This window comes from Triticum dicoccoides, chromosome 5B (genome assembly GCF_002162155.2).
Source record: "Triticum dicoccoides isolate Atlit2015 ecotype Zavitan chromosome 5B, WEW_v2.0, whole genome shotgun sequence".
NCBI classification, from domain to species: Eukaryota; Viridiplantae; Streptophyta; class Magnoliopsida; order Poales; family Poaceae; genus Triticum; species Triticum dicoccoides.
The window spans coordinates 505,938,344-506,010,432 of NC_041389.1; the positions used below are offsets into that span (position 1 = coordinate 505,938,344).

Consider the following 72,089-nt stretch of genomic DNA (forward strand, 5'->3'; position numbering starts at 1 on the left):
TGAGCACCTTCTCGCGGCCAGCTCCAAGCCCTTCGTTGCGAGCTTGGTCTTGGATCCTGGTGAACTGCAACGGCCGCGGTCTGGTGCGGAGGAACGTGGGGAGGCGGTCCGGCGCGGAGGAGGGCGTGGCGGCGGCCTGGTGCGGAGGAACGTGGGGTGGCGGTCCGGCGCGGAGGAGGGGCGCTGGTGGCGATCGAAAGGGAAGGGGCGCTGGTGGGCGTGCTAATCTGGGGCGTGATTTGCGCCCGAGGGGAGGGGCAGGACATAACAGGATGGTCTGCCGGCAGAACATTTAATCTGGGACGTTTATTCGTGAGATGAAACCTTGATGTAATATAGACTGTTAGATGTGACTTAGTGGGATTAATCGGACGCCCCTGGTAATCCTGTGTACATCTTTTGGTGTGGCTATAGGGTAATTTAAGTTTTCTCTTTTGATAGTAGTATAGATTAACGACCGTTCCTGCCCCCTCGTACTCAAGCAACACTTTGCCAATTGAGCAATTTCTTGGAGCAGCTTCATTTCAAATTCCAATATATTCTTGTCCTAGATGAATTGAAGTTCGCTTTCTTTCATTGTCAGAAGGAAGGATGATGCAAGGTTTTTCTTTTCTCCAGCACTGTCAGAATAAATTGCAAACTTCATTGTAATCAGCTCTAGGAGCACAACTCCGAAACTATAAACATCACTCTTCTCTGTTAGTTGACGCTCTTGCAAGTATTCAGGGTCAAGATAACCTATAGTTCCCTGTACCATTGTCATAAATTGTATTTCATCCGTAGGAATTTTTCTTGATGCTCCAAAATCAGTCACTTTTGCTGTGTGCTTGTCGCCTCGGAGAATGTTTGGAGATTTTACATCTCCGTGAACTATGGGAGGGGATGTTGATAAGTACTCTGAAAAATTGGATCCGGCAGATGTTTCGTCCTTAAACGAACTGCGGTCTGGTCTCAATGAACTATGATCGGATTGTGCTCAAGCCCGACCAGAGGGAAATTAATCACCCACCGATCACCCACTTCGTGGCGGTCGTCGAGGAACCGGCCACAAACACTTCCCTCCCTATATTGCGGACCAAGTATGTTCAGGTCCTCGAATCCCCTGAGCCGGATACTTCCCCTCCGGACGGGACTTTACTCCCACCGGACTCTGGTCCAAGTGTAGGATTGCCGGAGCCTTTGCGCTTAACCGGACCCGAACCGGTTACTTCGGAAGCCATATCGGCTCCAAACACAGACATGGGACATGATCCAAAATTTAATCCACCCACCCACCACAATCTATATTCTCCAAGCAACTCAGGTCCTCCAGATATATATGACCTGATGTATGTGCGGCAGCAGCACCAGGAAACGGTCCATCACTTTTGGGCCAGATTCCTGCTTGTTAAAAACAGGATCAAGGACTGCTCAGACGACGACGCAGTTTTGGTTTTCCACCGTAATTGCATAGACGAAGGGATATTGAATGCCCTCGACCGTCGCCACATACAGAGTTACAGAATTATCGCATGTAGTATAAAAGTACTATGCGATGGAAAGCATATGGAGGGCCCAAAAAACTCAACTGGAGCCCACCACCTCGATGCAGCATGCGGCCCGGGCTAAAAGAATATACCCCGACGGGTCACCCGATCACCGGGCTATGGGCAAGAAGAACAAGCCCTTCGCGGGACACATGTCCGTTCTTGACGAACTATTGGACAAACCCTGCCCGATCCATACCACTCCGCACATAGTCCCAACCCATAGCCTCCGGGCATGCTAGGTACTTCCAAAAATAGCAAAAAGTGGAGAGGCCATCCTCACCACAACTCTAGAAGGATACTCACCGGAGAAGGACAACTTTAATGTCCTAACAGTCTTTGAGACTTTCTTTTTCTAACAATCGGCGCAAACGGGCGCTATGCAACGCCGAAGTCCATCAAGTTACCGCACTGAGCCCATGGAACGACACGGCGATAACCTTTACGGCCAAAGACGAACCAAAGGCTCGGCCAGTCCGAGCACCCGCTGCCTTAGTACTAAACCCCATCGTTGATGGTTTTCGGCTTACTAAAGTGCTCATGGACGGCGGTAGTGGACTTAACCTCATCTATGAGGACACGCTCGATAAGATGCAGATGGGATAGGTCAAGCATCGAGCAAAGCAACACCACCTTTAGAGGTATTATCCCCAGTCAAGAGGCACACTTCTCGGGAAAAATCAAACTGGATGTGGTGTTCGGCATGCCTGAGAACTATAGATCTGAAGAGTTGCTCTTGTGAAGATTGGCTTAAGCGTCTTACCTCGTTGGAGGGGCGCGCTGCGTGTTTATATAACAGGGGCGCACCTCCCTGGATAGCGCATACAATCGGTTTGGATTACAATTTGTGAACCAAGGAAAGAGAGGGAGAGATGAGGCTACGGTTACAGGAGGATAGATCGATCCTAACAACCAAGCCGGTGCTATATGCTACGTTACAATATGTCACGTTACAATATGTTTAACACCCTCCCTTAATCACAGCTTGGTCAAGTTGAGATTACGCTTGAATTCTTCAAAATTCTTTGTTGGTAATGCCTTGGTGAATCCATCTGCAACTTGGTCTCTAGAATGAACAAAACGGATCTCCAATCTTTTGTTAGCAACTCTTTCTCGAACAAAGTGGAAATCTATCTCAATATGTTTTGTTCTTGCATGAAAGACAGGATTAGCAGCCAAATACGTGGCACCAAGATTGTCACACCAAAGACAAGGAGCTTGACTTTGTCTTATACCAAGTTCCTTGAGCATGGACTGTACCCAGATTATCTCAGCTGTAGCATTTGCTAATGCTTTATATTCTGCCTCTGTGCTTGATCTTGAGAGAGTGGCCTGTTTCTTTGCACACCAAGATATGAGATTAGGTCCAAAAAATATTGCAAAGCCACTAGTTGAACGTCTATCATCAATATCTCCTGCCCAATCAGAGTCTGAGAAGGCACTAACAAGGGTAGATGAAGACTTGTTAAAGGTGAGACCAACATTCACAGTGGCTTTTACATATCTGACTATACGCTTTGCAGCAGTCCAATGATTTGTAGTAGGTGCATGAAGAAACTGGCAAATTTTGTTAACAGCAAATGAGATATCTGGCCTAGTAATTGTCAAGTACTGAAGGGCACCTACCAGACTTCTGTATTTAGTGCTATCTTCCTGATTTAGGAGTTCTCCTTCTGTAATAGACAATTTTTCTGTACTAGACAAAGGGGTTGGTGATGGCTTACAACCTTGCAGTCCAACTCTTTTAACAATATCATTGGCATATTTCTCCTGAGAAAGATGCAGTCCATCTCCAAGTTTCTTGACTTCAATGCCTAGGAAGAAGTGCAAGTCTCCTAGGTCTTTGAGTGCAAATTCTGCACCCAAGTCCTTTAACAATCATGTCACTGCATCATTAGATGAGCTGGTAACAATAATGTCATCTACATAAATAAGTACAAATATAGTTGTGTTCAACTTATTGTAGATGAACAGGGATGTATCAGACTTGGATGGAATAAAACCAAGTGGCTGCATTTTCTGACTGAGTCGTGAGTACCAGGCCCTGGGGGCTTGTTTGAGCCCATACAGTGCTTTGTCAAGTTTGCAGACATGAGAGGGAGTGTTCTTGTTTTCAAACCCAGGAGGTTGCTTCATATATACTTCCTCTTCCAGAACACCATGGAGGAACGCGTTCTGAACATCTAGCTGCCTGAGAGTCCATCCCCTGGATACAGCAATAGACAAAACCAAGCGGATAGTTGCAACTTTGACAACAGGACTAAAGGTGTCCTCGTAATCTAAACCATACCATTGCTTGAAGCCTTTTGCAACGAGTCGAGCTTTGTAGCGATCAATAGTTCCATCAGACCTTTTTTTGATCCTGAAGACCCACTTACAGTCAATGAGATTTTTACCTTGTTGTGGGGGAACTAAGTGCCAGGTGTTGTTTTTCAGTAGTGCCTTGTATTCTTCATCCATAGCTTGTTTCCAACGTGTGTCACCAAGTGCCTCATGCAAAGACTGTGGTTCACCTGTGGAACATGCCAGACCATACTTGAGATTTTTTTTATAATTCACAGGTTGAGTTACCCCTCTTTGGAGACGTGTCCGAGGTGCTGTAGCAGGCGCTGTAGTAGCAGTAATCGCAGAAGATCCGGGAGAATCCATAGCAGATCCCCCTTGTGATCCCGAGGCTGGTGATGAAGCAGGCGCCTCTGGATCAGGATTGTCTGTGGCTGAAGGGCGTGATGGAGCAGCGCGGTGAAGCACAGAGGTTCCGGGCGTCGCGACATCCCGAGGAGCAGAAGGGGTGGCGCCAGATTCCGGACCAGGTGGGCGCGTCAGGGCCACAGCGCCTGCAGCGGTCGGCTCATGGGAGCCCGCGCCGGTCGGTTGGTGCGGATGCCGCACATAGCAGCGGACGGAGTCGGGGAAGCGACTTGGAGACCGCCACGTGGCAGCCGGTGATTGGTGCGGGTCGGAGAAGGGCTCCGGGTTGGTGGAGACGTGCCGCGTGACCGAGCTAGAGCGGTCGGGGCGGTCCCTGTCAGGCAGATCGCTGGCGCCTGCAGCCCGCACGCGTGCAGACGGGGTGGATCCCGAAGGAGATAGCCTGTCGTCCTGGCGAGGAGCGGATCCACATGTAGATTTGTACCCCAAGTCCCTGCACATGAAATATCGCCCTGTTTGGGCTGTTTCTTCATTATTTTCAAATCTGTTTGCTGCATCGCCTTCGCTGTGCTGGTCTGCATCATCACACAATTCAGCCAAGGTATTAGGAGGATTAGTCATGTGATCATTGCAGTTGTGTTCCCCATGATTGCCAACAAGACTCGGAGGTAGAAGAAGGATTTCTTTGCAAAGAAGTGCACCGGCATTGGGGTGTAGATCAGCGAAAGGAAATTTGGTTTCATCAAAAACAACGTCACGGGATATGTAGATGCGTCCAGTAGGAACATCAAGGCATTTTACGCCCTTGTGTTGGGGACTATAGCCTAATAAAACACATTGTGTTGAGCGAAACATGAGTTTACACTGATTGTATGGCCTAAGATTTGGCCAGCATGCACAACCAAAGACACGAAGCGATGTGTAGTCTGGTTTGGTATGGAGGAGTCGTTCAACTGGAGTTTCATTGTTGATGACTTTACTAGGCAACATGTTAATGATGTGAACAGCGACTAGAAAGGCTTCGTCCCAAAATTTAAGGGGCATGGATGCGCCAGCTAAAAGGGCAAGTCCAACCTCAACAATGTGTCTGTGTTTGCTTTCAGCAGACCCATTCTGTTGATGAGCATGAGGGCATGACACTTGGTGAGAGACACCGAGAGTTTGGAAAAAGGAGTTTAATTTTTCGTACTCCCCTCCCCAATCAGATTGGACAACAATGATTTTGCTATCAAACTTTCGTTCAACAAGAGCTTGGAAGTTTTGAAACACTTGAAAAACATCGGATCGTTTCTTAAGAAGATAGATCCAGGAGTACTTGCTATAGTCATTGATGAAACTAACATAGTATGTGTGTCTACCAACTGAACTGGGGGCAGGCCCCCATACATCAGAGTGTTGGGGAACATAGCAGAAATTCAAAATTTTCCTACGTGTCACCAAGATCTATCTATGGAGAAACCAGCAACGAGGGGAAGGAGAGTGCATCTAAATACCCTTGTAGATCGCTAAGCGGAAGCGTTCAAGAGAACGGGGTTGAAGGAGTCGTACTCGTCGTGATCCAAATCACCGGAGATCCTAGTGCCGAACGGACGACACCTCCGCGTTCAACACACGTACAGCCCGGTGACATCTCCCATGCCTTGATCCAGCAAGGAGAGAGGGAGAGGTTGAGGAAGACTCCATCTAGCAGCAGCACAACGGCGTGGTGGTGATGGAGGAGTGTGGCAATCCTGCAGGGCTTCGCCAAGCACCGCAGGAGAGGAGAAGGGAGAGAGGTAGGGCTGCGCCAGGGAGAGGTGGAACTCATGTGTTGGGCAGCCCCTAGACCTCAACTATTTATAGGTGGAGGGGAGGGGGCTGCGCCCCCTCTAGGGTTCCCTCCCTAGGGGTGGCGGCAGCCCCCAGATCCCATCTGGGTGGCAGCCAGAGGGGAGAGAGGGGAGGCGCACCTGGGGTGGGCCTTAGGGCCCATCTACCCTAGGGTTTGCCCCCTCCCACTCTTCCCTGCGCCTTGGGCCCCTTGTGGGGGGCGCACCAGCCCACCTGGGGCTGGTCCCCTCCCACACTTGGCCCATGCAGCCTTCCGGGATTGGTGGACCCACTTGGTGGACCCCCAGAACCCTCCCGGTGGTCCCGGTACGTTACCGAAAAAACCCGAAACTTTTCTGGTGACCAAAACAGGACTTCCCATATATAAATCTTTACCTCCAGACCATTCCGGAACTCCTCATGACGTCCGGGATCTCATCCGGGACTCCGAACAACATTCGATAACCACATACAAACTTCCTTTATAACCCTAGCATCATCGAACCTTAAGTGTGTAGACCCTACGGGTTCGGGAACCATGCAGACATGACCGAGACGTTTTCCGGTCAATAACCAACAGCAGGATCTGGATACCCATGTTGGCTTCCACATGTTCCATGATGATCTCATCGGATGAACCATGATGTCAAGGACTCAATCGATCCCGTATACAATTCCCTTTGTCTAGCGGTATTGTACTTGCCCGAGATTCGATCGTCGGTATACCGATACCTTGTTCAATCTCGTTACCGGCAAGTCTCTTTACTCGTTCCGTAACACATCATCCCGCGATCAACTCTTTGATCACATTGTGCACATTATGATGATGTCCTACCGAGTGGGCCCAGAGATACCTCTCCATCACACGGAGTGACAAATCCCAGTCTCGATTCATGACAACCCAACAGACACTTTCGGAGATACCTGTAGTGCACCTTTATAGCCACCCAGTTACATTGTGACGTTTGGTACACCCAAAGCATTCCTACGATATCCGGGAGTTGCACAATCTCATGGTCTAAGGAAAAGATACTTGGCATTTAGAAAAGCTTTAGCATACGAACTACGATCTTTGTGCTAGGCTTAGGATTGGGTCTTGTCCATCACATCATTCTCCTAATGATGTGATCCCGTTATCAACGACATCCAATGTCCATGGTCAGGAAACCGTAACCATCTATTGATCAACGAGCTAGTCAACTAGAGGCTTACTAGGGACATGGTGTTGTCTATGTATCCACACATGTATATGAGTTTCCTATCAATACAATTATAGCATGGATAATAAACGATTATCATGAACAAGGAAATATAATAATAACTAATTTATTATTGCATCTAGGGCATATTTCCAACAGTCTCCCACTTGCACTAGAGTCAATAATCTAGTTCACATCGCCATGTGATTAACACTCACACGTCACATCGCCATGTGACCAACATCCAAAGAGTTTACTAGTGTCATTAAACTAGTTCACATCATCATGTGATTAAGACTCAATGAGTTCTGGGGTTTGATCATGTTTTGCTTGTGAAAGATGTTTTTAGTCAACGGGTCTGCAACATTCAGATCCGTATGTACTTCGCAAATCTCTATGTCATATTGTAAATGATGCTTCCACGCTCCACTTGGAGCTATTCCAAATGGTTGTTCCACTATACGTATCCTGTTTGCTACTCAGAGTCATTCGGATAGGTGTTAAAGCTTGCATCGACGTAACCCTTTACGCCGAACTCTTTATCACCTCCATAACCGAGAAACATATCCTTATTCCTCTAAGGATAATTTTGACCGCCATATGGTGATCCACTCCTAGATCACCTTTGTACCCTCTTGCCAGACATGTGGCAAGGCACACACCAGGTGTGGTACTTAGCATAGCATACTATAGAGCCTACGCCTAAAGCATAAGGGACGACCTTCGTCCTTTCTCTCTTTTCTGCCATGGTCGAGCTTTAAGTCTTAACTTCGTACCTTACTACTCAGGCAAGAACTCCTTCTTTGACTGATCCATCTTGAACACCTTCAAGATCATGTCAAGGTATATGCTCATTTGAAAGTATCATTAAGCGTTTTTGATCTATCCCTATAGATCTTGATGCTCAATGTTCAAGTAGCTTAATCCAGGTTTTCACTTGAAAAACACTTTTCAAATAACCCTATATGCTTTCCAGAAACTCTACATCATTTCTGATCAACAATATGTCAACAACATATACTCATCAGAAATTCTATAGTGCTCCCACTCACTTCTTTGGAAATACAAGTTTCTCATGAACTTTGTATAAACTCAAAATCTTTGATCATTTCATCAAAGCGTACATTCCAACTCCGAGATGCTTACTCTAGTCCTTAGAAGGATCGCTGGAGCTAGCATACCTTTTAGCATCCTTAGGATCGACAAAACCTTTCTGATTGTATTACATACAACCTTTCCTTACGAAAACTGGTAAGGAAACTCGTTTTTGACATCCATCTGCCAGATTTCATAAATGCAGCTAATGCTAACATGATTCCGATGGACTTAAGCTTCGCTACGGATGAGAAAATCTCATCATAGTCAACTTCCTTGAACTTGTGAAAACTCTTTGCCACAAGTCGAGCTTCATAGACGGTGACATTACCGTCCACGTCCGTCTTCTTCTTAAAGATCCATTTATCTCAATGGCTTGCCGATCATCGGGCAAGTCCACCAAAGTCCATGCTTTGTTCTGATACATGGATCCTATCTCGGATTTCATGGCTTCTAACCATTTGTCGGAATATGGGCCCACCATCGCTTCTCCATAGCTCGTAGGTTCATTGTTGTCTAGCAACATGACCTTCAAGACAGGATTACTGTACCACTCTGAAGTAGTACACATCCTTGTCACCCTACGAGGTACGGTAGTGACTTGATCCGAAACTTCATGATCACTATCATAAGCTTCTACTTCAATTGGTGTAGGCGCCATAGGAACAACTTCCTGTGCCCTGCTACACACTAGTTGAAGTGATGGTTCAATAACCTCATCAAGTCTCCACCATCCTCCCACTCAATTTTCGAGAGAAACCTTTCCTCGAGAAAGGACCCGATTCTAGAAACAATCACTTTTGCTTCCGGATCAGAATTAGGAGGTATACCCAACCATTTTGGGTATCCTATGAAGATGCATTTATCTGTTTTGGGTTCGAGCTTATCAGCCTGAAACTTTTTCACATAAGCGTCGCAGCCCCAAACTTTCAAGAAACGACAACTTAGGTTTCTCCAAACCATAGTTCAAACGGTGTCGTCTCAATGGAATTACGTGGTGCCCCATTAAAGTGAGTGTGTTTGTCTCTAATGCCTAACCCATGAACGATAGTGGTAATTCGATAAGAGACATCATGGTACGCACCATATCCAATAGGGTGCAACTATGATGTTCGGACACACCATCACACTATGGTGTTCCAGGCGGTATTAATTGTGAAACAATTTCCACAATGTCCTAATTGCGTGCCAAAGCTTGTAACTCAGATACTCATCTCTGTGATCATATCATAGACATTTTATCCTCTTGTCACAATGATCTTCAACTTCACTCTGAAATTACTTGAACCATTCAATAATTCAGACTTGTGTTTCATCAAGTAAATATACTCAACATCTACTCGAATCATCTGTGAAGTAAGAACATAACGATATTCACTGCATGCCTCAGCACTCATTGGACTGCACACATCAAAATGTGTTACTTCCAACAAGTTGCTATCTTGTTCCATCTTACTGAAAATGAGGCTTTTCAGTCATCTTGCCCATGTGGTATGATTTGCATATCTCAAGTGATTCAAAATCAAGTGAGTCCAAACGATCCATCTGCATGGAGTTTCTTCATGCGTATACACCAATAGACATGGTTCGCATGTCTCAAACTTTTCAAAAATGAGTGAGTCCAAAGATCCATCAACATGGAGCTTCTTCATGCGTTTTACACCAATATGACTTACATTGAAGTGCCACAAGTAAGTGATACTATCATTATTATCTTATATCTTTTGGCATGAAAATGTGTATCACTACGATCGAGATTCAATAAACCATTCCTTTAGGTGCAAGACCGTTGAAGGTATTATTCAAATAAATAGAGTAACCATTATTCTCCTTAAATGAATAACCGTATTGCGATAGACATAATCCAATCATGTCCATGCTCAATGCAAACACCAAATGACAATTATTCAGGTTTAATACTAATCTTGATGGTAGAGGGAGCGTGCGATGTTTGATCACATCAAACTTGGAAACACTTCCAACACATATCGTCAGCTCACCTTTAGCTAGTCTCCATTTATTCCGTAGCTCTTTTATTTCGAGTTACTAACACTTAGCAACTGAACCGGTATCTTAATACCCTGGTGCTACTAGGAGTACTAGTAAAGTACATATTAACATAATGTATATCCAATATACTTCTATCGACCTTGCCTGCCTTCTCATCTACCAAGTATCTAGGGTAATTCTGTTCCAGTGGCTGTTCCCCTTATTACAGAAGCACTTAGTCTCGGGTTTGGGTTCAACCTTGGGTTTCTTCACTGGAGCAGCAACTGATTTGCCGTTTCATGAAGTGCCCCTTCTTGCCCTTGCCCTTCTTGAAACTAGTGGTTTCACTAACCATCAACAATTGATGCTCCTTCTTGATTTCTACATTCGCGGTGTTGAACATCGCGAATACCTCAAGGATCATCATATCTATCCCTGATATGTTATAGTTCATCACGAAGCTCTAGCAGCTTGGTGGCAATGACTTTGGAGAAACATCAATATCTCATCTGGAAGATCAACTCCCACTCGATTCAAGTGATTGTTGCACTCAGACAATCTGAGCACAAGCTCAACGATTGAGCTTTTCTCCCTTAGTTTGCAGGCTAAGAAAATCGTCGGAATTCTTATACCTCTTAACGTGGGCACGAGCCTGAAATCCCAATTTCAGCCCTCGAAACATCTCATATGTTCCGCGACGTTTCGAAAACGCCTTTGGTGCCTAAACTCTAAACCGTTTAACTGAACTATCACGTACTCCCCTTGTACCGAAATAGTTGTCGCTGGAGTAGCTGAACTTCAGCTACTCCAGCGACAACTATTTCGGTACAGAGGGAGTAGTTATCAAAACGTGTATGTCCGATGTTCGCAACATCCACAAACGACGTTTGGGGTTCTGCACACTGATCGGTGCATTAAGGACATAAGCTTTCTACTGTCTGCATAATCGCTACTGTCAACTTTCAACTATGTTTTCTCTAGGAACATATCTAAACAGTGGAACTAAAGCGCGAGCTTACGACATAATTTGCAAAGATCTTTTGACTATGTTCAGGATAATTAAGTTCATCTTATGAACTCCCACTCAGATAGACATCCCTCTAGTCATCTAAGTGATTACATGATCCGAGTCAACTAGGCCGTGTCCGATCATCACGTGAGACGGACTAGTCATCATCGGTGAACATCTTCCGGTCTCTTGTGTTCCGAGGCCGTGTCTGTACATGCTAGGCTCGTCAAGTTAACCTAAGTGTTTCGCGTGTGTAAATCTGGCTTACACCCGTTGTATGTGAACGTAAGAATCTATCACACCCGATCATCACGTAGTGCTTCAAAACGACGAACTTTCGCAACGGTGCACAGTTAGGGGGAACACTTTCTTGAAATTTTAATGAGGGATCATCTTATTTACTACTGTCGTTCTAAGAAAATAAGATGCATAAACATGATAAACATCACATGCAATCAAATAGTGACATGATATGGCCAATATCATTTTGCTCCTCTTGATCTCCATCTTCGGGGCTCCATGATCATCATCGTCACCGGCATGACACCATGATCTCCATCATCACGATCTCCATCATCGTGTCTTCATGAAGTTGTCTCGCCAACTATTACTTCTACTACTATGGCTACCGGTTAGCAATAAAGTAAAGTAATTACATGGCGTTGATTAATGACACGCAGGTCATACAATAAATTAAGACAACTCCTATGGCTCCTGCCGGTTGTCATACTCATCGACATGCAAGTCGTGATTCCTATTACAAGAACATGATCAATCTCATACATCACATATCATTCATCACATTCTTCTTGGCCATATCACATCACATAGCATACCCTGCAAAAACAAGTTAGACGTCCTCTAATTGTTGTTTGCATGTTTTACGTGGCTGCTATGGGTTTCTAGCAAGAACGTTTCTTACCTACGCAAAACCACAACGTGATATGCCAATTGCTATTTACCCTTCATAAGGACCCTTTTCATCGAATCCGTTCCGACTAAAGTGGGAGAGACTGGCACCCGCTAGCCACCTTATGCACCAAGTGCATGTCAGTCGGTGGAACCTGTCTCACGTAAGAGTACGTGTAAGGTCGGTCCGGGCCGCTTCATCCCACAATACCGTCGAAACAAGATTGGACTAGTAACGGTAAGCATATTGAACAAAATCAACGCCCACAACTACTTTGTGTTCTACTCGTGCAAAGAATCTACGCAATATACCTAGCTCATGATGCCACTGTTGGGGAACGTAGCAGAAATTCAAAATTTTCCTACGTGTCACCAAGATCTATCTATGGAGAAACCAGCAACGAGGGGAAGGAGAGTGCATCTACATACCCTTGTAGATCGCTAAGCGGAAGCCTTCAAGAGAACGGGGTTGAAGGAGTCGTACTCGTCGTGATCCAAATCACCGGAGATCCTAGTGCCGAACGGACGGCACCTCCGCGTTCAACACACGTACAGCCCGGTGACGTCTCCCATGCCTTGATCCAGCAAGGAGAGAGGGAGAGGTTGAGGAAGACTCCATCCAGCAGCAGCACAACAGCGTGGTGGTGATGGAGGAGCGTGGCAATCCTGCAGGGCTTCGCCAAGCACCGCGGGAGAGGAGAAGGGAGAGAGGTAGGGCTGCGCCAGGGAGAGGTGGAACTCATGTGTTGGGCAGCCCCTAGACCTCAACTATTTATAGGGGGGGAGGGGGCTGAGCCCCCTTTAGGGTTCCCTCCCCAGGGGTGGCGGCAGCCCCAGATCCCATCTGGGTGGCGGCCAGAGGGGGAGAGAGGGGAGGCGCACCTGGGGTGGGCCTTAGGGCCCATCTGCCCTAGGATTTGCCCCCTCCCACTCTTCCCTGCGCCTTGGGCCCCTTGTGGGGGGCGCACCAGCCCACCTGGGGCTGGTCCCCTCCCACACTTGGCCCATGCAGCCCTCCGGGGTTGGTGGCCCCACTTGGTGGACCCCCGGGACCCTCCCGATGGTCCCGGTACGTTACCGAAAAAACCCGAAACTTTTCCGGTGACCAAAACAGGACTTCCCATATATAAATCTTTACCTCCGGACCATTCCGGAACTCCTCGTGATGTCTGAGATCTCATCTAGGACTCCGAACAACATTCGATAACCACATACAAACTTCCTTTATAACCCTAGCGTCATCAACCTTAAGTGTGTAGACCCTACGGGTTCGGGAACCATGCAGACATGACCGAGACGTTCTCCGGTCAATAACCAACAGCGGGATCTGGATACCCATGTTGGCTCCCACATGTTCCACGATGATCTCATCGGATGAACCACGATGTCAAGGACTCAATCGATCCCGTATACAATTCCCTTTGTCTAGCGGTATTGTACTTGCCCGAGATTCGATCGTCGGTATACCGATACCTTGTTCAATCTCGTTACCGGCAAGTCTCTTTACTCATTCCGTAACACATCATCCCGCGATCAACTCTTTGATCACATTGTGCACATTATGATGATGTCCTACCGAGTGGGCCCAGAGATACCTCTCCGTCACACGGAGTGACAAATCCCAGTCTCGATTTGTGACAACCCAACAGACACTTTCGGAGATACCTGTAGTGCACCTTTATAGCCACCCAGTTACGTTGTGACGTTTGGTACACCCAAAGCATTCCTACGGTATCCGGGAGTTGCACAATCTCATGGTCTAAGGAAAAGATACTTGACATTTAGAAAAGCTTTAGCATACGAACTACGATCTTTGTGCTAGGCTTAGGATTGGGTCTTGTCCATCACATCATTCTCCTAATGATGTGATCCCGTTATCAACGACATCCAATGTCCATGGTCAGGAAACCGTAACCATCTATTGATCAATGAGCTAGTCAACTAGAGGCTTACTAGGGACATGGTGTTGTCTATGTATCCACACATGTATCTGAGTTTCCTATCAATACAATTATAGCATGTATAATAAACAATTATCATGAACAAGGAAATATAATAATAACTAATTTATTATTGCCTCTAGGGCATATTTCCAACACAGAGAAGATGAGTTGCAAAGGTTTGGTAGAAATACTAGTAGAAATTGGATAGGGTAGTTGATGACTTTTAGCTCTTTGACAAGAATCACAAATGGTTTCAATATCACGCTCTCCAACATATGGATTCTTCCTAAGCAATCGTTCAACTGAAGAAAAAGATGCATGCCCTAGTCTATCGTGCCACCTCGTCGTTGAGAGTTTGGTGACACCATATGCTTGCTTATTGAATCTTCTAAACTCCAGAATCAACGGGTAAAGCCCTCGAACGCATCTACCTCGGTAGAGAACCTTCTTCGTTGCCTGATCCTTGATCAAAAAGAAAAAGGGGTGAAACTCGAGAAATACATGATTATCAATGGAAATTCGATGGACGGAAAGAAGATTTTTAGATGCACTAGGGACATGTAGTATTTTTCTGAGATGAATTGGACGATAAGGGGTTTTAACAACTGAATGACCAACATGTGTGATCCTCATACCTGCTCCAGAAGCGGTGTGGATCTGGTCTTGACCATGGTATTTCTCCCGCATGGTTACTTTCTCCAACTCACCGGTGATGTGGTTTGTAGCACCACTATCCATGTACCAATTGGTATCTACACCGTATGAAGCTTCGGCAGCACCAACAACTTTTTCGTCCTGGGAGGAGTCACCTTCATCTTCCTCGAACCTGTACCAGCAGTCTTTGGCGGAGTGGCCAAGCTTACTACATATCTGACAGCGGAGAGCATCGGGGCGATTCTTGGAGGAGGAACGGCGGCCCCTATTGTTGTTGGAGGAGGGCTGTCCGCCGGCACCGGTGCGAGGAGCACCGCCACCATTGCTGTTGTTGTAGTTTCCGCCACCGTTGCCCTTGCCCTTGCCGCGCGGCAGACCACGGTAGCGGGAGCCACCGCGGCCACCACGAACAGCGGCGTTGGCGGAGGACTTGAAGCTGCTACCATTGCTGCCTTGGAACATCACCACGCACTGATCAAAGTTGCTCATCTGAGCGAACAGATCATCGAGCGTGACAGGGTCGGTGCGGGCTTCGAGGGCCGACACCAATGGCTGGTACTCCATACCTAGGCCGGCGATGATGTAGGAGATCTGTTCATCCTCATCTAGAGGCTTGCCAGCAGCTGCTAGCTTGTCGGCGAGGCCACGCATATAGGCGAAGTAGGCGCCCACCGTCGGTGTGCCCTTCTCTGCGTTGGAGAGGGCGACACGGATGTTGTTCACGTGCGATCTGGACTGGGACGAGAACATGTTCGCCACCGCAGCCCAGAGCTCGTGCGCCTTGTGGATGTTGGTCACCTGGACAAGAACTTCTCTAGAAAGATTAACCAGCAAATATGCCAATACCTGCTGATCTTCCGCACCCAGACTTGATGAAGAGGGTTCGGTGAGGCTGATTCCTTGCCGTCTTTGTCCTTGGTGATGATGAACTTCTCTGGTTCTTTGATCGTCCCTTTGGCATAGCCGAAGACACCAGCCCCGATCAGCTGTGGCGTGACCTGTGCCCACCAGAGGACGTAATTCGTCCGGGTTAGCTTCTCTGTAACCTGACCATTGAGGCCGACTAGAGGAGCGCTGGTGGAGGAGGAGGACATGGCGAGCTCGTGGGTGGAAAAACGATGGATGCTAGATGTATAGGAAGAGGGAGGCTCTGTATACCATGTGAAGATTGGCTTAAGCGTCTTACCTCGTTGGAGGGACGCACTGCATGTTTATATAACAGGGGCGCACCTCCCTGGATAGCGCATACAATCGGTTTGGATTACAACTTGTGAACCAAGGAAAGAGAGGGAGAGATGAGGCTACGGTTACAGGAGGATAGATCAATCCTAACAACCTAGCCGGTGCTATATGCTACGTTACAATATGTCACGTTACAATATGTTTAATAGCTCTTTCATGTGGTCCCCTTCAATGGTGGGTATCACGCTATCCTCGGTCGGGATGCTTTCTCACGCTTTCAAACTATACCCCATTATGGATACATGAATCTCAAAATGCCTGGCCCTAATGGAATCATCACAATCTTGAGCGACCCAAACAAAGCCCTTCGTGCCGAAAACAAAACCGCATCCTTGGCCCTGGAGGCACTATCTGAAGCCCTAGCGGTAGAGGAATTAACCACCTTATGAGCTACGGTGGATAGGGACGATGTGATCCTTGATAAGAGGTTCAAGTCCACTTCTTTCAAGCCAGTCGAAGAAATAGTAAAATTCCAAGTGCACCCGACAGACCCTAATAAAATAGCATCTATCGGAGCACAGCTGGATCCGGCAGTGGACGCCGTCCTACGCGCATTCTTGTGCGAGAATTGGGATATTTTTGCCTGGCATCCTTCAGACATGCCTGACATCCCACGAAGACTGCCTGAACACAGTCTCAACATAATCAAAGGATTCAAACCCGTAAAGCAAACACTACGGCGATTCTCTGAACCCAAGCGTCGGGCCATGGGAGAAGAGCTAGCCAAGTTATTAGAGGCTGGGTTCATTAGGGAAATCAAACATCCGGATTGGTTAGCCAACCTGGTTATGGTACCTAAAAAGGACAAATCGTGGCGCCTGTGTGTCGACTTCAAGGACCCCAACAAGGCTTGCCCTAAATATCCCTTCCCATTGTCTCGGATCGACCAAATCATTGATGCAACTGTAGGACACGATTCTTTGTGTTTCCTTGACGCCTATTCCGGATACCATCAGATTAAGATGAAGGAATCGGACCAGGCCGCAACTGCATTCATCACCCCTTACGGTCCCTTCTGCTTCAACAATATGCCCTTCAGGCTTAAAAACGCAGGGGCTACTTACCAACGTATGATCCAAACTTTCTTGGAAAAACAAATCGGTAAAACAGTCGAAGCATATGTGGACGACGTGGTCATTAAGACAAAATGCGTCGAGACACCGATAGATGATCTCCGCCTAACCTTTGATAACCTTCGGACATATGACATATGACTTAATCCAGAAAAGTGTGTCTTCGGAGTACCAGTCGGAAAATTGCTAGACTTCATTGTTTCTCATAGAGGAATTGAGGCAAACCCAGCCAAGATCCGAGCTCTGACACAATTAGCCATCCCAACAGACCTTAAGCAAGTACAGAAGCTAGCTGGATGTGTCGCCGCCTTAAGCCGATTTATCTCCAAATTAGGAGAAAAAGCATTACCACTCTACAAGCTACTGCGCTGCACTGACAACTTCAAATGGACGGACGCTGCCACAGTCGGACTGGAGGAAATCAAAACCCTTCTGGCAAGCAACCCAATCCTGGCTGCACCAGGTGTTGGAGAGCCCATACTATTATATATTTCGGCAACTAACCAAGTGGTTAGTGCCGTGCTCGTCGTCGAACGAGGGGAAGAGGGACATAAATTCCCCACCCAAAAACCAGTCTACTACGTGTCGGAGGTTCTTACACCTTGCAAATCCCGATACCCCCACTATCATAAGATAGCTTACACAGTCTTCATGGCATCCCGTAAACTTCGACACTACTTTCAAGAGTATTCGGTCACAGTGGCATCTGAAGTACCACTGAATGACATTATCAATAACAAGGACGCCACTGGCCGCATAGCCAAATGGGCCATCGAGCTCTTACCGTTCGAAATCATATACAAGCCACGCCGGGCTATTAAATCCCAGGTATTGTCCGACTTCATCGCTGAATGGACGGAAGCCGAACTTCCTAAAGAGTACAACTCATACTCTAATAGGATTATGTACTTCGATGGCTCCAAAATGCTGGCCGGACTGGGGGCTGGTGTAATCCTCACATCCCCAAATTGGGACATAGTCTGCTACGTACTACAAATTATGTACACGGACTCCAATAATGCAGCCGAATACGAGGCGCTACTACACGGTCTTCGCAAGGCTGTCTCCATGGGTATACAACCGCTTGGAAGTGCATGGCGATTCGAACCTCGCAATTTCCCAGGTCAACGGAGAGTTCAATGCAAAGGACCCAAAAATGGTGGCATATCAAAACGCCATATTAAAAATGTCAGCTCGGTTCGACGTACTTGAGTTCCATCATGTCGCTCGAGAAAGTAATCAGGCAGCCGACATCCTCGCTCATATGGGCGCTAAGTGCAACCCCGTGCCACCCAACACCTTTGTGGAAAGGCTCTTTAAGCCATCTGTGGTGTGGCAGGATGAAGGCAATACAGACCTGACCACACCCCAACCGTCGAACACAACGCAAACAATGTCGGGGGTCCGGATATCGAGATAACGCCCTCTGCTCACGAGATAACACCCTTTGCTGTAATACATTGGAGCGCTCTTTATTTCTTCAAGCTCGGAGACAGCGGCATTTAACTGTGTCCGGCTTGTCGCGAGCTCCTGGGTCAATGCACTGTTCTTCTCCTTGAGAACCTACGATCATCAAACGATCCTTAAATCGGTTTTGTCCACCCGCTTCAAGTCTCGGGGGCCACCACTATCTATCCACTAAGTTCATAAAGATTTGTACCTGCATATCCTTTAAGAACAGGCGAGCAACCCCGGTGAGTCCGTCCCGGGCAGCCCAGATATATGCACCTACAGTGCTTAGGGCGGTAAACTCTGGCTCCGTTAAGGCAGGGGCGCGCAAGGCTTCTTTCAAGTGATGATGATTCATCGCACTCTCGACTTCGAAGTTGGTTACAAACATCTCATCCGACTCTCCGTGAGGCGAATGAGTCTGTGCCGCATCAGCATGCGCCCCCGTCCCAGTTGGTATCTCCGGCGAGTATTAGCCGCGGCTCGGCTGGCTGGGATCTTGCTCACGGTTCGTCGTATACCCCTCCTGCGATGATAGAAGGAGGATGCGAATGACAATTCGGCTTCATGTCCGAATAAATAAGAGGAATATACCTTTTCGGTGATGGAGCAGGTTCAGTGGTGCATCCGACTTCCTTTTGTTTTGCACGACCCTTCCGCGAAGGTGCTGACCTTCTCTTGCTCGCCCGCCCCTGAGTATGGCTCGCTGAGTGCCGATCCTACGAAACATGGTCCAAAGCGGAGGATGAAGAGACGAGCAAAAGTATCTCTCTACCCTGAGAATACAATTCCCGAATACTTACCTTTATGAAAGGGTACAGGTCGGGGTAGTCAGCCGCAATGGCTACCTCCGAGACGCCAAGGCTCACCTGATAGTATACGCCATCTTCAAACTCTACAAAAATCTTCGGATCCTCATGGAATCCGGGGTCCTCATTGCGTTCGTGATCCTCTGGCTGGGGGGCGGGGCAGTTAATGTTCTCGACAATTTGCCTCCATGACTATTTAAAAAGTAACTAGGGGATTCGGTTAATGCATCTCAATGAGTAAAAAGTACTAAATGGTTAGAAAACTTACCCATTCAATGGGATTGTACATGGAGAAGGCCTCTCGGCAATTTAAACGAAGGAAGTCTTCTTCTTCTCCTTTATAAAGGTCGGCCAGTGTTGCGGCCAATGCGGCTTGGCTATTCGGACCCTTTCGCCTATAGCGGGATGCATCGTCCTCCCTGTTATAGTTCCATAAGGGGGTTACCCTGGATTGAAGTGGCTGGATGCACCTCTATATTGCAATGGCCATAACTTCCACTATGGAAAGTCTGGAATGGGTCAGTACCTTGACCTTGTTTACCAATCTCATCACTTCCGCACTGTCTTCCTGAGCAGGGGACTTGGGACGCCAGCTATATAGCTTTTTCAAGGGGGCATTGGAAAATTCTGGCAGTCCGCGCCGAACAGGGTCCGGAAGAGGTACATCCTCGATATAGAACCATTCCGAAGACCATTCGGCGGATCCCTTCTTCGGAGTCTCGACTGGGTAGCCGGATCCGGCTATATGCCATACTTCGGCGCCGCCCACTTCAAAAATAGACCCGCCGCCCTGATGGCGAGGAACGAGGCAGAATAATTTTTTCCATAGTTCAAAGTGAGCCTCGCAGCCCAAAAATAATTCGCAAAGGGCGACGAAGCCAGAGATATGTAAAATAGAACCTGGTGTGAGGTTGTGCAGTTGAATCCCGTAGTGTTCCAGTAGGCCCCTAAGGAAGCGGTGGATTGGGAATCCCACGCTCCTCAAAAGGAATGAGATGAAGCATACCCTCTCCCCTTGGCTGGGATTGGAGAAATTCTTCGCCAATGCATCAACACCCATAGAAGTTAACCCCGCCCGTACGGAGACTAGATCCGAGGGAGGGAGATATCCTTGTGTTTGGAGCCGACTGAGCTGGAGGTGGGATACGGAGCAACTCTGCCAGTCCCCTTCTTGAGGGCCATGAGGGCGCGAGGAGGATCCAGGGGCATTCGCCATGGTCCGAATTTTTCCATGGCTCGCTCTGGTGCTCTTGGTGTGATGCGGGATGGCGTTTTGAAGATCTCATCTTGTTTTATAGGTGCGACCTGTGCCTGTCAGAAATATTAAAATATAGGGATAACGGACCGTTCGCATTCACTCAGACGTGTGGAAATCGAGGCGACGACAAGGAGGAATCATAAAGACTGGATGCGGAAACCGATACTAGGCTATCATCAATACGGAATATAATGGGGAATCCGCCTTTCAAAGCCAAAGACTTGCGTCCGCATACTACATCGTCATTGGAGGCAAGTTCAGGGGCTACTGAGGGAGTCCTGGATTTGGGGGTCCTCAGGTGTCCGGCCCAGGAGTACGGGCTGAGTTGCATGGGCCGTATAGGATCAAGCTGAAGATTATCTACCGTGTCCGAATGGGACTTCTCGATACGTGGACGGCAAGAATAGAGTCCGGAGGTTCCCTTCCCTGATAAACCGACCTTGTACAAACCCTAGGCCCCCTCCGGTGTGTATATAAACTAGAGGGGTTAGTCCGTAGAGGGCACCTTTTCATCATCATCGGAATCCCCATAGGCTAGACATCTAGGGTTAGCCATTACGATATCGAGGTAGATCAACTCTTGTAATCTTCATACTCGTTGAATATAATCAAGCAGGAGTAGGGTTTTACCTCCATCAAGAGGGCCTGAACCTGGTTAAACACTGTGTTCCCTGGCTTCCTGTTACCATCGATCCTTAGACGCACAGCTTGGCCCCCCCTACCCGAGATCTGCCGGTTTTGACACCGACACCCACCGCGTCGCCTTCGGGTAAGCTCGCCTCCGGCTCACGCCCTCGTTCCGTGGCGCTAGCTAGGCTAGCCGGATTGGGATTGGACGATCCTGTCCCCATTTGACAACCCGTTTCGCCATAGGATGCCCTCTCCTCTCGGCTCTCGCTCATCCTAAAGTTTTGATGCTAGATTGCTGCCGCGTTGGATGATTTTGGCTGCTGCTTTTGCAGGTACGGCCACCTCACCTGGGAGTGGAAGCGGGGCCTTCGAAGTTACCTCCACCCGCTGGTCTTCGCCGCCCTTTACAAGTTTCTGGCGTTTCTCCACCTCGATACCCCGTGGTTCATTGTAATTACTCCGGCATTTTGGAAATGAAACTGGCAGAGTCTGGGTGCTGGAAATTTGTTTGAGAAAATTTCAGAATTGGAGGGTAGAAGTGTGTGATTCTAGTCACAAGTCATGTGGAGTCCAAACTGTCAGTCAACGTAGGTCCCACCGTTCTAGTTGTAGGTTAAGTGCGAGCAATTTCCAGGAATATGAGACATCAGCTTGAGTAGGTTATCTCGGGCTACACGGTAACTGAATTCCTCATTCAGTTTGTTTTCTGAGGCCAATGTCGTCCAGGACATTCAGAATCTGTATACTGTTTCTGTTAATTATAGCCAATTAGGCAGCGGATTTAATATGGCTAAGAAACCTCTCCTCAGACACCTCCCCTCCACATCCTCTCCCTCGTAACTTAATAGGTTTACTTTTTTGTAGGTGATGGCTCCATGACTTCTACAGTCAGTATTTGCAGCGTTTGGAGATCTATACTTGTATAAACTCTCCAAACTTATTTTCAACGAGCACGTTGCACAGTGGACAGTATCCTTAAACTCATATGTGTTGACATGATTTTACTTTCACAAATAAAGTATTGCAGTTACCTGGTGGATGGTGACCTTAACAAATCATTTACAACTATTTTTGCAGTTGGTGAACTGGTTTATGTTTTTCTGTATTACACAGACTCTATCAAACAGCTTGGAGATAGTTTTGATTGTGGTTGGATTCTATTATTGGTTTATGGCAATCGAGTCTTCCAAGGGAATTTCAGTTATTTCAAAGTAGAAGGCCGCCAGCTACCAAAGTCCTCATTCAAGAAAAATGGCACTACTCATAGCAGCCTTAGCTTGCGCCATTCGGCCAACAAGTGCCATAACATGGTTGTATGTTGGTCTTTTGGACTTCATTTATATAAAATTGAAATGCCGAACTTTGTTTCTTGAGGTCATTCCTATAGGGTAAGAAGTCATCATTAAACTCATGTGATGCCGAATTTTGGAACCGGGACAAATCAATTGGGACTAAAGCCTCTAACCTTTTGTCCCGGTTGGCTTACGAACCGGGACTAAAGGGGCTCCACATGGCCGCCGGCTAGAGCGGGGCTGGAGGACCTTTAGTCCCGGTTGGTGTTACCAAAAGGAATTTTTTCAATTTTTTTTTTGAAAATTTGTTTTTTGGATTTTTTCTTGTGATTTTCGAATGTTTGAATTATTTGACAATTTAATCTCTAACCAACCCTCCTCACTTCTTCAACGTGGAGCACTGATTCTAAATCGTCTAACTTCCCGGCTGATCACCCATCCTCTCACTGCTTCAGCCCCAACACGCTTAATTTCCTGGTTTGATCGCCCCTAGTTTCCAAATCTGCACTTGTTGTTTTCCTGACAATATAAGCTATCAATCCTATTAACCCTTAGGTCTTGATGTCATGTGATTTAATTTTTTGAATTCCAGACAACTATTCAAAAAAAATCCAAAAATGTCAAAAAAATTCAAAAAATTAAGTTTTTTTTCAAATTTTAATTTCAAAAATTTCATAAAAATATATAAAAAGCAAAAATATAAAAAATTCGAAAATTCAATTATTACTAAATTATAATGCCAAAATCTTTTAAAATATCATTTGAAACAAATAAAAAACACTAAAAACCCTAAACCCTAAACCCGGGACTTAAAACGTCCGAAACTCTATTCTAAGTAGTAAACAGTAAAGGTTCAAACCATAAAACCTAACCCTAAACTTGGAAATCTAAACCCTAGCCCCAGACCCTAAAATGTCTAAAACGTCCAAAAACTCTATTTTTCCTTTGGAATTTTCCGATTTTAAAAAATTATCCTAAACCCTAAACCCGGGACTTAAATTGTCCGAAACTCTATTCTAAACAGTAAACACTGAAGGTTCAAACCATAAAACCTAACCCTAAACTTGGAAATCTAAACCCTAGCCCTAACCCCCAAATGGTCCAAAAACTCGATTTTCCCTTTGGAATTTTGTGATTTTAAAAAATTGTCGAAGCAATAAACTTGTTCAAAATGCCGCCAGCCGTAACAGCCGGGAACCGGTGGCTGTGGACGATCTTGGACAAAGGGAGTAGAAAAAAGAAACTGTCACTAGGCACTAAATTAAAAGGCAGTCCAGAAAACTAATATGAAATGCTATAAAAATATATAAAAGTGATAATATAGTAGGAGGAAACAATAAAAGATTATAGATACCTTTGAGACATATCAAGCATCTATGTTTGTACTGTGTTTTAATAAAAGAATAATTGTTCTTTCTTTAAAAAATAATCTTTTTTTGAACAACGAAAACTCATTTCAGTTTCTGGCGCAAAAGGCAACCGCTTCAGTTTTTCTAATCGAACGGCCGCAACGCGTCTTGCGCACAGCGGCCAGGCCCACCTGGCACTGGCACCGAGAGCCGACCCACCCAACGGCCCATTAGCCGCAGCGGCGAGACCCGCGATTCGCTGAGCCCGAGCGCCCTAGAACCCCCGCCGTGTCCGGCGACGACGACGCCGACGAAGAGGAGGCGAGATGGGCGTGGGGGGCAGCTTCTGGGACCTCCTGAAGCCGTACGCGCGGCAGGAGGGGCCGGGGTACCTCCGCGGCCGCCGCGTCGCCGTCGACCTCTCCTTCTGGATCGTCTCCCACAGCACCGCCATCCGGGCGCGCTCGCCCCACGCGCGCCGCCCCCACATCCGCAACACCTTCTTCCGGACGCTCTCCCTCTTCGCCAAGGTCCGTTGGGTTTCCCCTCTCTCCCTCCCCCCCTCTCGCCTCTCCCTTCGGCCTCTGTCCCCCATCTCGTCTCTGGATTCTAGTTTTGTTCCTCGTCGATTTCTCCCGTTCGTCGATGCCCCCCGGCGATTGGTCTCCTGCATTGAGGTATTGAAACATCCTGCGTCCCGCGGTGGTCGTCCCGCGCTGTTCAAGCGCCAATCTTGGAGATGCGGCCGCGGCCCAATCTGTGTTGGGAATACTCCTTTGTGTTTGATTCCCCTGTTTTTTTTGGCTCACTGGTTGGGTTTGTCTTTGGAACTGCTGCAGATGGGTGCTTTCCCGGTGTTCGTGGTGGACGGCGAGCCGTCGCCGCTCAAGTCGCAGGCCAGGGCCGCGCGCTTCTTCCGAGGCTCTGGGGTGGACCCGCCTGCGTCGTCCAGCGCGGAGGCGGAAGGGGACGCCAGTGCCCCGGCGCCGGTGAAGGCCAGAAATGCTATCTTCACGCGATGCGTCAAGGACTGTGTGGTCAGTGCCCCTTTTTTGCAAATTTTGTTTTCACTTTATCAAGATTCACAATTTAGTTTTGGTTCAGAAAGATTGGCTGAAATGCAATGTTTTAACACTACTTGATCATCATTTTTGTGTGTGAGTGTGTGTTTGTAAGCCTTTGAGACATTTCATTAGTAGTTTATGTAAGTTTCGAATCTAGGTTTGCTGATGCATTTCGGACTTGTTATCTAGGGTTACTATTGGAAACCGGGAAAAGTTTCTATCTTTGACAGTATTCATTTTCTGTGACACATAGGAATTGCTTAAAAATCTTGGAATGCCAGTATTGTGGGCAAAGGGTGAAGCTGAAGCCCTTTGCGCTCAGTTGAACAATGAGGGTGAAGTGGATGCCTGCATTACTTCAGACAGTGATGCTTTTCTCTTTGGAGCTAAGACTGTCATAAAAGTGATGCGGTCGAATTGTAAGGTAGGCACTCTGTTATACTTATACCATGAGATGAATGATTTGCTCCACTTTCCCTGTACCATGGTGTGACGATCAGGAATTTCTTTCAGGAACCTTTTGAGTGCTACAACATAGCAGATATTGAGTCTGGGATTGGATTGAAGAGGAAACAAATGGTAGCCATGGCACTTCTTATCGGCAGTGACCATGATTTGCATGGCGTGCCTGGCTTTGGTGTTGAGACCGCACTTCGGTTTGTGCGGTTATTTGATGAAGATCAGATTTTAGATAAGTATGTTTCCTACTTTGATGAGAGATTCTTGTAATTTTGTAGCGTAATGAGTTGCCCAACATTGCATTTCTGAACCTAATCTTATTTCTACTTCTCCAGATTACATGAAATTGGTAAAGGAATCTATCCATTCCTAGAAGGATTTGACAAGGCCCATGTTGATGATCTACCATCACCATCCACAAAGAGCCCACCAGTTGCGAGATCGCCTCACTGCTCACACTGTGGTCACCCCGGTAGCAAGAAAAATCACAGCAAGACTGGATGCAATTATTGCTTGGTGGATTCATTAGAGTTCTGCATGGAAAAACCAGCTGGTTTCATATGTGAATGTCCTAGCTGTGAAAAGGTAATCTCACTTGATCTACTGTAAAGCATGACCTTCTCGGCAGTGTATTCCACAGTTCATTACACGTGTATTGTATAATAGACAATGCCTGATTTGGATAAAAAACTGTTCCTTATGCCTGTCCAAGGTTGTTTGATAGCACTACCGTCAGGCCTCAGCTGCTAATTTGTGTCCGCATACTTGTATCCATTATCTTTACTGAATTCTGCACAAAAACTGGTTTCTTGACTTGTTCACTGTCATAATGCTTCTGATGTTTTCTGTTCAATCAAATAAAATGTACTTATTCCTTGCCTTTAAATGGTTTATGGATCTCAATTCTCTTTATTAATAGTATCTTTGTTGGAATGAATTTTAGGCGCGTGATCTGAAAGCACAGAGAAGACATGAGAATTGGCAAATCAAGGTGTGCAAAAGATTAGCTGCTGAGACAAATTTCCCAAATGAGGAGATAATTAAATTGTATCTATGTGATGACAATTTGGATAAAGGTAAATGTTAATAACACTGCTTTTAATATTTCTCGATTTCACCTGTACTTGAGAGTGAAGCTTCTGAACTTGCTGCAAGTGCCAGTTGTATTATCCTTACTTTGTTCTTAACTATTTACCTACATCAGAATCTGTTGATTGTCCTCATCGATATGTACTAAGTGAGTCATCATTGTGCTGTCTGCAGAAAGTGGTGATCGAAAGCTTGAGTGGACTGATCCTAAAGTTGATGATTTGGTTGACTTGCTAACTTATATGCAGAACTGGGAACCGTCGTATGTCCGACAGCACATGCTCCCTATGCTATCAACTATATATATGCGCAAAATGGCTTCATCTCCGTGTAAATCATTGCTTCTCTGTGACCAATATGAGTTCCATTCAATTCAGCGCATTAAGATAAAACATGGCCACCCTTACTACCTGGTCAAATGGAAGAGGGCCACTGGTGGTATTGTTTCTGGTGGTGCGTCTCACAAGAAGCCAGAATTAGATGGGGAGAGTCACGCTGAGGTGGTGGTTTTGGACGATGACGAGGAGGAGGAAGAGGAGGAGGAGGCAACGGTGAATATTGAATCTGCTGACTCGTTGGATGAGCCAGATCTGCCACAAGTACTCAGGGATGATGATCAAGTATTTCTATTGACTGATGAAGATATACAGCTCGTGAATGCTGCATTTCCTAATGAAGCACGGCAGTTTCAGGAAGCACAGGTATGCATCGTTACTTCCTTTCTTCCCTGTGGATGAGAAGTAAAATCGTGATGATGCTTCCTGGACATTATACGAAGCTACATTTGCATTACATCTGCACTTACATCTATCTCTTGAATACCGTGGTTAAAATATCCACTGAATTTGTTGCAGAGGCTCAAAGAAGCAAAATCAAGATCACGGAAATCCAAGCTGAGCCAAGCAGAGAGCATGCTGGAGACACCAAAGGGTCCAAGACCCAGCGGGGTTCAGCTCAGCATCAAGGAGTTTTACCGGTCGAAGAAAGCGGCGGGAGACGAAGCCGGGAAGAAGCCGGTCATCGAGGGCGAGACGTCTACGTCGAGAGCTGGCTCGAGAAAATCACCACCGGTGGACCTGACAAAAAGGATGCCCAAGTCCCTGCGACGACGCTTGCTCTTCGACTGAGACAGCCCGCAGTTGGGTTGTCCTGACGGTACTCTTGCTGCCACTGCTGTACATGCTCTCGGTGAATGTGTTAGTGTTTCTCTTGGCCCCTTAGATGTAAATTAGTTATGTAGTGCATCTTCTGTATAGTGAAGACGCGATCTTATTATTGTGGAGGAAAGAGAGCAGGCTTTTGTTTTAAGGACAATTTAACTGAGTGTTGCAGCCTCTTGTGGTGTGTGCTGTGATCACCAGACCAGATACAAGGGTTGATGCAATATTTTGTAGAGTTTCAGCATGTAGAACAATTTTTTTAGTGGATGCCGCTTGATTTCTACGACTAGAAATCTTGTAAGTTTGCATCGTCTCTTTGATGTTTCACTTAAGAAATTCTCGGAAAATTATGTACTTTTGTCTAAGGGTAAAATTACATACTTCTGGCCACTGTTGGCATTGCCTCTGTGCTGTGGATAATTAGGATGACTGAAAATCCGGAAGGCTGTGCGGTTCGAATGAGCCGAAAGAACGCGGCCGACAGGGAGAAAATGGCCTTCCCACTATTTGAGCCCAATCCACTCGTCGAATGAATGTAGAGAACGAAGCTGCCCATTACCTAAAAAAGTAAACTAAAAAAAGAGAGAGCCGCCGCACTGGCTTAACGCTGCAAAACGCCACGCGTCGGCATGTCGCCGGCCTGCTGGCAGTCGGCGCCGGCCCCACGCATGCTCCGAGCGCGTCACGCAAAACTATATAACAGCGCACTCCACACAGTTATCCACCAACGGTCCAGCATACATACATACACACACACACACACAATCCTAAGCTAAAGCCGGCATCGAGCTAGCTCACCGTTCACCGGTCGATCGGCAGCAGTGCAAGATGGAGATGGGCAGCGAGCGATGGACCTCCCCGTCCACGCCGACGTCCTCGCGCGACCAGCACGCGGCGGCGCCGGCGAAGCGGCCGGCAGGGCGCACCAAGTTCAAGGAGACGCGGCACCCGGTGTACCGCGGCGTGCGGCGCCGGGGCGGCGCCTGCCGGTGGGTGTGCGAGGTGCGCGTCCCCGGCAGGCGCGGGTGCAGGCTCTGGCTCGGGACCTACGTCACCGCCGAGTCCGCCGCGCGCGCGCACGACGCCGCTATGCTCGCGCTGGGCGGCCGCTCCGCCGCGTGCCTCAACTTCCCGGACTCCGCGTGGCTGCTCGCCGTCCCGTCCGCTCTCGCCGACCTCGCCGACGTCCGCCGTGCAGCGCTCGCCGCCATCGCGGGCTTCCAGCGCCGGGAGACCGCCAGCTGCGCCGCGACCGTTCCCGTGGACGAGGTGTTCGACACCTCCAGTTCGTCCAGCTCTGGCTCGTGGGCGACGCCGCAGCCTTGTGCGGCCGCCGACGGAGTGTTCGACGTGCCGGCGGCAGCACTGGCCAGCGACATGTTCGACTTCGAGTTGGATGTGTCGTGGGTGATGGACATGGGCTCGCGGGCGACGTCGCAGCCTGGTTGTGCGGACAAAGTGTTGGAGGTGCCGGCGGCCGCACTAGGCGGCGACATGTTCGACTTGGAGCTGGACATGGCCGGGGAAATGGACCTGGGCTACTACTACGCGGATTTCGCAGAGGGGCTGCTCTTCGAGCCTCCGCCACCGGCCGATGACACAGAGGCGTGGTGGCAGAACGGGCACTACTACGACGGCAACGGCGGAGGTGACGCCGCGCTATGGAGTCAGTAGTGAAAGAAATTGCCCTGATTTGACTTTCTCCGTGGGACGAACTGAATCGGCTTCCAGCGTATTAAAATTTATTCATGAACCCCTTAAACGTACAAAAAGAATCTGACGACTTTGAACGAAATCAAACGCGGTGGTTGTTGAGTGTGCAAAATAAATGTCTGAAGGGATATTTCTCGACAAATATCGTGAAAGTGCCAATTACACCTAGCATCTGCACCAATAAAATGTCGCAAAGATATTCAGAATGCACACAGCCTAAAAAAGAAAACGAAAGGACATAAGAAAACAAAGGCTCCGCCACAGTGATCAAGTCCTCTCAGCAGCACCACACAAACAACCTCAAAGACAACACCCGAAAAGCAGAAAGGTCTCCAAAAGCGACGCCTTCAAGAAGAGAACAGTGCGTCGTCACCCGATCAAAGATCTTAACTTTTCATCCTGAAGAAAGTCTGAGCTCTCAAAACAATACTTTCAGCAAGGCAATTGCGAGGCACAATCAATGAATATCAGACCTTAGGTTTTCACCTTGAAAGTCAAACTCGACACTCGAGGAGCACCACTAAAAATGAAATCCTCCAGTGTTGTCGCCCCTACTTGCCACCGATGCTCCTGAAAGTTATCAAACACAAGGATGTGAGGTATCGTGTCCAGAGTGGACCGGAAGTCCCGCAAGCCGATTCCGAGCACCAGCTTGTCAAGCATCGCCTCCAAGGCCCCCCTCTGTCATTATTGGCCCTCCAATCTCAGCCACCATGACCTTCTCCACCGTTCTCTATACCATGGAAGTCGAGACACCGGCATGTCCCATGGTGTCAACAAACAACAGAGCTTCGTGTCGCGCCCTCATGAAGCTCCATTGGCTGGTATGGACGTGCGCGGCCGGATTCTATCTGATTCAGATATCCAGTGGCGTTTGCGGCAATCCTTGAAGATTTTCGGCAAAAGTTCCAGAACACAACGACGCAAGGTAATTATGGGAGAATTTGGCAGCTCAAGAACGATATATCCCACGGTAAAGAAGTTCATCTGGTTGAAGTTACACTCAAATTTCTGCATAGCTACTTCAAATCCATCGGCTATGCCAAGAAATAGCGGCGTTTCGGAGATGATAGCCCCCTCCTGCAATGGCCGCTATTGCCAGCAAACTTTGCAGCCATATCCGTCAATGGTTTCTTCTCACCGGCGGTTGGAGCAACAACGGTCGGGATGGTGTTAAGAAGGGAAAATGGGTCGGTAATTTTGCAGGCTACCTTCATATCTTCAACCGATGCACTAGAAGTGGAGCTACATGCGATCATGCAAGAAATGGCTCTTGCGCTTGACCACACAAACCTTCTAGTCGTCATGCAGTCCGATTCTTCAGAGGCCATTGCAATACTCTCAGGTGATGGCATTTCCAGTTTGGCATACAGCCACATTATCATGGAGATCAAAGCTATGCTTCGGACATGAAGTTTGTTCTCCAGAAGCTAGGATGTGAACAAAATGAAGTTGCAGATCGGCTAACAAATTATAGTCTCATGGATTATGTCATGGCTGTATGGCTCAACCAAGGACCCCCCGTGTATCGAGTCTTCTTTTCTTCTTGATTGTAGCACCGTAACATTGAAATAGAACTTCCTTTCACTCGAAAAGAAAAAGAGGTCCCACCTACCCCCGTACCCACCACCACCGCCGCCCACCACCACCGCCGTCGTCGCATCCACCACACGCCGTGCTCCCTCCGACGAGACGTATCGAGGATCGCCCCCCAACCTCCCCCATGCCGCTCCTCATCAGATCCATAGGGATCCCGCTGGGGAAGGGGAGGGGATACCGAGTGCCGCTCCCTTTCGTCTACCAGGCTTTTCCGGATCTACTTCAGCCAGTCGATTCGGTCTCGCCGGAGGTCCTAGCAGCGACAAGGGAGATGCGCTGGAGGGAGAGGGCGAGGAGGATCATGGACGACACGCTCTCATGGTCCCATTGTACGCGGGAATGGAAGGAGGCGGAGGAGGAGCTGGATCCGGAGGCAGGAGAGTTCGAGCGGAGGTACGTGCAGATTTGCAAGGATCATGTCAACAGGGAGTTGCTGAATCTCGCCTGGAGGATCTACTTCGAAGGCACATGGGAGGAGAAGCACATGATGCCACACCCCCGAGAATCACCATTGGCATTTGTCAATTGGGCGAGGCAGGAAGGGAGATCCGAGGATCCGAGAAGATCAGAGAGATTGAGCTGCATCCTTGGCCTCATGCCGACCAGGCGCCCGGCGGATTCAGAGCAGGTGGACCCGCTCCCATACCTCTTGCCGATGCCGGCGGCAGATTGAAGCTACAAAGCGAGAGGGACTCTATTCAGTTTGCTGAAGATGATGACACCTACTTGGCCTTCAACATTTGGATTGTTGATTCCCTGGGTGATGCTCGCAAACCTATAAGTTTCTCTGCTTACCATCATGACCATCTCTGTAAACACGGGATCAACGGAGAAGGAATACACACTTCGTCAAATCTGATGCTCTCGACCGGAGAATCTAATCAACAAGCCATCCCTGCTCATGAACAAGTTGCTGTTACAGTAGAGGATGCAAGGTACGTTGAGGCTCAAGTGGTTGATCAAGAGCGAGTGCCGTGCAATTCGGATGCAGCTGGGCCTCTCAAACTTATGTGCGCCACTGATGAAGACTATGATTATGATGCTGCTGGAGTTTCAATTGTTAAGGACAGAGCCCCCCAATGTGATGCAGAACACAAGCGGGAAGCAACGGCTCTTCTAATTTTGTAGCGATCTGGGGGCTTCAATTTCCTTCAGAAAAGGAGGCATGTGCAAAAAGTAAGAGATAAAGTTGCCGATCAGGATGATGTCGGTGTCAAAACCGGCGGATCTTGGGTAGGGGGTCCCGAACTGTGCGTCTAAGGCTAATGGTAACAGGAGGCGGGGGAAACGATGTTTACCCAGGTTCGGGCCCTCTCGATGGAGGTAATACCCTACTTCCTGCTTGATTGATCTTGATGATATGAGTATTACAAGAGTTGATCTACCACGAGATCGTAGAGGCTAACCCTAGAAGTTAGCCTATGATTCTGATTGTCCTTGTCCTACGGACTAAACTCTCCAGTTTATATAGACGCCAGAGAGGGCTAGGGTTACACAGAGTCGATTACAGAGAAGGTAATCTACATATCCGAATTGCCAAGCTTGCCTTCCACGCAATGGAGAGTCCCACCCGGACACGAGACGAAGTCTTCAATCTTGTATCTTCATAGTCCAACAGTCCGGCATAAGCATATAGTCCGGCTATCCGAGGACCCCCTAATTCAGGACTTCCTTAGTAGCCCCTGAACCAGGCTTCAATGATGATGAGTCCAGCGCGCAGATTGTCTTCGGCATTGCAAGGCGGGATCCTTCTCCGAATACTCCAAAGTAGATATTGAACACCAGAATCGTGTCCGGCTCTGCAAAACAAATTCCACATACCACCGTAGAGAGTACAATTTTCCACGAGTCTAATTTGCTGACAGCTTTTCCATAGTGTGACACCACGCCGTGGCCCAGTCATTATTCGAACCGTTTTCTCAACCTGCTACTACACATCTTGCGAGGCAGTTTTTATTGGCACGTCTTGTCGAAGCAGAGATCGTGTCCCCCTTATCACGGGATTCTCATCCATACGGGCGTGGGTAACCCAACCGCGCTATTAGCACGACGCTTGGGAAATAAGCGAGTTTTTAGGGCAAGTTGGGAGGCACATGGCTGCCGTCTTTATAAAGAAATAAGGATTCCCCTTTTTCACCCACACCTCCTTCTTCTTCCGCCTACTCTCTTTCGCTCGAGCTCCAGCATCCAAGCATTCGCCTTCTCCGCCCTCAAAGGCATTCCAAAAATGTCCAGAGCCGGAGCTGGAGGCAAGTGGATGGCCTCTACCGTCCAGGAGAAGGATATTAAGAAACTTCGGGAGGCCGGGTATCTGGCCGAGAAGATCAGCCACCGTCTTCCGATGGCGGGACAGATCGTCCCTACTCCGGAACCCCACGAGAGGGTCGTATTCCTCCCTCACTTTCTCCGCGGTCTAGGGTTTCCCCTCCACCCATTCGTTCGCGGCCTTATGTATTACTATGGGATCGATTTCCATGATCTATCCCCCAATTCCTTCCTCAACATCTCGACATTCATCGTCGTGTGTGAGGCCTTCCTCCGCATCTCTCCACACTTTGGATTACGGCTGAAGATTTTCATTGTGAAGCCCAAGGTGGTGAACGGAGAGCACGCCGAGTGCGGAGGAGCCATGGTGAGCAAGATGCCCAATGTCACATGGCTATCAGGTACCTTCAATGATTCCGTCAAAGGATGGCAAATACAATGGTTCTATGTCACTGAGCCACGCGACACAAAACGGGTCGCAACTCCCGAGTTTCGATCCGGAGCTCCATTGCGGCTTACGTCCTGACCCAAAAAGGGCCCGAACTGGTCTTCACCAGACGAGCTGGCGATGCTCCAGGCGCGTATCAAGAGCATGGGAGACAAGAACATCAAACTTGTCGACATAGTCCAGGTGATGTTAGTTCACCGGACTCTCCCCTGTCAACGCAGGGCTTGCAGCTTATGGGAATTCGATCCGACCAAGCACCAGACCCTACTAGGGATCTTCGGCTCATCGCACGAAGACATCTGAAAGTTGCTCTTTAAGTCCGGCAAATCGTGGTCGAACTCAGCCGAGGACCGCGGGTACAAATTGTCCCGACCCGCGAGTTCGGTAAGTCTTCGTATGTTGGCAAATCGTATGCGTTATCCGCATACTCCAAAGGAAACGCCTAACATATTTTCCAACAACTCTCCTAGGGATGGATGAAGAAGGCAGAGCGGATCTATTGCCCGGCCCCGCTACCAGAAGAACAAGCCGGCCTGCTTATGACGAAGATGCTGGTCCCGGTGCCTTATGAGGCGCCGAAGAAGAAGGCCAAGAATGAGGCCAAAGAGACCAGGGGCGGCCTGCATCGCCAGGGTACTTCGGACATAGTGTCTGAGGACTCCGAGGCCCGCTCCTCCTCCAAAGAGGACGAGAAAGAGTAGGAAAGCCGACCCCCCCAACGAGAGGGAGAAAGAAAAAGGATGGCATCCGCACGTTTGGAGGCCGAGTCACTTAAAAAGGGAAAAATCCCCTTTCTAGACGAACCCACCACCGCCACCGATAGCAGCCTAGAGTGGGACCCCAGGGTCCAGCCACTGGTCAAATCCCGAGTATATAAAATCCGAACACGATTGCATATCTAGATTTACTATTCGGGTAGTTGATATGTCTCCGTCCTATCTACTTTTCCAAACACTTTTGCCCTTGTTTTGGACTCTAACTTGCATGATTTGAATGAAACTAACCCGGACTGACACTGTTTCAGCAGAACTGCCATGGTGTTAAGAAACAAAAGTTCGCGGAATGACCTGAAAATCCATGGAGCAACTTTTCAGAATGAATAAAAAATATTGGCGAAAGAAATAGCATCAAGGGGCCCACACCCTGTCCATGAGGGTGGGGGGCGCGCCCCCTCCCCTGGGCGCGCTCCCTGCCTTGTGGGCCCCCCTGGACATCCACTGACCTCAACTCCAACTCCATATATTTGCTTTCGTGGAGAAAAAAAATCAGAGAGAAAGTTTCATCGCGTTTTATGATATGGAGCCACCGCCAAGCCCTAATCTCTCTCGGGATGGCTGATCTGGAGTTCGTTCGGAGCTCCGGAGAGGGGATTCATCGCTGTCGTCATCATCAACCATCCTCTATCACCAATTTCATGATGCTCACTGCCGTGCGTGAGTAATTCCATCGTAGGCTTGCTAGACGGTTATGGGTTGGATGAGATTTACCATGTAATCAAGTTAGTTTTGTTAGGGTTTGATCCCTAGTATCCACTATGTTCTGAGATTGATGTTGCTATGACTTTGCTATGCTTAATGCTTGTCACTAGGGCCCGAGTGCCATGATTTCAGATCTGAACCTATTATGTTTTCATGAATATATGTGAGTTCTTGATCCTATCTTGCAAGTCTATAGTCACCTATTATGTGTTATGATCCGACAACCCTGAGGTGACAATAATTAGGATACTTCTTGGTGATGACCGTAGTTTGAGGAGTTCATGTATTCACTAAGTGCTAATGCTTTGGTCCAGTACTCTATTAAAAGGAGGCCTTAATATCCCTTAGTTTCCATTAGGACCCCGCTGCCACGGGAGGGTAGGACAAAAGATGTCATGCAAGTTCTTTTCCATAAGCATGTATGACTATATTCGGAATACATGCCTACATTACATTGATGAATTGGAGCTAGTTCTGTGTCACCCTATGTTATAACTATTACACGAGGAATCGCATCCGACATAATTATCCATCACTGATCCAATGCCTACGAGCTTTTCACATATTGTGCTTTTCTTATTTACTTTACCATTGCTACTATTACAATTACTACAAAACTACTATCGTTACTTTTGCCACTGTTACCATTACTATCATACTACTTGCTACTAAATACTTTGCTGCAGATACTAAGTTATCCAGGTGTGGTTGAATTGACAACTCAACTGCTAATACTTGAGAATATTCTTTGGCTCCCCTTGTGTAAAATCAATAAATTTGGGTTGAATACTCTACCCTTGAAAACTGTTGCGATCCCCTATACTTTTGGGTTATCAAGGCTATTTCCTGGCGCCGTTGCCGGGGAGCATAGCTCTGTTCTTTGAGTCACTTGGGATTTATATCTACTGATCACTATGAGGAACTTGAAAGACGAAAGAACTAAGATTTTTCCCTCAACTACGAGGGGAGGTAAGGAACTGCCATCTAGCTCTGCACTAGATTCTCCTTCTATTTTGAGTAAGCTTGCGACACCTAAACCTGCTACTGCTATGAATTCTGATATGTCGCATGTTATTGATGATGCCACTTCTGCTATGCATGATACTTATGATGAAACTACTTATATGCTTGATACTACTGTGCCATTAGGTGAATTTCTTGATGAACAACTTGCTAGGGCTAGAGAGAATGAAACTATTGAAAATGAAATTATTGAACATAGTGATGATGAAGGTTCTCCCCCTAAATATGAATTGCCTGCTGTTCCTGAGGGTTATGTTATGGATGAAGAAACTGCTAGAGATCTTCTTGCTTGCGATGATAGATCTGATCTTAAGAAGTTATTAGCTAAACTGAAACAGAAAACTCTGAATGCTAGAATGAAATATGACCCTACTTTTTCTACTTCACCTATCTTTGTTACTGATAAGGATTATGAATTCTCTGTTGATCCTGAGATAATTACTTTGGTTGAATCTGATCCTTTTTATGGCTATGAATCTAAAACTGTTGTGGCACATCTTACTAAGTTAAATGATACAACCACCCTGTTCACTAATGATGAGAAATCTCACTATTATTATATCCTTAAGATATTTCCATTCTCATTAAAGGGTGATGCTAAAACTTGGTTTAATTCTCTTGATCCTGGTTGTGTGCGTAGTCCCGAGGATATGATTTATTACTTCTCTGCTCATAAGAAACAAGCTGCTTTGAGGGAAATATATACTTTTGTGCAAATTGAAGAAGAGAGTCTCCCACAAGCTTGGGGGAGGCTTCTCCGATTACTTAATTCTTTGCCTGATCATCCTCTTAAGAAAAACAAAATACTCGATATCTTTTATAATGAACTAACTGATGCTTCCAAGGACCACGTGGATAGTTGTGCTGGTTGTGTTTTTAGTGAAAGAACAGTCGACCAAGCTGAATTGTTATTGAATAATATGTTGACTAATGAAAATAATTCGACTCTTCCTGAGCCTATTCCTAAACCAACTCCGAAGAAGAGAGGTGTTCTATTTCTCAGTCCTGAAGATATGCAAGAGGCAAAGAAATCTATGAAAGAAAAAGGTATTAAAGTTGAAGATGTTAAGAATTTACATCCTGGTTAAGAAATACATGGCCTTAATATACCACCTATTGAAGAAACACATGGTCTTGATAACTTGACACAGGTAGTAAAGGTAAATTCTCTCTATAGATATGATAAAGTTGAAATCCCGTCTACTAAATTTCCTAGCCAATGTTTACATGAATTTGATAACTTTATGGCTAGACAAGAAGGTTTTAATGCTTATGCAGGTAGAGAATTAAAGAGTAATGCTTACATGATTGGACACTTGAGTGATTATATGGCTAGAGTTAAAGGTGAACTTAAACTCATTAGCAAATATGCTTCTATGATTACAACTCAAGCAGAACAAGTACTTAAAGCTCAAAGTGATTTGCTCGATGAATTAAATAATAAACATGATTGTGCTGTTAGAGTGGCTACTAGAACTGGTAAAATGACTCAGGAACCTTTGTATCCTAAAGGCCACACTAAGAGAATTGAGCAGGATTCTCAGAGAAATAATATAGATGCACCTAGTCCTTCTAAAAAGAAGAAAAAGAAAAATGATAGGACTTTGCATGCTTCTAGTGAACCTGTTATAGACACACCTGAGAATCCCAATGATATTTCTGTTTCTGATGCTGAAACACAATCTGGTGATGAACATGAACCTAGTGATAATGTTAATGATAATGTTCATGTTGATGCTCAACCTAGCAATAATAATGATGTAGAGATTGAACCCGCTGTTGATCTTGATAACCCACAATCAAAGAATCAACGTTATGATAAGAGAGACTTTGTTGCTAGGAAGCACGGTAAAGAAAGAGAACCATGGGTTCAGAAACCCATGCCTTTTCCTCCTAAGCCATCCAAGAAAAAGGATGATGAGGATTTTGAGCGCTTTGCTAAAATGATTAGACCTATTTTCTTACGTATGCGCTTAACTGATATGCTTAAAGTAAATCCTTATGCTAAATACATGAAGGATATTATTAAAAATAAAAGAAAGATATCGGAAGATGAAATTTCCACCATGCTTGCTAATTACACTTTTAAAGGTGGAATACCAAAGAAACTTGGAGATCCAGGAGTACCAACTATACCATGCTCCATTAAAAGAAACTATGTTAAAACTGCTTTATGTGATCTTGGAGCCGGTGTTAGTGTTATGCCCCTCTCTTTATATCATAGACTTGAATTGAATAAGTTGACACCTACTAAAATATCTTTGCAAATGGCTAATAAATCAACTGCTATACCTGTCGATATTTGTGAGGATGTGCCTGTTGTGGTTGCAAATGTCACTATCTTAACGGACTTTGTTATTCTTGATATTCCCGAGGACGATAGTATGTTGATTATCCTTGGTAGACCCTTTTTTAATACTGCAGGGGCTGTTATTGATTGTAACAAAGGCAATGCCACTTTTCATGTTAATGGTAATGAGCATACAGTACACTTTCCGAGGAAACAACCTCAAGTTCATATCATCAATTCTATTGGAAAAATTCCAACTATCATTATTGGAGGTTTTGAATTTCCTCTTCCTACTGACAAGAAGAAATATGATATTCTTATTATTGGGGATGTTCATATCCCTGTTGAGGTAACCTAGTGTTATTCGAAATTTCTTCGGTTTCATGTTATTCGGAATGAGTTTGTTAACAAGACTTGATCAACCTTGTTAGTGGATTCCTTTTGATGATCATGAGATGGATGAAACTAGAAGGCACAACCTTCTGTACCCTCCTTTTACTTTCTGTTATTTAGATTAAATAAATCAAAAATAGTATTATCTGTCTGTTTTCTAAGTTATCCATGCAATAAAAAATATCCCGAAAATAAAAGTTCTCCAAATGCCCTGTAAATTTAGTATGATTTTTATGGAATATTTGAGGATTTTAGGCACCGAGAACACAACAGGGGGGGGGGGGGAAGCACCTGGCCACGAGGGTCCAGGGCGCGCCCACCCTTACTGGGCGCCCCCCTGCCTCGGGGGTCCACAGTGGCCCCCCTCCACTTATTCTTGCACCCACACACTTCATCTTCCTCCCAAAAAAATCACCATCCAGCTCAAGCACGAGTTCTAGCTCATTTTGCTGCGATTTTTGATCTCCTTGATCAAAGCTCCATCCACAAAACTGCTTTGGGAGATTGTTCCTTGGTATGTGACTCCTCCAATGGTTCAATTAGATTTTGTTCTAGTGGTTTATTTATTGCAAATTTTTGCTGCCTAGGTGATCCTGTTCTTGAGCTTGCATATGAAATTTATGAGGTCCCAAGTAATTCTAATGCATGATATAGGCTCTAGGCACTTGTGGGAGTAGTTGCTATCAATTTTATCGAGTTTGATTCACTTTCATTTTGAGTTACTAAAAATTTCAGAATTTTTTAGAAAATGATGAAGAGATTTTTGAGGGGCTCTTCTAGCCAAGGCTCCAAGGATAAACAAGCTAAGGAGAAATAAAAGACCAAGTATAATCTTCCTCGCGTGGCGGAAGTACGGCTGTGTGAATGGCCTTATGATAATTTCTTGAGAGCAGCCGAGATTTATGAAGACTTTTATTCTTTGGCTGATAATGCGGGCCTCACCGACTTTCTCCATGACCGGATCGAAAAATATCTCCCACTCACAAATACTTTCTTGCAAAACTTCTACTATTATCCTAGGAATTCATCTCCTTCAGTAGCTTTTCATTTATATGATGAGGCTAGGGAAATGTCATTACGTAATTTTTGCACGGTTTGTAGAATACCCTTTGAGGGCAGCTTAGAGGAATCACATCGTAAAGATGTGGATGGTTTTATTGATACTATTACTATAGGGGAATCGAGGAAGGTTTCCGATGCAAGAATAACTAGCATACATTTTCCTGTTTTACGCTACTTTGCCATATTTGCTAGTCGATGCTTAATTGGCCGTGGAAACTATGGAAACCTCAGTGTCCCTGATATTATTATTTTGTTCCATGCTTTATTTTGGGATAACTCTGTTAGTATGGGCACTATTATTGCTAAACGTTTAAGCCTGAACCATACCAAGGGCCCCATCTTTGGAGGTATCTATGCTGCACGCCTTGCTAAACATTTCGAGATACCTATTAGGCATTATGAGAAAGAGGAAAAACTGCTGCCCCTACTTTTCTAGACCATAAGAGCATGGTAGCTCGTGAGTTTATTGTTAACAATGATGATAAGATGCTTCTGTATAATTTGAGATTTAATAAGAAACACACTGAGATTATTATCTTGCCTGCGCCCTCTTTGTTTGATTTAGCTACAGGCCATTACCTCATCCTGCCAACGGCTGTGTACGCACATTGAGGCCAGACATCAGCTCCAGAGCCTGAGACGGAACCACCACTGGACCCTTATCGTCCATCATCTTATCAGTGGGATCCGGAGGAGATCGCCAGCTAGTGGTATCCTGATGACACTCCTCAGTACACCGGGGAGAGTAGCCGCTATCCATGGCCATAGACCAACTTAGGCCAAAAGCCTAAGCTTGGGGGAGTACGTACTTCTCACCGACATTACATTCATGTTTACACACTCATTCTAGTTGTTGGTGCTCATGCTTTTCCATTGTAGTATCCATGCTAGTTTAATTTCTTTTTCCAGTTTTCTTCTTGTATGTTTGATAAACCTTAAGAAAAACCAAAAAAATTAGTTAGCTTACCCTCCATGCTGTAGTAGTAATAATTAAAAGAAAACCCCACAATATTTCTCGTTCTTCTTTTGCTTGTTGGGAGCTTTCCCGTGTAAATAGTTTTATTTCTTTTCTTTCCTTTGGGGGTCAAGGGGAGAAGACCATAATGAAAATGTCTAAGTGGCTCTAATATGCATGATAGTTGATTTAACCAAGAGCCCATATTACTTTGTCTTCTCCCTTGAATTGAATGCTTGCATATTCCAGCTTAGTCCAATGCACGTGCACTATTATTATTATACACACCGTTCGGTCGTGCAAGTGAAAGGCAATAATGACGATATATGATGGACTGATTGAGATGAGAGAAGCTGGTATGAACTCGACCTCTCTTGTTTTTGTAAATATGATTAGTTCGTCGTTCCTGATTCAGCCTATTATGAATAAACATGTTTGCAATGACAATTAGAGATTATAGTTGCTTATGTCATGCTTAATTAGCTAGGAGCTTATAATGGTTTACCTTGCATGCCAACATGCTATTAAAATGGTTGTGATGTGTTATGATAGGGTGGTATCCTCCTTTGAATGATTCAAGTGACTAGACTTGGCACATGTTCACACATGTAGTTGAAACAAAATCAACATAGCCTTCACGATATTTATGTTCATGGTGGATTATGTCCTACTCATGCTTGCACTCAGTGTTGATTAATTTTAATGCATGTTCATGACTGTTGTCGCTCTCTTAGTTGGTTGCTTCCCAGTCTCTTTCTAGCCTTCACCTGTACTAAGCGAGAATACTGCTTGTTCATCCAAACTCCATAAACCCCAAAGTTACTCCATATGAGTCCACCATACCTTTCTATATGCGGTATTTACCTGCCATTCCAAGTAAATTTGTATGTGCCAAACTCCAAACCTTCAAATGAAATTCTGTTTTGTATGCTCGAGCAGCTCATGTATCAATTAGGGTTGTCTGTATCTTCCATGCTAGGTGGGTTATTATCAAGGGGAGTGGACTCCGCTCCTCATTCACGAGAAAATGGCTAATAACTGGGATGCACAGTCCCATGATCAGAAAGATCAAAGCAAATCAAAATAATTAAACAAAACTCCCCCAGGGCTGTTGCTAGTTGGAGGCACTCGTTGTTTCAAGCAAGCCATGTATTGATGCTTGTTGATGGTGGGGGAGTATAAACTTTACCATTCTGTTTGGAAACCGCCTATAATGTATGTAGCATGGAAGATATCGAGATCTCATAGTTGTTGTGTTGACAGTGAAAGTATACCGCTCAAAATGTTATTCATCTCTATTTTAAAATCGAGCTCTGACACCTCTACAAATCCCTGCTTCCCTCTGCGAAGGGCCCATCTACTTAATTTTATGCTGAGTCATCACCCTCTTATTAAAAAGTACCCGCTGGAGAGCACACTGTCATTTGCATGCATTACTATTAGTTTATATTGGGTATGACTTGACTGGATCTCTTTTACCATGAATTACAATGTTTAGTCAGTCCTTGGTCTTTAAAGGTGCTCTGCATTTATGTTTTGCGTTCTCAGAAAGGGCTAGCGAGATACCATCTTGTTATATCATATTATGATTGTTTTGAGAAAGTGTTGTCATCCGAGTTTTATTATTATTGCTCGCTAGTTGATTATGCCATGTATATGAGTAAACATGAGACCTAAGTGTTATTGTGAATATGGTTAGTTCATAATCTTTGCTGAAAACTTGAATGCTGGCTTTACATATTTGCAACAACAAGAGCAAACAGAGTTTGTAAAAGGTTTTCTTTACCACTTTCAGTTTACCAACTGAATTGCTTGAAGAAATGCAAAGGTTTAAGCTTGGGGGAGTTGAGACGTCTCCGTCGTATCTACTTTTCCAAACACTTTTGCCCTTGATTTGGACTCTAACTTGCATGATTTGAATGAAACTAACCCGGACTGATGCTGTTTTCAGCAGAACTGCCATGGTGTTATTTTTGTGCAGAATCAAAAGTTCTCGGAATGACCTGGAAATCCACGGAGCAACTTTTTAGAATTAATAAAAATATTGGTGAAAGAAATAGTGTCAGGGCCCCACACCCTATCCATGAGGGTGGGGGGCGCACCCCCTCCCCCTGGGCGCGCCCCCTGCCTCGTGGGCCCCCTGGACGTCCACCGACCTCAACTCCAACTCCATATATTTGCTTTCGTGGAGAAAAAAATTTAGAGAGAAAGTTTCATCGCATTTTACGATACGGAGCCGCCGCCAAGCCCTAATCTCTCTCGGGAGGGCTAATCTGGAGTCCGTTCGGAGCTCCGGAGAGGGGGATTCGTTGCCGTCGTCATCATCAACCATCCTCCATCACCAATTTCATGATGCTCACCACCGTGCGTGAGTAATTCCATCATAGGCTTGCTGGACGGTGATGGGTTGGATGAGATTTACCATGTAATCAAGTTAGTTTTGTTAGGGTTTGATCCCTAGTATCCACTATGTTCTGAGATTGATGTTGCTATGACTTTGCTATGCTTAATGCTTGTCACTAGGGTCCGAGTGCCATGATTTCAGATCTGAACCTATTATGTTTTCATGAATATATGTGAGTTCTTGATCCTATCTTGCAAGTCTATAGTCACCTATTACGTGTTATGATTCGACAACCCCGAAGTGACAATAATCGGGATACTTCTTGGTGATGACCGTAGTTTGAGGAGTTCATGTGTTCACTAAGTGCTAATGCTTTGGTCTGGTACTCTATTAAAAGGAGGCCTTAATATCCCTTAGTTTCCATTAGGACCCCGCTGCCACGGGAGGGTAGGACAAAAGATGTCATGCAAGTTCTTTTCCATAAGCACGTATGACTATATTCGAAATACATGCCTACATTACATTGATGAATTGGAGCTAGTTCTGTGTCACCCTATGTTATAACTATTACATGAGGAATCGCATCCAACATAATTATCCATCACTGATCCAATGCCTATGAGATTTTCACATAGTGTGCTTTGCTTATTTACTTTACCATTGCTACTGTTACAATTACTACAAAACTGCTATCGTTACTTTTGCCACTGCTACCATTACTATCATACTACTTGCTACTAAATACTTTGCTGCAGATACTAAGTTATCTAGGTGTGGTTGAGTTAACAACTCAACTGCTAATACTTGAGAATATTCTTTGGCTCCCCTTGTGTCGAATCAATAAATTTGGCTTGAATACTCTACCCTCGAAAATTGTTGTGATCCCCTATACTTGTGGGTTATCAGTAGCGTTGACGCATTGAGTCACGCCTTTTTGTAGTCCCGCCAAGTCCTGCACCGAGCAATCCTCATCGGAGGATTTACTAGGCTCGGACGCTATGGACAGCGGGACTCCCCCGACAGCTTCCTCCACAAAACACGTTGAAAGGATCGATATGATTGACTAGAGGGGGGGGGGGTGAATAGGCAACTAACAATTTTTAAACTTTTCTTTAACAAATTAAAACTTGCAATGAAATAGGTTGTCTAGATGTGCAACTACGTGGACAACCTATATGATGCAAAGGCAAGAAGCACACAAGCAAGCAATGGATATAACTCAAGTAAGCTTGCAAAAGTAAAGGGACACGATAACCAAGAGTGGAGCTGGTGGAGACGAGGATGTGTTACTGAAGTTCCTTCCTTTTAAAGGGAAGTACATCTCCGTTAGAGCGGTGTGGAGGCACAATGCTCCCCAAGAAGCCACTAGGGCCACCGTAATCTCCTCACGCCCTCACACAATGCGAGATGCCGTGATTCCACTATTGGAGCCCTTGAAGGTGGCAACCGGACCTTTACAAACAAGATTGGGGCAATCTCCACAACACTTGGAGGCTCCCAACAACACCACGAAGCTTCACCACAATGGAGTATGGCTTCGAGGTGACCTCAACCGTCTAGGGTGCTCAACACCCAAGAGTAACAAGATCCGCTAGGGATAAGTGGGGGGAATCAAATTTCTCTTGGTGGAAGTGTAGATCTGGGCCTTCTCAACCAATCCCGAGCAAATCAACATGTTTGATTGGCTAGGGAGAGAGATCGGGCGAAAATGGAGCTTGGAGCAACAATGGAGCTTTGGGGGAAAGAGGTGGGTCAACTTTGGGGAAGAAGACCCCTTTATATAGCGGGAAGAACAATCCAACCGTTATCCCACTCACCAGCCCCGCACAGAGTGGTACTATCGCTGGGGAAGGGCGGTACTACCGCTCCGGGCGATACTACCGCTCGACCCAGCGGTACTGCCGCTCTGCCTGGGGCCCTAACCCTAGGGAGGTACTACCGCCAGGGAAGAGCGGTACTACCGCTCCTGGGCGGTACTACCGCTTCGACCCAGCGGTACTACCACGCTGCCCAGGGCCCTGGCACCAGGGCGATACTACCGCTAGGGAGGGCGGTACTACCGCTTAGAGCGGTACTACCGCCCCTACTACCTCCCTTAGTGCCGCAAAACCCGACACGAAAAATTCGTTCGAGAATCGAGGCGGAAGTAGCCCAGACGCACAGCGGTACTATGGCCGAAACACCCAAGCGGTACTAGCGCTCTGAGAGCGGTACTACTGCTGTGGAGTTTCGGCGGTACTACCGCTGTGGACGCGGTACTACAGCTAGGGCAGAGCAGAGCATAGTAAGAGGAAAAACAGCAGCTCCATAGATGCGGAAGGAAAGACGACGGGTGTGATAAGGATGTGTACGTGTGATTCTACCCAAGTCTTACCAAAACGGATCCCCTCTTGATAGTACGGTGGCTTCTACGAAACTAGTCCACCAACAACGAAACGAAAAAGCTACACCGTCTTGACTTACAACACCGAGGGGAGGAAATCGTCTCGTGCCAACGGATGAACTCTGAAAGAACTAAACGCACACGATTAGTCTGCACAAGCATTGTCATCAATCACCAAAACATATTGGGAATAAATATGCCCTTACAATCTCCCCCTTTTTGGTGGATTGATGATAATACGGGATTTGCACAATATGCTAGATATAGGATAAGCGCAAAAGCACAACCGTCCTAAAATGTCGAAGGGCTCCCCCTGGATGTGTGCTACCTAGAAAAGTGCTTTGGACTGCACGACACAGATGCCAGGAGCAAAGCTCCCCCTACATTTTAGAGACCAACTACCTAAGCAAGATATGAGAGCAACATAAATATAACAGGATAAGCATGGAACTCATAAGCTAGATAGACATAGATAAAGATACGGAACGATAAGGTAGCATATGTCTCACACCATATGACTCGAGCTTAGGTCTTACTGACAGAGCCAGAACTTAGGTCTCACTGGCACAAACCAAATAAAGCACCAAGCGAAAGCACAAACACAAACGAAGGAAGACACAAAACGCAAATCCCTAAACTCTCTCCCCCTTTGGCAACGAGACACCAAAAAGGAGAGGGAGTGCTACTACGGCTCCAGGTGAAGGCAAACGATGGACACCCATCAGATCTCAGAGGGATCATCTATGTTACCATCGTCAGTCGGGAAGTGCTCAGCATCAGAATCAGTCCGAGGGCAGTGCTGCTGAATCCACTCCTCCCCGGTAAGCTGATCCTCAGAACCACTAATCACAATAGCACCCATCTGACGCATGAGCTCCTTGTGGCGACCTCGGGCCTTCTTCTCAGCCACATGAGTCATGTACTGACCGTGAGACTCCATGCAAAACAGCTTCTTCACCTTAATCTTGAGCTTCTTGGCCCAAGAGGGCTCTGCCTCAGAAGGCACGTAGTCATCATCTTCATCCTCAGCCTCGGCCCCAAACTCCTCCTCACTCTCCATGGCAGCAGCAGATGAAGGAACTCCAGTCCTAGGGGCCTGAGTGCCCCAGTTATCCTTCTTCCTCAGACACTTGACATCGTGAGAAACCAACTCTCCAATTTCCAGCACCACCTTGGGATAGATACGATCCCAAGCCTTCTCAATGAGCAGCATAATGAATGGACCATAAATCGGGCACTTGCGCTCGGAGATAGCAGAAACCAGCTCAGACCACATAACATGAGAGATATCCAAGGACTCTCCGGTGCTCTGCCCCTTCTCACGCTGACAGAAGAGAAGCATGTCCACGAGATAAGAGTGAACCTGGTCCAGATTCCCGATGCGAGGGAAAAGAGTCTCTCTGAAGATACGGTGGAGAATGTCCAGATAGGCAGACAGTTCATAGGTCTCCTTCTTCGTCTCATGGTTGATCCTCAGAGTGCAGTAGGGCCACAGAGCTTGCTTGTGAGTGACATTGGCGCGACGGTGGGGGCGAAAGCCGACAGAAGACTCAAGTCCAAGATCTTCCACCCCAATCAACTGCATGAAAGCTTTCCACTTGACTGACAGTAACTTGCCATTTGTCATCCAAGTCAGAGTCCTGTCCTCATCGGTCCCAAGGTGAACCGTGGCATAGAATTGGGCCACAATGTCAGCATCATAGTCCTTGTTGAATTGCATGATCCCGAGAATGTTCAGCTGAGTGCACATCTAAAGAGCTTCACCAAAGTAGTCAGGATCGTTCTCCATATGCTCGGTGTCGATGGAGTGCACGTTGACATAGAGATTCTTCTTGGCTTTGAGAACATCAAAGTAGATGGCAAACTGGAACCTGTTCCAGAACGGACGATTGACCAAAGTGGGATCTTCATCGACCTCATACGGGTTGCGACGGTGCCTTGCCCAGAACTCCTTGGGCGGCATTTCTGGCACGGTTTTGCTTGGCTTTGGCTTGACCCCAGGCTTCTTCTGCAGTTGGGGAGGGGGTGGAGCACTAGAAGATCCTCCGGCATGCTCAGTGGGCTCAGTGGTGCGGTAGCGCTTGGACGAGGCACGACCGGGGTTGACACGACGAGCCTGATGCTCAGGAACCTCATCACCTGGAACCACACACACAAACACGCAAAACACCTAGAAAGAACGAGCGTAAGCCACAAACACGAACAAAAAGATCACTGAGAGGTGGTAGGATGATGGAACCGGGTAGAGGGCGGTAGTACCGTGACCCTTGAGCGGTAGTACCGCTCTGGAGAGAGCGGTAGTACCGCTCTCAGCGGTAGTACCGCTCTGGGAGAGCGGTAGTACCGCTCGAGGCGGGGAAACAGCCGTTTCCTACTACCGTGGTCAGATCCGGTACTACCGTCCTACCAAATTCAAAAATACTCCAACCAAACACTAATCCAAACAGTCTAGAAGCATTCTCCATCCTACTCAAGCCTAGATCTGGACAAAAATCTAGAGATGCAACTGCTATTGCTCCTAGAACGCTAGATTGGAAATCTAGACAAAAGGAACCAGGGAAAGGGGGCAATACCGGCATCCATGGCAAGAGGACAAGGTGGGGATCGATTCCACCGAAGGAAACGGAGAGGAGCTCCCCGGAGAGGGAGATCCGCCGGAGCCCTCCCGCGGTGCCGGTTGCTGAAGAGAGAGACGAACTGGGCGAAGGGGTGAGCGAATGGGTATGGGGGAGAAGAAACTCCCCCTGCCCCCGATATAACCCCCAGCCCGCGCCTCACAGCGGTAGTACCGCTCGCCACCAGCGGTAGTACCGCTTCAACAACTACACTGCTTCTAGACCAACGGCTAACACTCAAAAAGAAACGGAAAGCAAAGCTAAAAGAACGAGAGGACCGACACAGCAACACACACACACACAACAGATCAGAAACAACTCAAACACAAACAACCACACGAAACAGAGCAAGCTCTGGCCTCTCTCAGGAGAGGGCGGTGGCCGGAGCCACCTATGTTTGAGTCAATTGGTATGGCACCGCAAAGAATTATCCTTGGGCCCATGACCAAAACTCGTCTTTGAAGCACAAGTACCATAAAAAATGGCTATTGTGAAAGAGTTGATCATTTTATGCATAATGGGGGGAGGGAAAGTTCATTGAGAGAACAACACTCCCCCTATGTCCATGCCTACATCTAAGCAAGATACCAAGTTGAGTGGGGTGGGGTGTACAAGGGTTCAAGTCACATTGCTCGAATCAATGATATTTAGCTCATGCCTTAACTCGCGAAATCTTGCTTCATCCAAGGGCTTCATGAAAATATCTGCAAGGTTATCATGAGTGTTGACATACTTGAGCTCGATCTCTCCTCGCCTAATGTGATCCCGGATGAAGTGATACCAAATCTCAATGTGCTTCGTCTTGAAGTGTTGCACCGGGTTGAGAGAAATCTTGATGGCACTTTCGTTGTCACACCAAAGAGGCACTTTGTCACAAATGACACCGTATTCCTTTAAAGTTTGCCTCATCCATAAGAGTTGTGCACAACAACTATCGGCCGCCACATATTCTGCTTCTGTGGACGAGAGAGACACACAACTTTGCTTTTTGGAAGACCAACTCACCAAAGAGCACCCAAGAAACTGGCACCCTCTGGAGGTGGACTTCCTATCCACTTTGTCTCCCGCCCAATCGGAATCCGTAAACCCTTCAAGCTTGAAGTTTGCCCCTCTTGGGTACCATAAGCCAAAGTTTGGGGTATGAGCCAAATATCGAAAGATTCGCTTGACCGCCACATAGTGACTTTCCTTTGGTGCAGCTTGAAACCGTGCACACATCCCCACACTCAACATGATATCTGGTCTAGATGCACAAAGGTAAAGCAGGGAGCCAATCATGGAGCGATTTACCTTTTGATCCACCGCTTTACCATTGGGATCAATGTCAAGTTGGCACTTGGTGGGCATTGGAGTAGAAGCCGGCTTGACATCACTTAACTTAAATCTATTGAGCATGTCTTGAGTGTATTTGGCTTGATTGATGAAGGTACCTTCTCTTCTTTGTTTGATATCAAAACCAAGGAAGAACTTCAACTCTCCCATCGAAGACATCTTGAACTTGGAGGTCATGAGAGCGGCAAATTCCTCATTGAAAGCTTTGTTAGGAGAACCAAAGATAATATCATCAACATATAGTTGGCATACAAACAACTCCCCTTTGACCTTCTTAGTAAAAAGAGTGGGATCGATTTGTCCTACTTCAAATCCACGATCTTGTAGCAACTCGGTAAGGTGGTCATACCACACACGTGGGGCTTGTTTAAGGCCATAGAGTGCCTTATCGAGTTGATACACATGATCCAGGAAGTAGGGGTCCTCGAACCTGGGGGGTTGCTTGACATAAACCAACTCATTAATGGGACCATTAAGAAAAGCACTTTTCACATCCATTTGTTGCAACTTAAAGTTGTGATGGGAAGCATAAGCAATCAACAAACGAATGGATTCAAGACGAGCAACGGGAGCAAAGGTTTCACCGTAGTCAATGCCCTCGACTTGGGAGTAGCCTTGTGCTACCAATCTTGCCTTGTTGCGAATGATGTTCCCATGAGCATCTTGCTTGTTCTTGAAGATCCACTTTGTTCCAATGACGTTGTGGTTCCCCGAAGGTCTTGGCACCAATCTCCACACCTTGTTGTACTCGAAGTTGTTTAGTTCTTCATGCATGACATTGAGCGAGTCCGAGTCTTCGAGCGCCTCATAGACCTTTTGGGGTTCAACACAAGAGACAAACGCATGATGTTCACAATAGTTAGCTAATTGTCTCCGAGTGCTTACCCCCTTTCTTAGACTTCCAACCACGTTTTCCATGAGATGGCCTTGGGTGGTGAGTTTGGAAGCAATCTTCGCGGCACGACGCTCTAACTCTTCCTCGGGTGTGGAAGGAGGAAGGTTAACTTTATCATCTTGAGCGCCGTCTTGAGCTTGCTCATGATCTTGAACTTGCTCGAGGGGGAGAACTTGACCTTGGGCATCATTTAAAGGTTCACCTCCATCTTGAGGTCGATCTTGCCCTTGGTCTTGTTCATAAAGGTGAGGGCCTTCACTTTGTTCTTCGGAAGCGTGTGGGTCTTGGGGAGGTGATGGCTCCACTTGAGTGGAGCATTGTCCTTCTCCTTCGGCCACAAGGGGTTCCTCAATGGGTAGGATATGACCAATACCCATTCTTCTTATGGCTTGGGGAGGAATTTCATCACCTATATCACAAGTACCACTTTGCTCCACTTGGGAGCTGTTATTTTCATCAAACTCTACGTTACACGTCTCCTCAATGAGTCCGTTGGACTTGTTGAGAACACGGTAAGCATGAGAGTTTGTAGCATAACCAACAAATATGCCCTCATGAGCTCTAGCTTCAAATTTAGACAAACGAACACCTTTCTTGAGAATGAAACACTTACACCCGAACACCCGGAAGTACTTGAGTTGGGCTTGTTCCCGGTGAGTATCTCATACGGAGTCTTGTTCAAGCCTTTGCGGAGATAGAGCCGATTGGATGCATGACAAGCTGTGTTGATGGCTTCGGCCCAGAAGTTGTATGGAGACTTGAACTCCGCCATCATGGTCCTTGCCGCATCCATCAACGTCCGGTTCTTCCTCTCTGCAACACCATTTTGTTGAGGGGTATATGGTGCAGAATATTGATGCTTGATCTCTTCATCACTAAGAAACTCATCCAAGGTGTAGTTCTTGAACTCGGTGCCATTGTCACTTCTTATTGTCAAGATATTTGCATTGTGTTGACGTTGTGCTTCATTTGCAAAGTCGATGACGGTTTGTTGAGTCTCACTCTTCCTCTTGAAGAAGTATACCCACGTGTATCTTGAATAATCATCCACTATCACCAAGCAATACTTTCTACCCCCAAGACTATCAAAGGATGGGGGCCCAAAGAGGTCCATGTGGAGGAGCTCCAAGGGTCTCTTCGAGTAGGTGATAGTCGTGGGAGGGTGAGCCGTCTCATGAAGCTTTCCTTCGATACAAGCACTGCAAACACGATCTTTGGCAAAACTAACATTCGTTAGTCCATGGACATGGTCCCCCTTGAGAAGACTTTGCAAAGATCTCATATTGACGTGGGCTAAACGGCGATGCCAAAGCCATCCCACATCAACTAGCCATTAGGCATGTCGCGGTCTTAGTGGGTTTCTCCGAGAAGTTAACCACATAGAGACTGTTCTCGACATGCCCAACAAAGGCTACTTTAAGAGTCTTGCTCCACAAGAGGGCCACGGTATCAATATCAAAGAAGGTGGCAAAACCCATGAGTGCGAGTTGACGAACGGAAAGTAAATTGAACGCAAGGGACTCAACAAGCATGACTTTCTCGATCGTTAGATCATGAGAAATGACAACCTTGCCAAGACCCAATACCTTAGAATGTGAGGCATCACCCCATTCGACATTGGTGGGCATAGATGGGATATTGTGCATGTCCACCACCAAGTCCTTGCTCCCGGTCATATGATTTATTGCTCCACTATCGAGCAACCATGATCCTCCACCGGAAGCAAACACCTACAAGAGATCAATGCTTGGTTTTAGGTACCCATTGAGTAATGGGTCCTTTGATGTTAGTAACAAGGATCTTAGGAACCCAAATAGACCATTCAATGTACTCATAAGAAGAACCAACAAATTTAGCATAAACATGTCCATCACTAGCATGGCACAACACATAAGAGGGGTTAAAGTCGCCGGCTTTGTTGGGAGAGATGGCGTTGCGCTCTTTGGTTTCATAACTCTTCCCATTGTTCTTCTTCTCCTTAGGAGCACCTTCTCCCTCCTTCACAAAGGTTTGCGTGAGCGGAGGAGGTCGATTGGTCTTGCTCTTCTTCTCCTTGTTCTTCTTCTTGTTCTTGGACTTGGGTGCGAACCCAACTCCCTCCTTGCCCACAACTTCCTTTTGATTGCTCAAAAGGTCATTTAGGTTCTTCTCGCCTTGTATGCATGACACAAGACCTTTCTCGAGTTGTTCCTTCAACTTGGCATTTTCCTCCACAAGATGCACATGCTCACAACATGGGTTAGTAGCATTTGCATTATCAATTAAGACCATGTGAGGAAATGTGGCCTTTTCCTTAGTTAGCTTAACTTGGAGTTGAGCATGAGACTCCTTGAGGGTGGCATGAGCACTTTTCAAGACCTTGTGGGCCTTGTCAAGTACATCAAACTCCTCTGTGAGTCTAACATGATCAACCCCAAGTTTAGCCTTCTCGGAAGCTAGAACACGAGACACAACAAGAGCATGATCAAGATCTTTCTTTAGTTTAGCATGACCATCGTTGTGTGACTCCTCAAGAGCCAAACGATGCTCACGCTCTTCCTCAAGAGCATTAGAGAGATCCGATATCTCATCGGCATAGTCATGACTATGACTTTCCATCTTAGTGATGGTTTCTTCATGAGCCTCGATCATGTCATTGGCTTCACCAAGTTGTTCCAAGAGAGCAACGAAATGCTTCTTGGATTTGCCCTTGAGCTTACTCATGAAGGACTCAAATTCATTGATCTCCTCACTAGACCCCTTACCATTATCAAAGTCATCCGTTGAAGGAGGGTTAGGAATAATGGTGGTTTTGATGTTGGGGGTTACCTTGTTGGTGGCTTTAGCCATGAGGCACTTGGCGGTGATGTTCTCGTTAGGTGCATCGAAGAGAGACACCCGAGGAGTTGAGACAATGGCAACGGATGCCATGGCCATTGTTTCACCATCTTCATCATCATCGTCATCCTCACGGTATTCTTCTTGAACCACCAACCCGCGAGAAGGAGTCTTCTTGGTGAAGTTGTTCTTGTTGAGGAAGGACTTGGCTTTGTCTTTTCGAATGAACTTGCCACCATTGTCTTCCCGCTTCTCGTATGGACAATCCGCAATGAAATGGCTGACATTGCCACAGTTGAAACAAGTTCTAACTCATTGCTTCCCCTTGGGGCCACTTGAGTTGTTCTTGTTGAAGTTGGGTCTTGTAGTCTTCTTACTCCAAAACTGTCTTGAGGCAAGAGCCATGTGCTCATGATAATCATACTTCGTGTCCTCGGGGTTGCTCTCCTCATCTTCCTCTTCTTCTTCTTCCACACTAACCTTGGCCTTCAAGGCAATATTGGGCTTCTTTGCCCTTTGGGAACGGAGCACCGCATTGTCGGCGGTCTTATCCAAGATGTTCATTGCAACAAACTCATCCAACACTTCACCAGAGGTCATGGAGTGGAAGTCCGGTCTTTGGCGGATGACAGAGGACATGGCCTTGTTGTAGGGCATCATGGCCTTGAGGAACTTGCACTTGATCTAGTTGTCATCCATGTCCTTACTCCCATGATCTCGGAGTGCGACCGCAAGTTTGGTCACTCTTCGAAAGAGCTCACGAGGTTCTTCATCCTCTTTCATTGCAAACTCATCGGCTTCATCTTGCACCACTTCATAGTTGGAGCGTTGAATGCTAGCACTTCCTCTATACATACGCTCGACACACTTCCATGCTTCTTTAGCCATGACATGAGGTCGAAGATGAGGGAGATCTTCGGGAAGGATAGCATCTTGGATGATGAAGAGAGCACTCTCATTGAATTGATTGTCCACTTCTTCTTGAGGGGTGAAGTTGCTTGGATCATGAGGATAGAAACCTTCTTCAATAATTCTCCAAAGGTTAGTATTCACATGTTTTAAATGACGCTTGAAGCGATAAACCCAAGAATCATAATCTTCAATTTTCACATATTTAGGAGGAGGACCGGCATGATTCAAATGAGTAGAGGGGATCGGTCCTCTATACACCGGGGGTTCCACATGGGCAAAGATGCCGGTGCCATTTATACCACTAGTAGATGGACTCTTTTCATTGTTATCTTCCCCCTTATCGGAGTTAGCATCCGTCACCTTGTTAGTGGGATCACCCACTTTCATTGGTGAGGTAGATAGTTTAAGTCCCTCTAGAAATTCAGTAAACATGCTTTTAACCTCGGCCGTCATGGAGGTTTTCAATGTGTCTAAAGCCACATTGAATTCCTCACGTGAGACCGAGGTTCCCCCTTCAGCCGAAGACGAGATGGGATTCACATCGGAGTGTTCCTCCGCACCGTCGTTGACGTCAACCATACTCTTCGGACGATAAAGTCCTTAATAAAGAGACGAGGCTCTGATACCAATTGAAAGGATCGATATGGTTGACTACAGGGGGGGGGGGTGAATAGGCAATTAACAATTTTTAAACTTTTCTTTAACAAATTAAAACTTGCAATGAAATAGGTTGTCTAGATGTGCAACTACGTGGACAACCTATATGATGCAAAGGCAAGAAGCACACAAGCAAGCAATGGATATAACTCAAGTAAGCGTGCAAAAGTAAAGGGACACGATAACCAAGAGTGGAGCCGGTGGAGACGAGGATGTGTTAACGAAGTTCCTTCCTTTTAAAGGGAAGTACGTCTCCGTTAGAGCGGTGTGGAGGCACAATGCTCCCCAAGAAGCCACTAGGGCCACCGTAATCTCCTCACGCCCTCACACAATGCGAGATGCCGTGATTCCACTATTGGAGCCCTTGAAGGCGGCAACCGGACCTTTACAAACAAGATTGGGGCAATCTCCACAACACTTGGAGGCTCCCAACAACACCACGAAGCTTCACCACAATGGAGTATGGCTTCGAGGTGACCTCAACCGTCTAGGGTGCTCAACACCCAAGAGTAACAAGATCCGCTAGGGATAAGTGGGGGGGGGGAATCAAATTTCTCTTGGTGGAAGTGTAGATCTGGGCCTTCTCAACCAATCCTGAGCAAATCAACAAGTTTGATTGGCTAGGGAGAGAGATCGGGCAAAAATGGAGCTTGGAGCAACAATGGAGCTTTGGGGGAAAGAGGTGGGTCAACTTTGGGGAAGAAGACCCCTTTATATAGTGGGAAGAACAATCCAACCGTTATCCCACTCACCAGCCCCGAACAGAGCGGTACTACCGCTGGGGAAGGGCGGTACTACCGCTCCGAGCGGTACTACCGCTCGACCCAGCGGTACTGCCGCTCTGCCTGGGGCCCTGACCCCAGGGAGGTACTACCGCCAGGGAAGAGCGGTACTAGCGCTTCGACCCAGCGGTACTGCCGCGCTGCCCAGGGCCCTAGCACCAGGGCGGTACTACCGCTAGGGAGGGCGGTACTACCGCTTAGAGCGGTACTACCGCCCCTACTACCTCCCTTAGTGCCGCAAAACCCGACACGAAAAATTCGTTCGAGAATCGAGGCGGAAGTAGCCCAGACGCACAGCGGTACTACGGCCGAAACACCCAAGCGGTACTACTGCTCTGAGAGCGGTACTACCGCTGTGGAGTTTCGGCGGTACTACCGCTGTGGACGCGGTACTACAGCTAGGGTAGAGCAGAGCATAGTAAGAGGAAAAACAGCAGCTCCATAGATGCGGAAGGAAAGACGACGGGTGTGATAAGGATGTGTACGTGTGATTCCACCCAAGTCTTACCAAAACGGATCCCCTCTTGATAGTACGGTGGCTTCTACGAAACTAGTCCACCAACAACGAAACGAAGAAGCTACACCGTCTTGACTTACAACACCGAGGGGAGGAAATCGTCTCGTGCCAATGGATGAACTCTGAAAGAACTAAATGCACACGATTAGCCCGTACAAGCATTGTCATCAATCACCAAAACATATTGGGAATAAATATGCCCTTACACATGTGGACGGCATCGAGGTATCGTCTCAAAGGGACCCAGGACAAAGAGGAACTGGGGAGACCGTCAAGGCGGCGCCAGAGGGTCAAACCTCGGCCGTCGATCACATGGGGGGAAAGGCCCCCATGGACATCAACGACGGGGGCTATCTTGAATTCGTCCCCCAGCCGGACACAGTTCCGTAGACCAGCACGGCTCCGGAATCAGGCGGGCAACCTCCCTCGACAGAAGGGGGTGTGCCTGTTCCACTGGCAACCTCTGCCCAACTAGAGGTGCCGGATATCTTGTTAGCAGCATTGAAGAATGCTTCCATCATTGAAGAACACCGTGCCCTTATGGGTGCGGTGATCAAGAAGTTTCAGTCTGCAGAAAGCGGGCTGACTAAAGCCTGCATAAGCCTTATAACGGGCTTTGAGGTATGTTGTGAGGTTTTAAAGAGTGTCATAGTATAGATAGTAGCCCCTGATACGTTGTTCGGTGTTCGGAAGGAAAAGCCGAACAGAGGATCGAAATATATGTTCGCAGGAGACTTACCTTGTGGTACCCCTCCCTTTCTTTTTTTAAAGCAGGCGTCTGTAGTGACTGCCACCTCTCATACTGCGGAAGTCTCTGGAGAGAAGTAGAGTCTGGAGCGGGCCGAAGAAGAACTCAGCCAAGTGACGAAGCAGTTGAAGGACAACCAATGTACGCAAAAAACCTTGTTTGCATTTAGTAAGATTGAATAATTGAGTATGGCGAAATTTTTTCATGATGTTGTCTAGGAGCGATGGCCGAAGTCGAGGCTCTGAGAAAGGCAGTGGCTGAGGCCGAGAAGAAGGCTGCCACGGAGCAGGTTCTTCGTGAAATGCACGAAGCCAGGGTTATTGAAGTTCAGCAAGAGCTCCAAGAGGCCGTGAAGAAATGTGAGGCCTTGAGCAGAGTTTAATAGAGAAAGAGTCCAAACTTACCAAGGCTCGTCAAGCCGCACACGATGCTCGGGGTGAAGCCCAAGGCACCCTTCAGGAAATCCAAGAGGCCAGAAAGATCGCGGCGGGTAAGGCTTTTTCTGTGTAAAGCAAATATTTAAAGGAAGAAAATCATGTTAATAATCTGAATTCGGTTTTCTCCAGGGGTGTTTGCGGAACTGTCATGCAGCATATCTGATGCCGCACAATTCTACCGGGGCGAGGAAGGGAGCTCTACAGAGAAGCTCTCCTGGTCGCAATATGTGGTGCCAGAGCATCCAGTGCCCTTTGCCGATCAACTGAAACAGTTGGTCGAGCTGCATAGGGCGGCCGAACTAGCCATGAAGGATTTAATTATCCGGCTATGGCCCACCGAGGCGATTCCCAGCAGCTACTTCAGGCTCGTGAAGCGGCTTGTGAGTGCCTGCCCTCGACTTGAAGTCATCAAGCGGTCAGTCTGTATGGAAGGTGCGCGAATGGCCTTTGCCCGCGCCAAGGTGCACTGGGCAAAGATGGATGCCGTAAAGCTGATGACCGAGGGACCGCCTGAGGGAAAGGAACACCGCAAGCCCGAGTTATATTACGACAGTGTCCTGAAAGGATCCCGCCTTGTAGCGGAGCAATGTGCCAAGGATATTATATTCCCATGAATACATTCATGTTATCCTTTGTAATATTGAACAAGGTTGTTTATGTAGTGTAATGCCTGTTATTTGGAAAATTTTGCCTCCTGTGCAGCCGTTTTATATATTAATCCTGAGAGTTGGCCAGTCGTCGGCTTCTGCCCCCATGTAGGAAGTATGGGGGTGTTCGAGATAAACCTGAACACTCTTTACCCCAATTTTGGGTCCTTGAAGGAGGTGTTCAGCGCAACGAACCAGGCCATCGGACTATAAGGCTTTATCACCCTCACTTAGCCATAGGAGTTTGACAAAAGAAAGGTAGGCGCAGCCCCTGGTGTTCGGAAGACCGCACTGGGGGCTCTATAAGCACCTAATCGGAAAAAACCGATCCGTCGCATGCTGCTTTAGTTATCGCATAATGCGGAAGAAATCCTTAAAGATTTTGTAACCCCTGGAACAGCTGACCAGCTCTTGCCGCATCATGATAGTCAGTTTTCGGCTTTCTCTACTGAGGTGCTCGTCTGGAAGAACCAGGACACAATCGCAGTAGTTCTCCCTTTACTACCCTAGCCGATATAGGGGAACGTAGGGTAGCAAGCACAGGAGCCGGGCAACCCAACTATTGACCCAAGACATGATTTGGACCCAATGCATATAATGCTATAAGTTCGGGGTGCCAAACGACCGTGAGGGTGTTTGGAAATTGTTGCCGTATTATGGGTACAATGAAGCCCCTGGAATATTAAGGCGTATGTCGGTGTCAAAACCGGCGGATCTCGGGTAGGGGGTCCCGAACTGTGCGTCTAGGCGGATGGTAACAGGAGACAAGGGACACGATGTTTTACCCAGGTTCGGGCCCTCTTGATGGAGGTAAAACCCTACGTCCTGCTTGATTGATATTGATATTGTGGATGTTTACAAGAGTGGATCTACCACGAGATCAAGGAGGCTAAACCCTAGAAGCTAGCCTATGGTATGATTGTAATGGTTGTTGTTGTGTCCTACGGACTAGAGCCATCCGGTTTATATGGACACCGGAGAGGGCTAGGGTTACATAGAGTCGGTTACAATGGTAGGAGATCTACGTATCCGTATCGCCAAGCTTGCCTTCCACGCCAAGGAAAGTCCCATCCGGACACGGGACGAAGTCTTCAATCTTGTATCTTCATAGTCTTGGAGTCCGGTCGATGATAGTTCGGCTGATGATGGTAGTCCGGCTATCCGGACACCCCCTAATCCGGGACTCCCTCAGTAGCCCCTGAACAAGGCTTCAATGACGATAAGTCCGGCGCGTATATTGCTTGGCATTGCAAGGCGGGTTCCTCCTCCGAATGATAGAAGATTGTGAACACCAGGATAGTGTCCGGCTCTGCAAAATAAGTTCCACATTCCACCGTAGAGAGAATAATATATACACAAGTTCAATCTGCTGATGTTTTTTGCGGCATGACGTCACGCCACTACCAAGCCATTACTTGAATCATTTTTTACTCTACCACCTCAGCGCATTTAGCGAAGCGGTTTCCTTGGCACGTCTTGTCGAAGCAGAGATCATGTTCCCCGTTAATCCGGGATTCTCATCAATACGGATGTGGGTAACCCAACCGCGCCCGTCGCCACGCCCCCTCTATCGAAGGCGAGTCCCAAACGGTCACGGAGACGGCTCTCGGTATTCTCCCTCTTTATAACGGGACGAAGGCTCGTTTCTTTTCTTCAATCCTCCATCGAATCCTCTCCCCGCTCCAAGTTCCAGCACCTAGAGCTCCAGATTCGAGCGCTTCGGACCTTCAACGATGTCCGGTTCCGACCTCCAGGGCCGGTGGATGCCCTCCTCCGTCACGGAGGAGGACGTGCTAAAGCTGCGGGAGGCCAAGTACCTGGCTTATGAGATTTCGCACAGGTTGCCTGCCGAAGGGCAGGCCATCCCCACCCCCGAGCCCGGCGAGTATGTCGTTTTTGTATCCCACCTCCGTCAGGGTTTAGGCTTCCCGATGGATCCTTTTGTGAGAGGGCTCATGTTTTACTATGGGTTGGAATTCCATGATTTGGCTCCGGAGTCCATCCTCCATATTTCCGCATTTATTGTCATCTGCGAAGCCTTCCTCCGCGTCACCCCTCACTTCGGCCTGTGGCTGAAGACCTTCAATGTGGCGCCGGAGATGATCGGGGGGCGTCAAGCGGAGTGCGGCGGGGCGGCCATAAGTAGGAGGGCCGATGCCCCGTGGCCCGCTGGCTCCTTCCAAGAGGAGCTCGTCCCGTGGCAGCAAGAGTGGTTCTATATTACCGTTCCGAGGGGCCGCAGACAAAAGCCGCCGCCCTTATTCCGCCCGGGACCTCCACGACGGTTGATGTCGTGGATCAACCAAGGGCTCAACTGGGGGCCGTCAAAGGACGTGCCCCTACTGCAGGGCCGGATTCGAGATCTCCAAACGAGGGAGGTTGATATGGTGGTGGTAATGCAGGTTATGCTGATTAGGCGTCTCTCGCCCTGCAAACGCCGCCATCTCCGGCTGTGGGAGTTCAATCCGGAGGGCCCACGGATTCTTCAACACTTCATGGGTATGACACCCCTGGAGATGTACAAATTATTCTTCGGATCGCAAGAGGCGCGTCCGTAATTGACCGAGGATGCTGGCCTAAGCTGCAATCGCCTGGATACTCAAGTAAGTAGTTCCAAGTCCGGACATACCGTTTGTTTGCCTTTCGATGATTCGCCTTATGACCAACTTCCTTCTAAACAGGAGTGGATAGCGGAAGCAAAATTGATATGGTGTCCGGCCCCCCTCCCCGAGACCGCACCGGATTCCGTGCTGGTCTGGATGCTTGAGGTTGCGCCTCCAGAGGAAGGCGAAGGGGAAAGCAGGAAAGCTACTGCCTCGCCTAAGGAGGCTCTTGAAAGAGGGGGGATCGAGAATCCCTTCCTCCAAGGGGAGAAGAGGACTGCCTCCGAGGACCCGGGGGCAAAAGCCCCTAAACGGGGGAAGAAATCTTCGCCAGAGGGTCCTGCGTCTGGGGAGGCCCCGGCCGCACAATCTCCCTTAAAGAATCAGCCCTCCAACGAGCCGTAAGTAGAAAGAAAGGAGTTTTATAATAAGGGACATACCTATTTGTGCTTCTGAGGATAACTAAAGTTTTTACCTTGTAGTTCGGATCTCCGTCCTTCGCAAATGAGCTCGTCTTCGGGGGACCTTCGTCTGGAGATGATGGAGAGCGAGACGCCTCCGTCCGGGGCATCGTCGGATAGGGCGGACGAGCCTGAAGTGTCGTCACGGAGGGAGCCCCCTGGTTTGCCAAAGCCGGATAGTTCGGCGCCAACTGGTGTACGGCTGAAGGATCTGCTTGAGAAGGCGTCTATCTCAGAAGATCACCACGCATTGATGATCATGGTGATTGAAAGGATTTCGTCCGCCGAAGGCGGGTTGCATAATGCCGTCAGGAGTTTGCTGGCGGGGTTTGAGGTACGTAAAAATGACACACCTTTTAACAATTTTGCATATAGAATGCACCCTGTATAGATAGTAGCCCCTGAGACTCGGTAGGTTGTCAAAATCGACAGCGTGCCGAGGATCAAAATCGCAGGTTTAAATTTCCGCCGTGCCGATGCAGGTGGCGGGTCGTCCGGGGGCCAGCCAGACTGATGGAGTTGCTGAACTAAAGCGGCAACTCGCTGTTGCGGATGCGAACATCACGCTGGTCAACAGGCGACTTGATGAGTCGCAAGGTAAGTGTTTCTGTGCGGTCACTTGGTAAGGGAGCCGAAGCCAGCTCCTTACAACATGTGTGTGAAATGCAGATAGTGCCGCTGCCGTGGAGAGCCTTCGGACCGAACTTGCTCAGGCCAAGGAGCAAGCCAGAAGGAGTAATGCGGCGGTCTCGAGGGCGGCCGAGGAGTTAGCGGCCGAAAGGGTCGCACACTGCCGGAGCAGGGAAGAGATGGCTGAAATGGCCGTGAAGTTAAAAGATGCTACCGACCGCAATGAGGCTCTTGGGAAGGAGCGCCTAGCGGGGCAAGAAGACCTGGGGAAGGCTACCGCCGAAGCCAAGGATGCCCGCTCTGCAATGCGGGCTATAAAGGAAGAGCTGCGCCAGGCCGGAGATATTGTAGCTGGCAAGCCTTTTCTGCTGCGCCGAAGGTTTACGGATCCAAAGTATGCTCAGCTGGGCCAACTGTGGGGTCCAGAGGACCCTTATATGGACTTAGCAGCGAGTGCGGCGGATGCTGTTGTGCATTTTCGAAGCCAGAAGGATCACAAGACGGAAGAGCTGTTTTGGTCTCAATTCCATAGTCCGGAGTGTTCACTTCCGCTGACCGACCGTTTGGCCGAGTGGGCTGAGCTAAATAGGTTGTCCGGGCTTGCTATGACGGATATAGTGACCCATGTCTGGCCGGATAGGCCCGAGCCGAAGAGTTACTTTGGCTTATTGCAGCAATTTTTTGGGGCGGTGCCGCATATCAAGGCGATGAAGCGGTCGGCCTGCATAGAGGGTGCGCGGATGGCACTCGCCCGTGTGAAGACACATTGGACAGAGATGGATGCCACCGCTGTTGCGACCCTGGGTTCGGACGATAACCGGTTACCCGCCGAGCACTATTTTGGTGAAGTGCTGCGTGGTGCTCGTGTAATAGAGTCGCAGTGCTCAAAAAATGTTACGTTCGAATGAACGTTTTTATGATGTAAAACAATATTTATGATGTAAGTGCCTTTTATACTTGTGCGTTCAAGTAATAGAATATCTCCTATGCGGCCGTTCATGTATACGTGTGTATAACCTGAAAGATGGCAGTCGTCGGCTTCAGCCCCCACGCACAAGGTGCGGGGGTGTTCGCAAAAAATAGCGCGTTCTCACACTTAATCCGACGTCTCGGTCCTGTAAAGGAGGTGGTAGCATAGCAAACGAGGCAACCGGACTATAATGCTTTATCACTTTCACTTAGCCATGGAGTTCGGGGGTGGGGCTACGACATAGCCCCTGGGGGCACCGCGCTCTCCGAATTTGGGGCGCGTATGTGCCTGACCGGGAAATGACCCTTCGTCAAAGCGGAGGAATTCTAAACATTCCCATGGTCGATCGAGTGGTTGACCAGTCTCTCGCTGTATCATGACAGTCAGTTTTCGGCTTTCTCTACTGAGGTGCTCGCCCAGCCGAACTAGGGCACAATCGCCGTAGTTCTCCTGGTGCCGCGTTAGCCGGTGTTACAGAATGTAAGGCAGCAAAACACAGGAGCCGGGCAAACCCAACATTTGACCAAAGACATGATTCGGAGCTGATGCATATAAGGCCTAACTCGAGACGCCGAACACTCCCGAAGGTGTTCGGTCTTTGCAGTAGCGGGCAAAACAATGCCCTAAGCCCCTTGTGTCCAGGTACGGGCAAGTTCTTCTGGCGCAGCCGATGCCAAAACGCCAGTCTCCACTCTGGTTATGATGAGAAACCAGGGGATTATAGCAACAAGAGACAGTAAGAAAGGTTTACGTAGGGTCTTAGTCTGAAAAGAGTCCTTGCAACGGGTCCCTACTGCACGTCTGCGCCTGTGTCTCCGTTGTGCGGTATCCTGGACGGGTGTGCACGCTGTTCATCTGTAAAAAGAGAGGAACTTAGTTTGAAAAGAAATCGTGCGAGAAAGTGCATAAAAAATTGAAATATAGATTAATAAAGTTGAGCCTAAGCTAGCTCATTATGGCTTGTATGTACAAACCCTTGTGAAGGGGTGTGCGGCTAGGTAGCCCCTAGCTTATTTATTCCGGACTCGTCTAGCCGTGTCCGGGGTCTTAGGCGACCTTTTAATGAAGTGATGCCACGTGGACCGGGCATTTTAAGCGTAAGAGACGAGTAATGTGGTATTGCATTGAAGCGGATGAAAGCTTCCCGTCCCAGTGATGCTTGATAGCTACTTTTAAATGGGGCGACATGAAAGGTTAGCTTTTCTCGTCGGAAGTTGTCAGGTGACCCGAACACAACTTCTAGTAATAATGAACCTGTGCACCTGGCGTAAGGGCCTGGCGCCACTCCTTTGAAGGAAGTGCGGCTATGCCGAATTGTAGTAGGGTCTATCCCAACTTGCGGATTGTGTCCGGATATAGAAGGTTTGAGTCACTGCCGCTGTCCATCAAAACCTGCGTGAATTGCAGTCCGTCTATTATGGAATCCAATATCAGGGCAGTCTATCCTGCGTCCCGGATACTTCTGGACTAATCCAGATGGTCGAAAGTGATTGGTTTTGACATACAATCTCGGTGTTCCGCTGGGGTGGACCGTGCGACACTTGTCTTAGCGAGTGCCGTGTTGGTTTTCCGTACTATCACATGAAGCGAGTTTACTGTTTTGACTTCTTGTGGGAAAGTCTTTTGACTTTCGGTGCTCTGCTGGTGGGGTTCGTCATCGTCCTCGCTTGGCGCATCGAGACCCTTGTGTCCGGCGTTGAGTCTGCCGGACTGTTTAAAAACCCAACAATTTCGGTTGGTATGGTTTGCAGGCCTTCCGGAGGTACTGTGGATTTGACATATCCAATCTAAAATTTTGTTTAAATTTGATAGCTCGTCGCTGTTGTCCTTAAGAGGCAGTGTTTTATTGTTTGGCTGCGAGCTTTTGAATCCGGTGTTGACCGCCGTGCCCTTTGGGCTTTTTTCTTTATTCCGGCGCTGATCTTTCCTGCGCCATGATTTTCCGTTTCCATCTCTGATCTCGGATGTACTCGGGTCGCTGGTGCTGCATCTTGCTAGCCAGCTGTCTTCTCCTGCGCAAAAGCGCATCATGAGGCTTGTTAGTGCGGCCATTGTTCTTGGCTTCTCTTGGCCGAGGTGTCTGGCGAGCCATTCGTCTCGGACGTTGTGTTTAAAAGCTGCTAAGGCTTCCGCGTCCGGACAATCGACTATTTGGTTCTTTTTGGTAAGGAACCTGTTCCAGAATTTGCGCGCTGACTCTCCGGGCTGTTGGGTTATATGACTCAGATCGTCTGCATCCGGAGGGCGGACATAAGTCCCTTGAAAATTTGCTCTAAACGCGTCCTCAAGCTCTTCCCAACTTCCAACAGTGTTTTCTGGGAGGCTTTTGAGCCAATGCCGAGCTGGCCCTTTGAGCTTGAGGGGTAGGTATTTTATGGCGTGGAGATCATCTCCTCTAGCCATGTGTATGTGTAGTATGTAATCTTCTATCCAGACTCCGGGGTCTGTTGTGCCGTCGTATGCCTCTATGTTTATGGGTTTGAACCCTGCTGGAAATTCATGATCCAGCACCTCATCGGTAAAACATAGCGGGTGTGCGGCGCCCCTGTATTTGGGTGTGCCGCTGTCTTCGAACACTTGTCGTGTTGTGTTACTTCCTGGGGCCCTCTTTTTTGGCCCGTAGATGGACCTAGTTGGGCCGTCCGTTTTCCCAGGATCATAAGTCAGCTTGTGTGCGGCGCCGCTTGTCGCTTTTGGCCTGTCATCTGGCCGTCTATCCAGCCAGGCGGCCTCTTTATTTTTTGACTGTGAGGGCTCTATGGCTTCCTCGTCAAATTCTGGCAGCAACTTGCCCTTCAGGTAGCTCTTTGTTTGATGGCCATTGCCATATTTTTCTACGGTCTTGAGTACTTTGCTCCACTTCATTCTGAGTATGTCTTCCGCTGTTTTGAGCTTCCGTTTTTCCTTCTTCAAACTTCTTGCAGTGGCGACGAGTCTTTTGTGAAGGTTCTTATGCTCCGGTGTTGTGTCCGGACTGTTGATTGCTCCGTGAAGTGGTTGATTATCCGGTTCATCTTGTTCGGATGGTTGCTTGGTTGTATGTTCGTCGTCCGCTGGTTTGCCCTGCTCTATCGCTGGGTTGTTAGGAATGCTGCTTTGATCGAGGCGGGACTTAGGGCGGCGTCTACGTCGCCGTTTTGGTTGTTTATCGGCGGGATTATCCTCTGCCGCGTCCCGTTGTTCCTCGTTATCGCTTCCCTTTGGGGTGTCCACCATATGTATGTCATGTGACGAGGTGGCCTTCCAGTGCCCTGTAGGCGCTGGTTCTTGATTGTCTCCGGCATCGTCGTCCATACCGTTGATGTCTTCAGAGTCGTAGTTTAGCACGTCGGTTAGATCGTCGATGGTGGCTACGAAGTGGGTGGTGGGTGGGCTCTGAATTTCTTCATTGTCCGCGTCCCGACCATCCTGGCCGTAGTTCGGCCAGGGCTCTCCGGATAGTGAGAGATGCTTCAGCGAATTTAATATATCGCCGAAGGGTGAGTGCTGAAAGGTGTCCGCAGTGGTGAATTCCATGATCGGCGCCCAATCGGATTCGACTGGCAGGGGCGCAGGAGGTTCGGAGTCCGGCAGGGGGTCCAGCACCTCGGAGTCATGGGCTTTATGCGGGACAAGGTAAGTGTTCGGCTCCATCGCCGTGGAAGTTGCAGCGCCCGAGGCGGTGTCCAGCCATCCATCCTCGATCTGAGCAATCGGTTCCGGACTATGGGTCGGAGCGGATTCGTGTGCGGCCTCCAAGGTGCTGTCCGACGGCAGAGTTAGGTCGTGCCCATCATGACAGCGCGGCACGCTCGGCTGTGGCTCAGATCCATCGAAGATCAAGTCCCCGCGGATATCGGCCGTGAAGTTTAGGCTTCCAAACCTGACCTGACGGCCAGGGGCGTAGCTTTCGATCTGCTCCAGATGGCCAAGTGAGTTGGCCCGCAGTGCGAAGCCACCGAATACGAAGATCTGTCCGGGGAGAAAAGTCTCACCCAGGACTGCGTCGTTGTCGATTGAAGAGGCCATCAAGCCTATCGGTGACGACACAGAGAAACTCTCAATGAAAGCACCAATGTCGGTGTCAAAACCGGCGGATCTCGGGTAGGGGGTCCTGAACTGTGCGTCTAGGCGGATGGTAACAGGAGACAAGGGACACGATGTTTTACCCAGGTTCGGGCCCTCTTGATGGAGGTAAAACCCTATGTCCTGCTTGATTGATATTGATATTGTGGATGTTTACAAGAGTGGATCTACCACGAGATCAAGGAGGCTAAACCCTAGAAGCTAGCCTATGGTATGATTGTAATGGTTGTTGTTGTGTCCTACGGACTAGAGCCATCCGGTTTATTTAGACACCGGAGAGGGCTAGGGTTACATAGAGTCGGTTACAATGTAGGAGATCTACGTATCCGTATCGCCAAGCTTGCCTTCCACGCCAAGGAAAGTCCCATCCGGACACGGGACGAAGTCTTCAATCTTGTATCTTCATAGTCTTGGAGTCCGGTCAATAATAATGATAGTCCGACCGACGATAGTTCGGCTGATGATGGTAGTCCGGCTATCCGGACACCCCCTAATCCGAGACTCCCTCACTGAGCAAGAACCGTTCTTACCTACGCATCTAAACCACAATGATAGTTCGTCAAGTTAGTGCTGTTTTAACATTCTCAAGGACCGGGCGTAGCCACACTCGGTTCAACTAAAGTTGGAGAAACTGACACCCGCCAGCCACCTATGTGCAAAGCACGTCGGTAGAACCAGTCTCGCGTAAGCGTAAGCGTAATGTCGGTCAGGGCCGCTTCATCTTACAATACCGCCGAACGAAAGTATGACTGCTGGTAAGTAGTATGACTTGTATCGCCCACAACTCACTTGTGTTCTACTCGTGCATATAACATCTACGGATAAAACTAGGCTCGGATGCCACTGTTGGGTAACGTAGTAATTTTCAAAAAAATTCCTACGCACACGCAAGATCATGGTGATGCATAGCAACGAGAGGGAGAGTGTATCTTCATACCCTTGAAGATCGCTAAGCGGAAGCGTTTATCAACACGGTTGATGTAGTCGTACGTCTTAACGATCCGACCGATCCAAGTACCGAACGCACGACACCTCCGAGTTCTGCACACGTTCATCTTGATGACGTCCTCGCCTTCTTGATCTAGCAAGATGGGTGAAGTAGTAGATGAGTTCCGGCAGCGCGACGGTGTGGTGATGGTGTTGGTGAAGAACAATCTCCGCAAGGCTTCACCTAAGCACTATGGAAACTATGACGGAGGATAAACTAGAGGGGACGAGGTTGCTGGCACACAACTTGGTGTTTCTTGACGTGTCTTTGGTGCTAGCCCCGCCCCTCTATTTATATGTTGAGCCCTGGGGTCGAAACTTGGAGCAAAAGCCTCCTCAAAGTCGGTTTTGCCCGAAAGGCAAGAGTCCCACTCGGACTTCAGGACCAAACGCCATAATCCTTGGCATCTGGCCTAGACGCCTTGGGCCTCGGTGTCTGGCCCAGGGCCAGACGCCAGGGTCTCCGGCGTTTGGCCCCCTTTCCTCCGCAAAACTCCTTTTGCACTGACTTATAGCCCCGTGGGCCTGACCCCTTGGCCTAACCATCATCCAATATATGAATCTTTACCTCCGGACCATTCCGGAGCTCCTCGTCATGTCCGTGATCTCATCCGGGACTCCGAACAACATTTGGTCACCAACATACATAACTCATATAATACTATACGTCAACAAACATTAAGCATGCGGACCCTACGGGTTCGAGAACTATGTAGACATGACTGAGACACCTCTTTGGTCAATAACCAATAGCGGAACCTGGATGCCCATATTGGCTCCTACATATTAAACGAAGATCTTTATCGGTCGAACCGCATAACAACATACGTTATTCCCTTTGTCATCGGTATGTTACTTGCCCGAGATTCGATCGTCGGTATCTCAATACCTAGTTCAATCTCATTACCGGCAAGTCTCTTTACTCGTTCCGTAATGCATAATCCCGCAACTAACTCATTAGTTACATTGCTTGCAAGGCTTATAGTGATGTGCATTACCGAGAGGGCCCAGAGATACCTCTCCGATAATCGGAGTGACAAATCCTAATCTCGAAATACGCCAACGCAACAAGTACCTTCGGATACACCTATAGCACCTTTATAATCACCCAGTTATGTTGTGACGTTTGGTAGCACACAAAGTGTTCCTCCGGTAAACGGTAGTTGCATAATCTCATAGTCATAGGAACATGTATAAGTCATGAAGAAAGCAATAGCAACATACTAAATGATCAAGTGCTAAGCTAACGGAATGGGTCAAGTCAATCACATCATTCTCCTAATGATGTGATCCCGTTAATCAAATGACAACTCATGTCTATGGCTAGGAAACTTAACCATCTTTGATTAACGAGCTAGTCAAGTAGAGGCATACTAGTGACACTATGTTTGTCTATGTATTCGCACATGTATTATCTTTCCGGTTAATACAATTCTAGCATGAATAATAAACATTTATCATGAAATAAGGAAATAAATAGTAACTTTATTATTGCCTCTAGGGCATATTTCCTTCAGTATTTTGGGGCGACTAGCTCCATTGTGTAGACGTCCCTAAGTGCGCGCCTCCGCTCCTGTTTGGGAATATGGGTGGCGTGTATCATATTCACCATTTTAATTTGCGGGGAAAACTTCTTTTTCCCTCCTGTCTTCATTGGCCGGGGCTCCTAGTTGTCGTCCTCGCTTTGTGACCCCTTCTCCTTGCTTTTGGCACTTGACTTGCCGGCTTGTTTAAAGACCCAACATTCTCTGTTTGTATGATTGGCTGGTGTTCCCGGGGTGCTGTGAGTTTGACATATGCGGTCCAGACTGGACGGGCCAGGTTGTTTCTTTCAAATGGCTTTTTCCATTGACCGGACTTGGAGCCGCTGAATCCGATATTGACGGTTGTGTCTTTGGCATTATCGCCATTATTGCGACGCTTGTGTCTATTGCGTCGGGGCTTGCCGTTGCTATCTCTGGCGTCTGAAGTGCCAGGATTTCTTGATGTGTTGTTGGTACGAGCCAACCAGCTATCCTCACCCGCACAAAAGCGGGTCATGAGTGTCGTGAGGGCTGCCATGGATTTCATCTTCTCTTGGCCGAGGTGTCGGGCGAGCCACTCGTAATGGATGTTATGCTTAAATGCCGCTAGGGCTTCACGGACAGTCGATGATTTGGTTCTTTTTAGTTAAGAACCGAGTCCAGAATTTCCTGGCTGACTCTCCGGGCTGTTGGGTTATGTGACTTAAGTCATCAGGGTCCAGTGGTCACACATAAGTGCCCTGAAAGTTGTCGAGGAATGCATCTTCCATGTTCTCCCAACTACCAATGGAGTTTTCTGGCAGACTATTCAGCCAATGCCGAGCTGGTCCCTTGAGTTTTAGTGGGAGATACTTGATTGCATGGAGATCATCGCTGCGGGCCATGTGAATGTGGAGAAGGAAATCTTCAATCCATACCGTGGGGTCTGCTGTCCCATCATATGATTCGATGTTTACGGGTTTAAACCCTTCTAGGAATTCATGCTCCATTACTTCGTCAGTGAAGCATAGGGGGTGTGCGGCGCCTCTATGCCGGTTGTCGGTGTCAAAACCGGCGGATCTCGTGTAGGGGGTCCCGAACTGTGCGTCTAAGGCTAATGGTAACAGGAGGCGGGGGACACAATTTTTACCCAGGTTTGAGCCCTCTCGATGGAGGTAATACCCTACTTCCTGCTTGATTGATCTTGATGATATGAGTATTACAAGAGTTGATCTACCATGAGATTATAGAGGCTAAACCCTAGAAGCTAGCCTATGATTATGATTGTTTTTCTTGTCCTACGGACTAAACCCTCCGGTTTATATAGACATCAGAGGGGGCTAGGGTTACACAGAGTCGGTTACAGAGAAGGAGATCTACATATCCGAGTTGCCAAGCTTGCCTTCCACACAAAGGAGAGTCCCACCCGGACACGGGATGAAGTCTTCAATCTTGTATCTTCATAGTCCAACAGTCCGGCCAAAGTGTATAGTCCGGCTGTCCGAGGACCCCCTAATCCAGGACTTTCTCAGTAGCCCCCGAACCAGGCTTCAATGACGATGAGTCCGGCGCACAGATTGTCTTCGTCATTGCAAGGCGGGTTCTTCTCCAAAATCCCTGAGTACCTGTTGTAACGAGAAGTGTTTGGCTTCCCATTAATGCTGCACTCCTCGGCTTCTGTACCCTAATAGTGGCAATCTCCACGTGTCGAGCGAATGCGAGAAGTCGGGGAATTTTTACATTTGCCATCCTGACCATGTTCGTAAATCGTCTATTAAAGAGAAGGGGATCCTCAGATGCAAATCACGCCATCTTCCCCCCAACGAGTATCCATCAGAGCGCGACAGGAAAAAGCCATTCCATCACAGCCAGCCGCCGTAGCTCCTCCTCTCGCTCCCGCAGCACTAAGCCAGGTGATTGGGAGAAGTGCTCTGTCCCCCACGGTCGATTGGTGGAGTTGCAGACCCAGGGGTTTCTCCCGCCTGCATATATGGTCCCCGTCCGAGCCGGACTAGCCACTTACAATGGCAGGGAGCAAGCGGAGAGTCTTCCCAACCCATCCAGGGGGGAGAGGGTATGCCTTGTCCCTTACTTGCTGAGGGGACTCGGATTTCCAATCCATCCGTTCCTCCGCGGGCTCCTGGAGTACTATGGCCTCCAGCTGCATAACTTCACTCTGCATCCATACTGCACATCACGGGCTACATCGCTCTTTGCGAGCTATTTCTGGGCTGTGAAGCTCATTTCGAGCTATGGAAGATGCTATTCTGCCTCATCCCCCGCACTCAGGAGGGGTCAATATATCAAGTGGGTGGAGCCGAAATATGGCGCATCGCTGGGACCAGATACCTGTCCGGTACCCCGAAGAAGATGTCTGAAGACTGGACTTTGGAGTGGTTTTATATGGAGGACGTACCCCTTCTGGACCCTATTCGGATGGGTCTTCCTGAGTTCGTTAATGCCCCGCTGAAGAAACGCCACAGCTGGCACCCCCGGAGCCCCCAGGAGGAAGATAACAGAGAGGTCCTTTACCTGATGGGCAGGATAAAAACACTGGCAAATCAGGACTGACAATAATCGAGGTTACGTCAATATGCATAATGCGGGGGGTGCAACCACTTCAGTATCGGGGGAAACCCATGTGGCACTTCAACGGAGAAGACGATGCCACCCGCTGTGGTCGTAAAGGTCTGGACTCTGCCACCGCTCTGGCGAAAATACTGTCCGATTTATACAAAGGGGAAGAAGAAGAGTTCCTCCGTATTAAGCCACGGGATGGATTTTCCATGTACAACCCCCCAAGCTGGGTGAGCTGCTATCCTTTACTCAATTCCATGCACTCCCACATTGTTCATCGCAAATATTTACCCTGCTAATTCTTAGCAGGAACTGCGAAAAGC

At 47.7% G+C, this 72,089-nt stretch overlaps 2 protein-coding genes and 2 pseudogenes across 2 annotated transcripts; 3 read left to right on the forward strand and 1 right to left on the reverse strand.

Annotated features, from left to right (window-relative positions):
• Positions 1-15,258: 15,258 nt before the first annotated feature.
• On the reverse strand, positions 15,259-15,397 carry LOC119313350 (annotated as a pseudogene).
• A 5,956-nt stretch (positions 15,398-21,353) lies between these two features.
• On the forward strand, positions 21,354-22,638 carry LOC119309882 (annotated as a pseudogene).
• A 1,504-nt stretch (positions 22,639-24,142) lies between these two features.
• LOC119311200 (flap endonuclease GEN-like 1) lies at positions 24,143-28,009 on the forward strand. Its single transcript, XM_037586839.1, has 8 exons — positions 24,143-24,417; positions 24,727-24,924; positions 25,205-25,375; positions 25,465-25,646; positions 25,746-25,995; positions 26,354-26,486; positions 26,674-27,200; positions 27,354-28,009. Exons 1-8 carry the CDS (start codon positions 24,214-24,216, stop codon positions 27,624-27,626), a joined length of 1,938 nt encoding a protein of 645 aa, XP_037442736.1. The 5' UTR covers positions 24,143-24,213; the 3' UTR covers positions 27,627-28,009.
• A 400-nt stretch (positions 28,010-28,409) lies between these two features.
• LOC119305920 (dehydration-responsive element-binding protein 1H-like) lies at positions 28,410-29,458 on the forward strand. The gene has a single exon (XM_037582309.1). It carries the CDS (start codon positions 28,488-28,490, stop codon positions 29,331-29,333), a length of 846 nt encoding a protein of 281 aa, XP_037438206.1. The 5' UTR covers positions 28,410-28,487; the 3' UTR covers positions 29,334-29,458.
• The last annotated feature ends 42,631 nt before the right edge of the window (positions 29,459-72,089 follow it).

Coding starts and splice junctions, on each gene's coding strand:
- LOC119311200 (XM_037586839.1), top strand. CDS start 24,214: ATGGGCGTGGGGGGCAGCTTCTGGGACCTCCTGAAGCCGTACGCGCGG. Junction 24,418..24,726: donor CGCTCTCCCTCTTCGCCAAG/GTCCGTTGGGTT, acceptor GAACTGCTGCAG/ATGGGTGCTTTCCCGGTGTT. Junction 25,376..25,464: donor TGATGCGGTCGAATTGTAAG/GTAGGCACTCTG, acceptor AATTTCTTTCAG/GAACCTTTTGAGTGCTACAA.
- LOC119305920 (XM_037582309.1), top strand. CDS start 28,488: ATGGAGATGGGCAGCGAGCGATGGACCTCCCCGTCCACGCCGACGTCC.